Source organism: Ammospiza caudacuta, chromosome 8, assembly GCF_027887145.1.
Source record: "Ammospiza caudacuta isolate bAmmCau1 chromosome 8, bAmmCau1.pri, whole genome shotgun sequence".
Classification (NCBI taxonomy): Eukaryota; Metazoa; Chordata; class Aves; order Passeriformes; family Passerellidae; genus Ammospiza; species Ammospiza caudacuta.
The window spans coordinates 13,970,443-14,041,196 of NC_080600.1; the positions used below are offsets into that span (position 1 = coordinate 13,970,443).

General features: G+C 42.8%; 2 protein-coding genes across 4 annotated transcripts; one reads left to right on the forward strand and one right to left on the reverse strand.

The window, feature by feature from the left end:
* The first annotated feature begins 256 nt into the window (after nt 1–256).
* On the forward strand, nt 257–34,897 carry MFSD6 (major facilitator superfamily domain containing 6). 3 transcript variants are annotated; one of them, XM_058809139.1, is made up of 8 exons: nt 6,733–6,850; nt 14,864–16,460; nt 21,505–21,602; nt 27,276–27,437; nt 27,996–28,094; nt 29,848–30,128; nt 32,242–32,260; nt 32,479–34,897. In XM_058809139.1, the coding sequence occupies exons 2-8, from the start codon at nt 14,917–14,919 to the stop codon at nt 32,487–32,489; spliced, it is 2,214 nt and encodes a 737-aa protein (XP_058665122.1). In that variant the 5' UTR covers nt 6,733–6,850; nt 14,864–14,916; the 3' UTR covers nt 32,490–34,897. The 3 variants fall into 3 exon arrangements, with proteins under 3 accessions (XP_058665121.1, XP_058665122.1, XP_058665120.1); XM_058809138.1 differs by lacking the exons at nt 6,733–6,850; nt 32,242–32,260 and adding an exon at nt 257–304 and having other exon boundaries at nt 32,479–34,894; XM_058809137.1 differs by lacking the exon at nt 32,242–32,260 and having other exon boundaries at nt 32,479–34,894.
* On the reverse strand, nt 34,320–47,361 carry NEMP2 (nuclear envelope integral membrane protein 2). Its single transcript, XM_058809141.1, has 8 exons — nt 47,269–47,361; nt 45,572–45,800; nt 45,326–45,398; nt 44,243–44,336; nt 43,449–43,563; nt 42,558–42,783; nt 40,162–40,338; nt 34,320–38,158 (listed from the first exon to the last, which is right to left on the reverse strand). Exons 1-8 carry the CDS (start codon nt 47,356–47,358, stop codon nt 37,933–37,935), a joined length of 1,230 nt encoding a protein of 409 aa, XP_058665124.1. The 5' UTR covers nt 47,359–47,361; the 3' UTR covers nt 34,320–37,932.
* Between the last annotated feature and the right edge of the window lie 23,393 nt (nt 47,362–70,754).

The window sequence follows — 70,754 nt, forward strand, 5'->3', positions numbered from 1 at the left end:
CTTCTTTAAACCAGGCTATATCACAGTAGCTATATCATGGCAACTAGATTAAATAAGCTGTCCATTCTCAATCCTTGCCAAACACAAACCACTAATGTAGTTCCTGGTCTTTGCCTGAAGTCTGACCCCAGTTGTTGAAATAGAACTTTAGGCCAGAACACACTGCACAGTCAGGTCCTTCAGACCTAAATTAGCATTCTGTTGAAAACTAAGCACTTTTTTTTTCACTGTCAATAATTTTGTTTCCAGGTGAGGAAAAGAAACACTGCTGTGGAAGAATCCAATGAATTTATTAATGAGCTTGGTAAGTGCGTAGCTATTAATATCTTCTGAGATTTTGTTTGTCTTATTTTTATCTTCAGTTCCAGTCTCTGAAATAAACAGATGTTCTGAAGCTTTCCACTGAGAATACTACAATATGCTGATTTAAATACATTGTGATAACTGGGATATTGTAGGAAACAAGTAAATAGCTGTGTACATTATTTCTGAAACAATTTGTACCTTTACATTAAGTACTGTATCTAATTTATATCTCTCTAAAAAGAAAACATCTAAAATATTTCTTGGATGTTATTAAAGATTTTTCTTTGCAACCAGAAAAGAGAATATAAAAATTGAAAAAAATACATAACTTTGTCCTCTAATAATATTAGAGAGCATTAAATATGCTATTATTATTCCATGGCATGACTGGCAATATAGTTTACCTGTCCTAAGCACATTTTCATAGCTGAGTCCTTCAATTTGTCAAAAAGTTTCTATTTATTTCACAATCACTTTTGATCAGAGATACTGCTTTCAGTGCCAGTGTAACTGAAGTCTTTGGCAATCCTCTTACTGAGACTTAAGTACTCAGGTCCTTTTTTCTTTGCAGTGAGGATATCATCTCGAATTTGAGAAGGGCATCAGTAAATTGCTCATTGTTTTTACACTTTGAAGGGAGGGACCCATTTGAAATGCATCTAGAAACTAAATTCAACTACTAGTATTGTTTGGATGTTCTCCTGTTAACCAAGAAATTAAGAGATCAACCCATCAGTTATGTTGGAGGTCCTGAGAGGAAATGCAGAACAAAAAGATCAATATGCTTTCTGGGAAAAGAGGCTAGATGGCTTGGCTAACTGTGACTCCCTTCTGTATGAAATATGACATTTACTGCTTTTATTTATACTGAGGCAAATTCAGCTCTAGAGAGATTCAGATGTGAGGCCTCTGAAATCAGCAGCTAGCCTCGGTCTGAATTTGGTGCAGTGTGTTCCTCAGTACAAAAGATTATTTCCCTGCTTGTGTCAGTTAAATTTACAAGTACTAAACAAAAATACCTTAGTCTTGGTTCAGGTTTACAAAGCTACATTGTAGAAAATAGGAATTTAAGCAGGGAGATAAGACTACATGGCTGCACTTGCATCTGATTCAAACAAAGAAACAAAAACCAGTTCAAATGAAAAGTGCTCTGAGTTATCACCATTTTTTTAAAGCCATATAAATTGTGAGAGCTAGTCCTTTTATTAAAAGAGAAGAATATGTAGTTCTATATAAAATCAGAAGTAATTTTCTTGAATAGTCTTTCCATATGTAAAAAATGGAACTTCAATTTAAATTTCTTTTGGTCAGGGAATATTTTGCCATGCAATGGTATGGTGTTTCCTTTAAAAGTTATTGTCAGAAATATAATGTTTTTAAGAGCTGAGAACTCAAATTCTCATTGTTACTGCTCATAAGCCTCATAAGTTATTGCTTATTAATTAGGAAAGCAGAGATATCTGGCCCTATATGCATTTTTTTTGTGGATGTAAAGGACAATAACAGCGAAGAATTTCTTGCTGTAATGCTGGTGTTCAACCCCTTGCTCTCAGAGGGGATAGAAGTAGTTCTGGGGATCAGAGAGAAGTGGTCAGTTTGCTGTCCCTTGGTCACATACCTGCAGTCATCAAACACATGAGGCTCAGGAGGTACTTGGTACACTCAGGACACAGCAGCATAACAACCATACACTTGTTTTACTAAAGTCATGTAGAAGTAAGGACTCATTGTGCAAGGACATAGTGGGCAGAGGAGGTAGGAGGATGTGTCACATTTTAAACTGCTTTGCCTGCCCTACTCATTTCGCATTTTAATTTTAACATTTCCAGTGTTTATTTAGAATAAGATGTACAAGTATGTGGGAGCTACCCTTTAAAGTTTTAAAAGTTGGATTTTTTTCTTGGGACCCCAGAGGGTCTAAATAGATCCATCTCTAAGCTCTGGCCTGTTAAGCTTCCTTCCCTCTGTGAAGACAGGCCAATGCAGAATTCATTGCAGGTTCAGTGGATAAATTGCATAAATTGTCTCTAGCTTCTGCCTGGGCTATGGGGTCAGCAGGGCTTTGCATGTTTCCCAGTCTGGAGGGTCATGACAGGATCGAGGACATCATATTTTTGCACCTATTCAATGGCATTAATGTCATCAGCAGCCCAACTTAAACATTTATTCAGTGGACAGCAAAACCAATGAAGTTCTATTTCCTATGGGTTTGTGTATTTGTATTTTTACAAATGCAAATTCCTTGCACTCCCTTGTGTCACCACTTGAAATGTCTCACCTGTTTCCTCCCCTTCTTCTCCAGTTCCCTCCTCTACTCCCTTACCTGCCTCCAAATTCTTCACTGCTGCTCAGGCACAAGGAGTGATTCACAAAGAGTGATTCACTGAGCACATGGACACTGGACACTGTGGAGTTTCTGCTCTGGAATTTCCTCCCATGGAGGGCACTGTCCTGCCTTTCTTTCCTGAACTATGTTGTAGGAACACACTATGCTGTAGGAATTTAATATTTGTGCCCACCAAATTTAATATCTGCCAGTGGGTTCAAAGGTCTTGAGTTGAGGAAAGGTTCATTACCATATAAGCAGACACCATGCAAAGACAAATCTGAATTCAAGGGGAAAAAAGGCCTATCTAGTAGGAAAAAATTGGTGTATACACACAGAGTAAAGATAGTCACAGTATGCACAGTTTCTGTCTTTGCCTTTGTGCATTGCTCTCCCTTAGCTAATGAATGTAATGCTTTAAAAGTGTTAGATTAAAATTCAGAGGAAGTGAATACTCTGTTTGCCTGCCAAACCAGACAGACCACTGCACTGATTGTCTTGCTGGCTGTGAATATTTTGTCCTTGGTTACCATAAACATTGCTGCAGCTGTGCCTGATTTGCTGATTCACTTTGGTGACTGTTTCTCAGTTGCTTTGTTGGGATTTTTCTCTAACTGGTAACATAACTGCTTTTAGTCTTTGAAGAAGTAAGGAAAAGTCACACTGTTCCTCATACTAATTTAAAATCGTCTCAGATTTACCCTGGGATATGTACAAACTGTTGTATTATAAAGAATTTCCACAAGAGGAAGAAAGGAATGTCATAGCTGCCTTAATACAATGCCTCTCCTAGCAAAGGATTGACTATAAAAGTAGTTTTCATCTTATGCAAAATATATTAAAGGTCTCATGGAAGGAAAAGCTTTTCTGTTGGCTTCATTGTATTCTGGAGCAAGTCCTAGCAGCATAAATCTCACCTTCACCTTATCTTTCTAATCTGACTGATGTAAATGATTGATTGTTTTTTGGCTGAGTTAAAAGCTGCCAAAGGACAGTAGAATATTTTATATCAACCAGAAATTCTTGATTTCAAAGTACAGTTCCAGCTCATTAAAGAAACCAGTAAGTTTCTCTAATCATGAAAATTTAAGCTCCTAGAAACTATATTTGCTTTATTTTCTCTCTAACCTAAGGAACAAATCATAGAGTCAGCTGACACCACCTTGTCCTTTTCAAGCAAAGTCTCCTATAAGTCTGCATAGTCTGCTGGTTAGCCATGTGCCATCCCAGCAGATATTTGTAATTAATTTTGTTTATTTTACTTTTAAAAGAGAAACTACTTTGCTTTTTCAGTTTATTTGGCGCTTTCTTTTAGACCTTAAATTTGGTTCTTTTGTTTTTAAGCCATTAAACATTTGTAACTTTTTCTGGCAAGCATTCTCACCATAATATATGGTAAAGTTGTATGGAGAACACAAATCAAAATCTTTATAAAATAACATGTGCATTGAAATAAAATCCCACAGAAATCCAAAGGCATGGATAAGTTAACCCAGGTGAGTGTTTGTAGTACAGAGGTTTTATATGGCATGTTTATGTACAATTTATATTAATTTTTGAAAGTATTAATTCTGAATTTTCGAATAGCCAGTGGTCATGTACATATTTTGTAGTGTCACTGTCTTAGCTGAGAGAAAAAGATTCTATTTTGGTATATCACATTTTTATATCCCATTTTACTGTCATTCAGAGCTTGAGGTTTTTGAAAAAGAGGTATTTCAAGAATTTGAATGTATTTTACACCTGACTCAGCTTTTTGTTTTGTTTCACACTAGCAACTATTTAAAGAAAAAACCCAACTTTATACTTCAAGTAACTTAAAACGACATTTCCTTTTCTCTGAAGACTGCTTTGACTAGCAATATTTGTGATAGATACATTAGGACAGTTTGTGAGCAGTGCAGCAGTTTGGCCATTTTTCCTAATCCTCATTTTCATAGCTGAAAAAACACTCTGAGCAAGTGTAGTAATTTGTAACAGGCTGCAATCCAGCTGTTTACACACAGCCTGGCTGAAAGAAATAACCATGCAGAGCCCCTGCTATGTTCAGTTCTGCCCAGGCTAGAGCAGCTTGTCAGGCTGGAATAATTCTGTTCTGTGCTCAGAACAGCAACACTCACCTCACCATACTTAAATGAGGATGGATTGGGCTTTTAAACTCAGTAAGAAACCATTTTTATACATATAAACATTGTACATCACTCTTTATTGGTCATATTCTATTCTCTGGTCCTCAATTGTAATATCTTGTTCACCTAGCAGGTTATGCAGCAGCCTACAAAGAAATTATATGTGTTTGGTCTTGATTCCTCTATTCAAAGAGTGTTTAAATATTTCATTTTTTAAAAATTTTATTTAGGAAATGACCCTGGCACCTATGAGACCAAGTAGAAGGAAGGGGGATGATTACAATGCAAGTGTTTAAAAACACAGCTACAATGAAAGGAAAAACACAGCTGCAAACAAGGCTGCAGAATATGGTCACATTCCTAGTGTGATGGGCAACAGTGACGCTATCAGAGATTAGAGAAAAACTGCTTTTAAGACCTCAGTAAATGTAGTCTGTGACTACAAAGATCTGCTTTTCCTTTTCAGTTGACAAACAATGACTGCAAATTATTTGAATTACATGTTCTCCCTAAAAGCTTTTCTAGTAATTTGCCAGAATAGTCTCCATCAAGACGAAATAATTTTGTTTGGAGCTTAGATCTGGTTTATTTACAGTGCCATTTTGTAGTAAAAGCCCCACTACATGACCTGATAATTGTCTGTCTCTGAATTCTGCAAGATTACAGGAGGCCTGCACTCCTGGTCCCAGACGTGGTTTCTCTTTGTGGTTAATTAGCCGTGGGGGAGATTCTCAGAGATGATGAGTTCTGAAAATCCTTCCAGAGACAGATGATAAACAAGCCTTCTCCTGCCCCAGGTCACCTCCCCTAGGAAATTCAGCTTCTGTCTCCTGCCTCCTTCAGGAGAAGCCTTTACTGTGGAGGTAAGCAGGATGTTAATGGGACGCTGTCACACACACAGACTGTGCCCCGTTGGTGTGTCGCCGTGGCAGGGGAACAACCTGGAGAGAGCATTGCCTTCCACCTGCAATCCCTGCACTTCGGTGAGAACTAAATTAAGTGGGTCAAATGCCTGTCGTGTTTCTGTTCCTGTTTGTCTGCCTCAATCATGCAAACTTGTAGTTTTCTCTCAATTTCTTCCCCTGGGCAAAATAATGCAAATTATGTTTTATTCTTTGAAAAAAGGGGGATCCTCCCTCAGAAAAGGGAGGTGCGAAATAAGATGCAAGTAGTGATGTGTTTGTTCTGTAGTATCTCAGTTAACGATGTCTGCAACCTGTCCTGGGCAGGAGCTGCCGTGCTGTGCCACTGGGAGGGCTGGCCAGTGGAGCTTGTTCATTTTATCAACCTGCTTGGAATAGGGCCCAATGTGAACTCTTGTGTAAAGAGCACCATCATTTAATCCTCAAACAGCTTCAAGACCTCCTGTTCGGTTCACGGCTGATGAACACTCAAAATCTCTGGCTGGCCTTTCACTTCGTGACTATTCTCCTTCTTTCGTTTAACATCGCTGACCTTTTATATTGCAGCACGACTCAGCTGTTGCTCAGGAGTTGCCCTCTCTCCCTTTTTCTGCCTCAGTGATTAGTGTGTGGGGAAGTTTATGTTGTTGTCATTTTAAACATTTAGGGAATTTTATTTGTGTGCAAGTCTAGAAGCAGTGTTATCGAAGAGGTGATGCCAGTGGCTGTGAAAGGCACTACGGCAATTAATTCTTTATGCTGTAATACGCGTTCGGGACTTGTGACGCGCAGGAAGCGCTGTGAATGTCATTCGGCTCCTGGGGCCCAGGACGCTGCCCAGGCAGTGTTTTTAAGCGCAAGGCCCCGCCGTGTCCCAGCAGAGGTGCCGGTGCTGCCACCCGGCAGCCGTACGCGGCCCGTGAGCGGCCCGCGCAGGGAGGGCCGGAACGCACCGGGCCTGGCCGCCGCGCGGGCCCCGCGGAGGCGTTGCCGGGCGCTGCGCGGCCCCCCCGCGGCGGGGCGGGGGGCGGCTCCGTCCCTCCCCGCAGCGCCCCTGCGCGGCGGCGGCGCGGCCCGGCCGGGGGGGCGGGAGGTGCGCGGAGCCGCCGCCCGCAGCAGCCGCGGCGGCAGGGAAGGGGCTGCGATGCTCCCGGCCGAGCGCCCCCCCGGAGCCGCCCCCGGGCGAGGTGAGTCAGCGCGGCCCCGCGGTGCGCGGGGGGCCGGGCCGGCAGCCGGGGCCGCCCGACGGGGTGCCGCCGCCTCCCCTGCCCGCGCTCCGCGGGGACCGGCTCCGCGGGGCCGGCTGTGGCGCACCGGGATGGGGAGGCCGTTCCCCCCCCCCGGTGTCTGCCCCGGCACCGGCTGCAGCGCCCTCCCAGCGGGGCGGCGGGCCTCGTCCCCGCAGCCGCCCGGGATGCTGCTGCCCGTGGGCCCGTATCGCAGCTTCTCCCCAGCGGCGTTTCCTGCCGCGCCGGGGCCGGTCAGCTGCGCCTCTCCGGAGCCGGCCGGTTGTGTCAGCCTTGACGGGTGCCGAGCTCGGTGGGTGCCGGCCCGCTTCTCCTGAAGCTCAGCATCGTGGTTGAAGCGTGCTGCGGCCGAGCCGTGTAACACCCCCTGCCCTCCCCGGTGACAGAGTCGTAGTCCCGGAGGTGGCCGGGCCGTGTCCCGCGGGAGCTCCTGCACAGGCATCCCCGCACTTCTCCTTGCCGCCAGCATCCAGGCGTGGCGTTACTTGTGGCTGTCACTCGGATCCACAGCCCTTACATCCTTCAAATACCGTGGGGTTTAGTAAGCGGGCTGTCGGTTGCTCGTCTGTTTATTGGAACAAGCGTAGGAACAGATACTTAGGAAGTCAGCGCTGAAGGTGCCATAGCTGCTACGGATGCCTGTGATGTTCTAAGTTAGATGGAGTTTTAAATCCCTGTCTGTTTAGTGGCTCTAAAGTTTTAGCAGCAGACTCTTTTTAAATCTTTTGTTAATGAAAAAGTGCAGTGTTGAGGAGTGATAAACATGGTTGGATAACCTAGCACAGAAGAGAACAGCTGAATAAACATAGTGCTGAAGTATTTCAGTAAAACCTTCTCCAAACATTATTACATTACTAAGATGTATTAGGTCTTGTTGTCCACTAGTTGGTAATGTCCAAGGAAAGAGATTACAAAATGCTAGTTTTCTAGCTTGGTTATTTTGTGTGTGTTTTTTGTTTCACTGGTTAGAAATAGACAAAGGTGACATGTATTTTGTTGTTTGTATTCTCTGAAGACCCACCAAGGAATAGGCGAAAAGAAAACAATCATCCCTTTAAGGGTTAGTATTTGTGGTAGTAGTCACAAGTCCAGTAAAAATCGTAAGAAGACTTTAAAAAAAAAATCAAACAGGGGGAGTGAGAATATGAGAGTAGAAGCTGACAATGTGAGGAGATAATGGGAGGAAGCTGTGATTTATCAGTAACAGAGCTGGTACTAGGGTACAGCTTGAATGCAGCCTAAAATTCATCTTAGTCCTCAGCTACAGTACAATGGGCCTGAGTTTATATAGCAGTGTGGGAAATTATGAGCTGGTGGCATGATCCACCTGCAGATTGGTCCCAGAGGCTGGAATGGCCAGGAAGGCCTTGCTGTCCTGCAGCAGACCAGGACTGCTGCTGCTGCCAGGCTTGGAGGGGCAGCTGGGTGCCCTTGTCCCTCCCCAGCGCTGGCAGCACTGTGCTGTGCTCCTGGAATGCCCTGAGCACTTGCCTGGTTTGGAGCTGAAAGCACACTTGCAAATTACCATCATTGATCAAGTGTAAACCTTGGAGGCAGTTGACAGCTGGAAAACTGGTCAAAAAAACTGGAGGCTGATACCAACTAAAAACAAGCTCTTTAACAAATAAGAGTCTACTTGGACATCTTAATGTGCACGTATTAAATGGAAAACAAGATTGGAATGCAGGAGTCCTAAGATGTGAGTTTAATGGTTTTTCTTTAATAGATGAGGATTCATAGTGTTCTTCAGTTTAATGTTAATACTAGCACTATTGTAGTAGCTTTAGACCAATCTTAAGTGCATTAAACCTATTATAAACCTGATCTTGACATATTTCAGACATACTGTTATCTCCCAATCTAATTGACTCAATGTCTCAGTGTGCAGAGTTTTTATATCCATAATGAAGAAGCAGAAAAACCTATAGCCCAACACATTAAGTAAGTGCGTATCGCCAACATAAAATAAAGTAGTTTGAAGTGCTTTACTTTGAACAAGTTGGTTTCACTTTCATGGAAACCCTAATTACGTTGGTTAATGTTACAACACTTGTGTCTTTCTTTACAATTGAAACAAGCATATTTCCCAGCACAAATTCACTCTATGTGAATTGTTTCTGATTTTACAAATTCAGTCAGGTGCTCATGCTGGGGCCGCACAGGAGGAGCTGCTTACCTTTAATGATGTGGGGTAGGTGGGGCACCCTGTGGGCCTTGTTCTGGATGGCTTGGCAGGGAACAGCCCATGCAAGGGCTCCGCCTGGAGGTTGGCTTTTTCTGGGAGAGGCTTGGGAACTCTTGGTGATGCAAGAGTGAATGGAGGCCAGGCACTTACTTCTCTGCCATGACGTAAGTTGTTTGCATAACATTCTCCTCCTTTTTGGCATGGATGCAGGTGACAGCGCCAGGCTGCTCCTTAGGGGTGAAACTTGCTTGAAAATGGAAAACATGGTCTATTATTTATGGCTGCTGCAGCAGTGCCTTGTAGGCCTGCTGGATGCAGGGCTTCCCTCTGGAGCTGCTGCACAGATAGTGAGCAGAAAGTCTTTATTGCAAAGGTTTTGGAGCTTGGATTGATAGGGCAGGGTGGCTGAGGAGGAGGTGGTGAGCATGAGCTGTGTGATGGATGCTTTCATGGCAGTTTCACCAGCTGGGGGATGAGTGAGGTGAGCCTTTGTGTAGTTTTCAAGTCTCCTTCTCTAGAAGACTTGTTCTTGATCAAACAGTTCTTAGTGACTTAAAGTGTTTTAAAGAAATTTCTTTTCTATTTACAGATTTTAAAATGTTTGTATGAAAACTTCATGTGGACTTTAATGTATTTGCTACAAAGTGAGTTTTCTAGTCAGTGAAAGGCTGGAAGGGGTCAACTAAAACGTGATGCCATTCTGGCTGGCTTTGATTTATCTGCACAATGCAAACAGCAAGCTGGCCTGCTCTGTTCCTACAGCTGCATGTTGTTTGAGAGATTACTTGATCATTCCTGCTCTGAGTATGTTTTCTGAGGCTGTATAAATATAAATCTGCTACAGTTAGTAATTTTTTAGGTATTTAATGGGTTAAGGCTCTCGTGATCATTTCCACTGTCTTCTCGTGAACTGTCACGGGTTTTTTTGGTGGTTTGTCTTTTAACATTCACATACATTCAAACCCAGATTTTGAGTCTCTGCTTTGTGAGTCTTAATTATATTTTAATTCTCAAAGCCTAGTGAATGGAATATTTATGGCGAATTAGACTTTATTTTAGAACAACAGTACACTTTCACCTCAGATCTAACTTTCTGTTGGTCTGCAGATGAAGTTTCAATGCCTGGTTCTGTAAGTAGTGTGGTATTTTCCCTGAGAGGTTTAGGGATTTGCTACCCCAGGCTGAGCTCTTAATTGTTTTTTTTTTTCTTTTTTTTTTTTTTTAAATTTGAGATATGGTTCAAAGCAAGGGTTTTTTTTTTGTCCTAAGTTTTGGGAAGAATGACTCCAAGGGGAGAGCTGAGTTTTTAGTATACTGTATTATTATTTTACTTTGTTACTTTTGTTTTGTTTTTATTCTTGCAATGTCAGATTGTCTTGAGTAGATTAGCTTTTTATCCTTTCTGATCTTGAAATCCTGTTAATTATTAGGAGAGACAGACTAAATGAGGATCGATTTAAGAAATAAAAGCAAGAATGCCAAGAAGATACTTAACTAAATGTAGAATACCCTCTTTCTACCTACCTGCCAGAGAGGCTCATTTCAGTTTTTAAAATGACCACTGCACTGTCATCACTGGATTTCTTGGGACAAATGGTTCTTCTTCCATTCCTAAGATAGCTGCTCAAAGGTGCAAGTCTGCAGGGAAGTTGTGTCTGTTTGCAGGAGATGACTGGATAAAAACCATGTTCTAGATGTAAGGGCTTGAAAGTGGATTTTGACTTGCTGAGGAATAGGTACTACAGCAAGTGACAGCAATGTGGGATGATGTGGGGCAGGAAACCCAGAAAAAATAATAGTTTGTACTTATATTTAAAAAATCCCATCTGTGCAAATCTTGAAGGGAGAAGAGCCTTGTGGTTAACAAGTGCATTCTTTGCGGAGAAGCACACGCACTTGTGCATGAAGAGGTTGGGAGAAGGCGTGATCTCACGGAATAATCCCGCTCTGAGAGCGCTGCGTCTGCCGGGCTCCCCGTGCAGCTGCCAGCCAGGGAGGGGAGGGATGCGCTCTCTGCCCACCGCGCTGGGATCGCGGCTGGGGAGGGGGAATCGGCACTGCAGCGCTCACTGAGCTCCCTTCCCATTGCAGCCTTGGAGGGGTGATGGGATGGTGAGGAAACAAGGGCCTGGTTCCCAGTTCTGAGTTCTGTAGCGGTTTGGAAATGTAAACCTCTGTCAGGATAAAAGCTCGTTTGTTAGTTGGAGGACCGAAGTGCTGTCTTGTGACACATGTGCCGCTGTGCTGTGCCCTTGCTATGCCTCTTCCCTTTACCCTTTGCAGGGCTTTCTCAGGGTTCCTGGAGGAGTTCTTTCCAATTTACATCTTAGGGCTTTCTTGTGTGTTTCTGAACCCTAAGTTTGGGGGTAACACCTCCAACCCATTATTCCTGTTTTCAGAGTGAACATACCACTCTGCAACCTCTGTGATCCCATTTGTCCTGGCAGAGCTGATTACATTCAGCAGGCCTCTCCCAGAATGTTGTGTTCTCTTCAACTTCAAATGAGTTAAAATTTATAATCACTCTGAAGTCCATCTGTTAACTCTCCTAACCTTTCTTCTTTACTCCTGTTCTCTGTTGTTTGTTCTCCATTGTGCTTGTCTTCTGTCCTTCTATAGTCTTATGCATTAGAAAAGTATTTGCAAAGTACAGATACAGTATTTGAAGGCAATGGTTAAAATAACCAATAGATAACTAGTCTCTTATCACTGAGAAGTATATTGGTTTTTCCATCTGTCTAGTTTGCTGCATGTTCAATCCCTGACTGGCACGGGGCTTTTGCCATTGAAGGTAATCCCCATTGGTTCAGGGTTTTTGTAGATTTCTTTCAGTAACAATACTTTGTTCATTTTCTTGTTTTCAGTCAATTAATTTTAGAATTTAAAACATTGCTTAATATGACTTTCAAAAACCTGACTCCTAAACAAACTAGTGATCAAAACAATAAAGAATGCCATATGGCTCCTACCGTTCTTGATGCTGTTACATTTCTGAACAGTATATTCTGTATTATTAATAACATTCAATGAAGCTCTTAGTGTGGGAAAATATTTATTGAAATTATTTTGAAATAGACTTTTCATAGCCTTCTAACCCAGGATGTTCTAGTCAGAATAGCAGGAGTGGTTCTTTTGGATTATGCAATGCATTAGAAGATGGATGCTGAGGCCAATAAAAATTGTGGAGGGGGGAAGAATATACAGCAACTGAAGAGTTTAAAGATTAACAGTATCATAATTTGTTATGTTCTCACTATTCATACAACATATGGAATTGAAATTCCACTTCAAGAGAAAAGGGAAACAAAATTAATAGTAATTGCTCTAAAAGCTTTCAATATTATTTTTATGAAACCAGCTGCATCAGAGCTCATATACAGGAATAAACTTGTTTAAATGAGGATGATTTCAAGCCATACTTACAAAGAAGTTCTCCTAAAATATCCATGTGGTTAAAATGTGAGTTCTATCTTGTCATGTCTGGGGAACAGGAAATCTATTCTTCAGAAGTAAATGCTGTAAAGCTCTGATGCAGCAAGCAAGCGAGTTGCTGTAAACAGATGAGCCTGTACTGAAAGCTCAGTTACATCCCCTTGACATAAGTGGGGCCCTGCACAAGATCTGCGGTCTTTGTTGTTAGAGAAGGGCAAGGCATAAAGAAAATAAGAGCACAGATAATTTACTCATTAGAAGGGCTTGTTTTATGGATATAGAAATGAGCAAAAACCCCACAGTTCTTCCACCTGTCAGGTGGATGTGGTTGGCTGAACCAAAAATTGCAGGAGCTCACTAGACAGCTGCTGGGTTTTGGTTCATGTGGCTTTTGCTTGTAACAGGTAAGAGCAAGAAAATGTGCTTTCACATTTGACTGTTCTAACAACTTAATTAGGTCTGTCTAGTCTTTTGACAGTTGAAATAGTTTTTAAAAAATTTAATTGGATTGTCTCTGAAGAAACTGGAGGAAAAAACTTGAATCTCTGTGTATATGCTGGCATGGTTTTCATTATTTTTGACCTTGAATACATGAATATTTAAGGTTCCAAGATTTGTATGTAGCCTTTTCTCCCTAAGTGAAACCAGAGATCCTCGTAGATAGTATCCCATAGAAGTGACATTTAAAAGTGAAAAACATAGACAAACCTTATGAGTGTTTGGGATTTTAATGATGGTATTTTTAGACTTGTCTTTCACTGAACTGTGTAAGGTTTAGATTATTCTCATGAACTGTTGCTTTTAGAAATACCCATGGTGTGTTGTCAGCTGTTATATATATGTTGAATCAATAGGGGACAATTAATTTAACATACTACTGAATGTTAGTCTCTTCTCTCTTATTAGCCTTTGTCAGTATTAAATAATCCATTCCAAATCCATTGTCAGTATTAAATAATGATGAATTATAGTTAATTTAAAGGCACTGAATATACTGTTGCATGACTAATTTTAAAGGGATGATATTGTGCTTTCAGATGAGTAATGAAAGACTTGTTTCATTGTCCTCTTATGCTTGGAATAAAGTACAGAACTGCAAAAAAATACTTATCATAGAATGATATAATATCCTGAGTTGGAAGGAACACAGTAGGATCATCTTGTCCAATTTCAAATTCCTTGAGCAGGTCAAGATCACAAATGGAGTCCTCTTTGAGAAATTTCAGGTTCTTCTGGTTCTGCTTGCAAATATTGGTCCTTGAAAAAGTTACTCTGTGATAGTAATACTAATCCAAACAGGAAAGGATTATAAAACCAAAATATATAAAACATTTAACTTTCTCACAATGAACATTAGGTGATCTTAAAGGTATCAACAGAGCAAAACCAGTTTTTTAATAATAATTTGGAGCTGATAGCCTGCTGGCAGAGCTGGTTTTTGTTCTTTGAAAAGGAAGCTTTTCTTAGTTAGGCTAGTTTATTGGAATGGGTTGTGTTTAAATGTGAAAGCTGGCTGGTCACTCAAAGTCTAAGTGTTTATTTTTTAGTGTTGCTTATCAATTTGGCAGGCACTTCTGCAGAAGATAAGTGCAGGCAGCTGCAGTGCTGTTGCCTCCCAGTCCACCTCTTTTCCATTTCAGAATTTGACTTGAAGATAGCTTTATAGGGCCTGTGTCTGTTTCTTTGCTCCCAGGTCTTTGATGTCTTTGAGATTGTTACCCTAATTTTGATCTTTAAGCCCCATCCTAATTCCCACCTCTTCCCATTCAGTGTAGAAGCTCAAGCCTCCCATCAATTTCTGCTGTAGTTGTGGAGTGCTTAGAAAAATGTGTTTCAAGAGGAGATTGCTGAGCCTTTTGAAGGCCATCATGAGGATTTGGATAATATGTTTTGATGATCAGAATAACCTGGATATATGTGGCTGCATTGCTTAATTACAGAATCGTGGCTATCCTTTGGCATAGGAGGGAATACTGGAAATAAAGCAGTTGGCCTTGGGGGAGAAAAGCTAGCTTGAAAGAAGAGAACTTGCAAATACTAGCACTGAATTGGCACAGTAACTCTGAATATATAAGTTATTCTCTCTCCTAAACATGAAAGATGTTTTATTGCAAAATATGAAAGCTAATGTTGGGAGAACTTCACAGAATTAGTCATAAAACACATTTTTATTGATGCTACCATGTACCACTAGTCTAGACAAATGGTCTTCTCCACCCTGAACACTGCATTTATTGCTCAGGAATGTTACTTACAAGAAAGAGGCTCTCTGTCCTTGATGGCTGGCATTGCAGGTCCTGCTCTCCTTAACCACCTTATGTTTTATTTGTTCACAGGGTAGCCCTAGTTCCTTGAGAGTCCACCAGATCCTGGATGCCTGTGGTAAACCATGGCAGCTGATGATAAGGTGGCCATTCTAACTGACGACGAAGAAGAGCAGAAGAGAAAGTATGTGCTTGCAGATCCTTTCAATGGCATTTCCAAGGATCAAGACTTGCCACCCAATAATGAATCCCCTTCAACAGAGACAACCACTGCCCCAGATGAAGAGCTGGATTGGTTAGAAAAGCACTGTGTCAAAATCAACAACGATCTTCTGATCTCAAAGGTCTTTTATTTTTTCTTCTATTCTGCATATGGCTCTCTCTACCCCTTGCTGCCCGTGTACTACAAGCAGCTGGGTATGACCCCCAGCCAGAGTGGACTTCTGGTGGGCATCAGGTACTTTATTGAGTTTTGCAGTGCTCCCTTCTGGGGAGTGGTGGCAGATCGCTTCAAGAAAGGCAAGATTGTCCTTCTGTTTTCACTTTTATGCTGGGTTCTGTTCAACCTGGGCATTGGATTTGTGAGACCAGCCACCTTAAGATGTGTACCAAAGGGCCTTCCCCCTGCACATCCCACCAACGCAAGCAGCCTTTTAACAACAATCCTGCAAAACACCTCCATGGCTTCTCCACTAACCACAGTGAGTGCTGCATCCCCGAAAGTTCGTGGGAGGAGAGACCTGGTCACTTCCAGTTCAGCCACTTTGGAAACAACAGGGACACCTAATCCCGAAATAACATTCCCAGTACCTACACAGAGCAATGGTGAGGATTTTACCTTGGAGAACAATACCCATTTGATTTTGCAAAGCACCACCACTAGCCCAGTCTCACTAGGGAACACAACTCTGAGCACCACCCCAGCTTCCATCAGCACAAAGCCCATGCCTTCTGACCAAGTTGTGCTCGTTTATGATCAGCAAGAAGTAGAGGCCATCTTTCTACTCATTCTGCTGGTTGTCATAATAGGAGAATTTTTCAGTGCTTCCTCTGTTACCATTGTGGACACCATAACCCTGCAGTACCTTGGCAAACACCGGGACCGCTATGGATTGCAGCGTATGTGGGGGTCTCTGGGCTGGGGGCTGGCCATGCTCTCCGTGGGAATTGGCATTGACTATACTCACACAGAAGTTGCCATTGAAGGTCAAGGATGTAAAGCTCCAGAGTACAAGAACTACAGGATCGTTTTCATTGTTTTTGGTGTCCTCATGACAATGGCTCTGATTGTGGCCACCCAGTTTCGATTTCATTACACGCACTTCAAGCAAGATGAAAATAAGAGAAAAGAGGTTGAGATCTCACAGGTGGACAGAAATGCCTCCAACGAATCTTCAGATAACACTCCTACCAGTATGAGCCAGTCACAGTCTTTCAGTTTTTGGGACCTAATTAAACTGTTGTGCAGTATCCAATATGGCTCTGTGCTCTTCGTGGCCTGGTTCATGGGGTTTGGATATGGCTTTGTATTCACCTTTCTGTACTGGCACTTGGAAGACCTAAATGGCACCACCACTCTCTTTGGAGTTTGTTCTGTGCTCAGCCACGTGTCTGAGCTGACTGCCTATTTCTTCAGCCACAAACTCATTGAATTGGTCGGTCACATCAGGTAAGATGGCAGCAATCATTAAAGAGCTATACAAAAAATGGTGACTCTCAGGCTCAGCCCTTGTGCTACAAAGTGAAACTCCAACTAATCTTTTTTTTTTTTTTTCAAATTCATGCTCAGTTATGTGGCTCACATGATGGATTTTTTTTGTTATTTCAAGAGTTGAAAATGCTCTGAAATGCTTGCTTTGCATTTGAGTTGCATGTTAGTATGTGCTTTCTGCCTGGCACCATAACCTTTTGCAGATGGTTCCAGAAGATAGCCTTGTTCCCTGATGCATCGCTCTGAGATCTTTACAAATTGCCACCCACTCAAGGGTTGTCTGTTTTGACATACAAATGCCATTAGTTTTTCAGTTTTTTTCCTGTGAGTAGCAGCATTCTGCTTTAGCCTAGTTCCCCTTGCAGGGCAGTTTGCTGCCCCCACGGTAGCCTGGAAAGGTGTCAAGGTGTCAGCTGCAGGCTGAGAGGGAGAAGCTGAGCTGAGGAAACGAGGTGAGCACCTCCTGTGTACATGGCCTCGTAATCAGACTCTGGGTGTTGGCAGAATGAGGTTGCAGCCTGGCAGTGTCACTTACTAGTTCAGGGCTTGCTCTCTTCCTTCAGTTGCAGTGTCTGTGTCAGCTATGAAGTGAGATGGCTGCAGGGCTTGTCCTGTTGTTTTTGCCTTGTCTAAGTGAAAGCGACTGCTTCCAGCATATTAGTGAGCATTGGTTTCCAGTAAATTCACTACATTGACTTAATAGCCTTCTAAATCCCTCCTCTACTTTTTAAAAAAAAAGCACAGGGGAGGAAAGATGGGGAAAACCTGAGTTAATGAAGCTGCAGAGGTGGTTTTTTTTAATATTTACTCAGGTATTCTGTGCATGTAAGTTCAGAGCTGTGTGTTGTTAGCATCATATCCTTTCCAAATATCCAGTTTATATTCATACAGGCATTGAGATGTAAGTATTTTTAAGCTGTTTGCACTGTTCTTTTTGTGTATTCTGTTCTAAGGTCCTGCTCTTCGTTTTGCTTTTATTGGGAGGAATATTTTTATTCATTTGCCCTCTACTAAAAATGTTTGAGATGTTTAGCACAGTAATTTGAGAGATTACTTAAAAGATTGAGTTCTTTCTTACTTGAAACTGAGGAGGATCTCTTTACTTAGAGTCAGTCCTAATCTCTGAATTTGACAATAATTAGTAAGAGAAAATGACACCTTGCATGCAAAGCCTGGAGGAAGGATATGATGATGGAGGAGTGGTGAGAACAGATCACAGTCTTCATAGCTAAAGATAGCTTGGGTATGTTCTTTCAATGTATATTATAGTACAAAATTCAGGCTTAGACTTCAGCTAAAGAATGAAAACTGAAAGAGTAGTAGGATTGTGAATAAGATTAAATGGAGGGGATGGGAGCATTGGCCCATTGGGCAGTAAAAAGAAGGATGATAAGAGGGGATAAGTTCCTTTTTTTTTCTTTTTTTTTTTTTTTTGGGGTACTGCTAAACCTGTGAAGCCAAGATGGGATCAAGATTGAATTGTTTAAACACTAGTCCCTGTTTGCTATGAAACAGCATTCTACATACCTACACCTGGGAAATGCACATTAGTCATATTTTAGTGTTATCTAATGCTTGTGTTTAGTCATCACAGTTTGAGATGACTCCTCCTGGTTGCCTGCCACTTTGTACTTTCTGAACTTTGTGTGTTTGAGACGAAGCAAGCTTTTCTTTTTTTCTTACCCAAAGAAATATGGATAGGAGTTTTCACAGCTCGTCTTTGACAGTTCTGTGTATGTGTTGTCTGCTGCCTTCTAGTGCAGATAATAATTTTCCTATTAGGAATAAAATTCCTATAGCCTCCAGCTCCATATCTTTAGTCAGAAGCATTCAATGTTGATATTTTATTTATTTTTAATAGCTCAAAATTCCTTTCCTCTGGGTTGTTGGACTTCTAGATGTAGACTTTCTTTCTGAAGTGTTTGAATATTGTCATTCAATTTTTCTTTCTGTGCCAAGTGTTTGAAGACAGGCATGAGTACCAGAATTGCATTCATTGTCACAGTAGCAGGAAAAAAAGGCTGTTGAATGTCCTTTGTGGAACTGCAAGGAAATGAGCTTTACACCCTATCAGACAGAAGCTCAGTTTCCCTTTTCAAGTCTTAAAAATCTTTCTGTTTCTACCATTGTATGTGGTGGCATATAAAACCCTTAAAACAGTTTGAAACCTCCTATGTTTTCACAGTTTTTTAAAACTAATGTTCAGATTATTGTCCAAGCGTTTTACGCGTGATGGTATTAAATATTTGCTGATTAAAATGCCCAATTTCTGACTTCATGAGCTCTACTATTCATACATTTGTGCAGTGCATGTGTGCTTCTAGTGTTTCTTTGAGAGGATATTAGGAAGAAGTTCTTTACTGTGAGGGCTGAGGCCCTGGCACAGGTTGCCCAGAGAAGCTGTGGCTGCCCCATCCCTGGAAGTGTCCAAGACCAGGCTGGATGGGGCTTTGAACAACCTGGCCTAATGAATGGTGTCCCTGCCTATGGCAGAGGGGTGGGAACTAGATGATCTTTAAGTTCCCTTCCAACCCAAATCACTCTATTGATACTGTGAGCAAAAAAATGTGCAAAACTGGCTATGAAATATTTAGATCCCACCTGGTGTAGAAGCACTCAGAACTGCTAGTCACTTAAGAAGATGATGTCAAGCTCTGAAAATAACTTCCTACTTGAGGTTAAGCTAGAATGTGTTTGTCTGACCACAGTTCCAGCATGTGAGCTTTTATGGGAAGCAGAGACTGGTAGTCATGGCTGTAAACAGCTCAGACTCCTTGTCACAAATATAGATTCAGTGCTTTAAATGTGTAACCTGTGAAGTGAGTATGGTGTCTCTGTGAGTGCTGCATATAGGGTTCATAGGGAACATCTGTTTACATTTTCCATTTAGGTCTGATAGGGAGCCTAAGTGATTATTATAAATTCATTTTTGAAAAGACTCTGTAAATATACAAAAGTTTTTGTGTGACGTACCCCTCCAAAACCATATTTATAGAAATCTTCATAAACTGTAATTTACCTAAAATTCTGTACATATATTCTAACAAATTAAGAGGTAGAACCTGACTAAATTGCTGCTCTTAAACTCCAAATCCAAATCTTTCTGCAAATGTAACGTGTTGGAAAAACACAGGTAGGTGAGTGGTTAGTGATGATGGAAGAGCTCTGAAGCAGCAGGAGGTCACATCTCTGGTGTGGCTATGCTAGGGAACAGCTGAGATAGGAAGACAGTTCTTGGTGAACAAAGTTTTTGCTAGACAAAAGTGAAATTAAGCTGTCTAGAACTCATCCTAAACAGAGAGGTGCATCTGTACTGCTGCTGAGGAAAACCAAATGTATATGTGAGGCCATTCCTTTGTATTCCTGAGAGTATCCATCACCCTGGACCTTTCTAGTAGGGGAGTGAAGACAGGAGCCTGCAGACCTTGTGACTTTGGTTACCTTTTGAGGCTGATGTGTCCTAATACATTTCAGAAATGTGGTTTTACATAAGAGCTATGTTAAGTTGTGGCTATGAAAGGAGCCGAGTTATTGGTTTGGAACAGAAGGCATTAATTAAAGGATGAGATGAAATTTATGATTCACAGCAGAAAGAACAAGTTTGTTCTCATTATTGTATAACAGTGAACTTTTTCATGGCTTCCCATGTTTTCTTCCTTGAATGCTTGGCCTTTTGTTGCCTAAAGGCAGCTTAAACCAGCTATTCATGGACCTCACATGTATCTGGAAGCAGCACAGCTTGGTTTGATCTATGACTGAAGGGGGATGACTTCCTGCCAGCTTGCCCTACTTCTTGAAAGTAAATTCATCTTGCTGTGAAATGCACAGGCCTTTTTTGATATCACTGACATGATAAAAACTCTAGAAGTGGATTTTTCACTGGCAACATGTGTATTTGGAGACCTCAGATGTTGGCAAGATGCTGTGTTTTTGTGATGGTGCCTCACTCTAGATTTTCCAGTTACTCTGTACCATTTAATTAATTATTGGTGTGCATTTGTAGAAAAACTAACTGAAAAAGCACCACAAAGAATAAAGAGCCCTTTCACAAGGTCAGTGCTTCACCTTAATTACCAATTGCATTTATTTCACTTATGCCCAACCAGGGTTCAGACAACAAGCCCTGTTGGGACAACAAATTATCCTTGTCCCTGAAAAAAATCTTTAAAGGTTGCAATAGCACCCTTTTTCAAGCTGTAAACATGTTTTCAATTAAGTCCTTGTTTCCCAAGATCCATCTAAAAATAAGAGGAAGATAGCTGGATGAATGAGCACCCCAGAGGGAAGCTATGCTAAATCTAAAAACTGGAAGGGAAGAGTCATCAGGTTAAATGTGCAATGGGAAATGCACTTCACAAATAGTCTTTGTATTTCATTGTTTAAAAGCTGTTGTAAGAGTTTTTGTTGGTTTTCTTTTCTCTAAATTCTGAGATGCAGCATCTGCTGCTTTTCGACAGGATGGCTAAGTTTTATCCTGAGGCATGTTATTATAAACCATATTGCTTCTGTGGGATGTGTTTTAGAGTAGTTCTGAGCAGTTTGCAGATACTGGGACTATAAACTTATATTAATTGGGTTAAAATTAATTCCTTTAATACAAACCTGCTCCAGGCTTTCATTGAAATGGCAGAATGAATCTCTGGATGATTAGAAAAGCAGGTTGTTTGGAAAGGATGTTGAATGCACTCAGAAATTCTCTCTCTGAAACACAATCCCATTTAGAGTGTGGCATAGAACTACAGACCTCAATTAAAAGCTCAGTGGGTTTGCTGTCTCTTTGATTTATTTTTTTTCTATTAGGATTTTGAATGTGTTGAATGGGCAGGAGGAGAGTTTATGTTTGGGTGTAGGACTTGAAGGATGTATTTTCTGTTGAGCAAATGCTTTAGACTGGCAAACCGTATGCATGCAAATAAGTTCTAAATCAGTGAGCTGTATTATAACATACCAGAAAGGGAAAGTGCAGACTGTCCTGACTTTTTCCTTTCTTTGTTTCCTTTAGAGTGCTTTATATTGGCCTTGCCTGTAACACAGCACGATACATCTACATCTCGTACCTGGAAAATGCCTGGACCGTTCTTCCGATGGAAGTGCTGCAAGGTAAGACCTTCCAGGTGCTCCCATTATCTTGTTTTCAAGTGAGCTATGAATAAGTAAAAAATCTGGTATTTCTCTATTGTTTTGACCACAAATACCCCAGAAGATGGAGGTTCATAAAACACATAAACCATTGCTGTTTATCCTGGGAAATATTTGACGTCAAAAGGGTGGGTGTGCATTTGATTGTGCACAGTTCTGTGTTTATTCAAACAGAACTGTGTGAGACCAACACACCCTTTAAATAAACAAAGAGACAGAAGCATGAGCTATGAGGGTACACACCTACTGCAAATCCTGTTTGGTGATAAATGTGAACGTCATTAAATGCCAGAGGTTGCAGTCCTTGAAAGGATGCCGCAGAAAACCTCCAAGCATAGTCTGGGTCATTCTGTCTCTGTTAAATATTTCAGTTCCATCAGTGCTTTTAGATTATAGAATTTTTGTTTTAATAGCTAGAGCAGCAGTTCTCTCAGTGCGTTCTCAATGCTAAGAGAACTTCTTTAAGAGACATGCCCTTTCACAATCTTATATTCAAGGATAGAGGTGTGGTCTATTGACAAGTAACTTGAGTCCTGTTTTCAAATCCTTTGTAGAAGTCTGTAAGAACTTCGTTACAATGTTAAAGTATACATTGTTCTAGCTTAGTTTTATGACCTTTTTTGTGACTTTTTTTTTGTGGTGGGTACCACTTCTCAAAACCATGAAAAAGTGGAACTGCTTTACTTTCTGTTTCTTCAATATTTGAAGAGTACCATTTTTTACCATCTTTTTAAAGCCAGTATTTTGGTTTTATACAATAATATTTAGAATTTTTTCCTTAGATTATACTTAGAAGTTTTATTCTTCTGTGTGCAGCATAACTTGAATTTAAATTAACTTTTTCTACTATGCTTACAGAAATCTTTGTAAGGTAGACTTTGAGTTACAAAATGCCATTAGAGAGCACTGTGTGGATCTCTACATACACACAGAGATCCATTTGTGTCCTGGCTCCTTAAAGTTCTGAGCTATCAAAACACAGTTTATCATATTATAATTGCCCCAACAGAGGCTTTTGAATTTTGTTACTAAAAAAGCCCCCAAACCACAACTATTGAATTGATGCTTCATTGTTCATACCAAGTGTTAAAATAGGAACATGTTTAGAAAGAAACTAAAGAATGAGTATGTGTTATACTCCCACCTGCTCAAACATCTAGGGAAAACAAATGATGAATACAAAGCTTTGGATGTTGCCTTTTAGGTGATCCTGATTTAAAGATATCCCATATCTAAATACAGGGAAAAACCCTTTTGGTTTAACCTACACAGCCATAAGTTTGTGCCTGGAAGAATCCTGTAAGTCATGGCTGAAAAAGAAGTTTCTTGTACTTTGCATGTGGTTTTTATTCTGCTGAAATTTCAATATGAATTGCACAATAGATAGGTTTGCCTTTACATAGAGCAAGATTACACAGTACACAAATCCTGAATAATTGATGTTTGAAGAAAAAATTAAGGACTTTCAAAATAATACTTTATCATAAATGTATCTGCCAGATGTTACCATATTTAGCCACTGCTGAATCATGGGCTCCTTGGTTAATCTGGCTATTTGCAGTTATTTATAGTCAGCAAATGAGAGAGCTAAACCCAAACCAAGCCCACGCACAGCTCCCCCACCCAGCCCCGGTTCTCTGTGTTCTGTGTGCCCTTTTCACACGTCATTGTTGGTCCCTGATGTCCATGGGTGCCCTGTGTGTGTCTAACCACTGCCACTGCATTTGTGGGATTCCAGTCATCTCATTCTGGGTTGCTAAATGGGGGATCAAGGTTATCTTTTTAGAAGTACTGCTGACTTCCCCCCCCTCATTGATTCATTCCCTTTTTGCTCTTACCAGTTTTCCTCTTTTCTAGAGTTCTGTTTTTTCTCTGCAGCAGTTCCAAGTCCTCTTTCTTTGGGCTCTGCTTTCTCTCCAACATAACCACTGTATTGTCAGTGGCAGTAAGACGTGATACCTCAATGAAATTTGGTGAGGTGGAAGCTTTTATTTTTAAGTGAGCTTGTTGACAGAGGGAAGCAAGAGTTGGAGCTGCTTTCTCTATGTAAGGATTGCATTGAGAACCAAAAAAGAGTAGATTGTGTACAACATGTGGGCACCATGTGGGCCATCAAGTTGACAGGTCTTTGGAACGCCTGGTGAAGTCCTTGCTCTAATTGTGCAGAACTTTTTTCCAGGAAGCTGTCACATTCTATGTAAACTCCTCAGCTTGAGGGGTTTTAAGGCTAACAGAACTTTTAGTTGACTTCTGTAAAAAATTTACTTTTCTGTTTAATATGTTCCTGCAGTACAAGCAGGATTATCCCCATGTGCTGTTGCTGGAGGGCATGGAGACCTTTCTGAGAGATGACTCTGCAGACTACATCTATTGATTGTAATAAGAACCATGCTGTGTTCCAGCTGCCTTTTGTAGATGGGATGAGGACAGCTCTCATTGCATTGCACTCTCAAAGGAGTAAATGAGGAGATTTAAACAATTCACTTCTCAATCCAAAGTTTTCAACCACTATGCTGTATTGACTTGCACAGGCAATGTATGAAAATAAGATTTAAGGCTGAATCTGTAATAACTGAAGATTTCAAGACATCCTTGTAAATCATATATATATATATATATTGCACACAAGCAATCTTGTTCATTTGGCACTTAGCAGATAAAGTTTTGCTATGCTAGTTAGCTGCAATTTATTGTTCCAGGGCACTGGTCCAGGTTCTCTGATAACAGCTATGGTAGCTCTCCAATTTGCATGACAGGAATTTTTTCTAAATTACAAAACCATCTTGTTAACCTGAAAATGAGCTGTTTTCACTTGGCAGTTACTCAGCAAACTCCAAAACAAGTACTATTCTAAGAAGTGACTCCTACTGATGTTCCAGCAACACAGTTATGTCTAGAGAGCAAAGAGTTTGGCCTTTGGCTGACAATAATTATGATGCATATTTCTCTTGAAATAAATTTGGATCCCTAAATCTTCAGCTCACGGTTTACATATGAATTATCCTAAATTCACTAAAATTACAAGCATCACTCTAGGATTGCTGCACTTGTTGGAACTGTTGTGCAGATGATGAAATGGTGGTTAGTGGTTTTAGCAAATAATTTCACAATATATATAGTGAGCAACTTCTTTTAAAAAGAACTGTGGTTAGCAGTAACAGTAATCCACAGCAGACTTCTTATGTGAGTTGTGGTAAAAACTGTTTCAAATAGCTACTGTTGTATAAATAATAAAAATCACATTAATAATGTACACATACTAAAATAAAAAGGCTGTGCCTTTAAAGGCAAGTGTAGTGAGCTGATTTAAAGTATAGATTTGTTTTCAGAGAAACTGAGAACACTGTGTTCTAGTGCTAAAGATGAAAACATCCAAGATCCTGTTGGTTGAGTTACGGCCTTTTGTGTTCAAACAAACTCAGTTCAAATAATTTCTGATGTGTTTTTTATTTGCCCAGCTTTAAGAATTTGCTTGCTCCTAACAGCCAATAAAACTGAATGTTTTATGTTAATTAATGCATTTTCTAAACCAAAACCACTTTACCTATATTAAATTAGCTCTGCTTTGTTATTGGGACAGCTCTTGGTTGCTATTTGCAATGCATCCATGGCTCTGCATTAAAGAAAGTAGAGACTCCGTGAGTTTTAAAACTCTTTAGCTTTTTGCATAGAAAATCTGTGAGTTTTAAAGCCTTAAACTCTAAATGGTAAGGTAATACAGACTCAATTTAATGCAAGCTTTTTGTTTTTCAATACAGTGATGTACTAGTACCAAAACCTTGAGAGAGAGATACATTTACATATATATGTGTAATACCCAAAGCTTGAGGAGTTTTGAGTTTGATTTTGAGTGAATTTGACCTGGATATGTCCACCTGGTGGACATCTAACATGTGTGTACCTGCACTATATCAATTTCATATAGTGCTATTGCTTATTTCTCCTAAGCAAAATCCACATTATTCTGTATGTTACAAAAATGTGTTTTCCTGCTCTTAGGAGTCTTCAGCCTAAATGCCTAAGTAATTATTGATTGTCCAACTGTTCATTACTAAGTCAAGTGTAGAGGACAGAAACATGTTGACTGAATCATCAGTTGTGCCAATATTTGTTTAAAACTGAGGCAGTAGAGCTTAGGAATTGGTAAACTGTGATGACTATTTTTAATACCTCTGAAATAAGGAAAAAAAAAATCCCACTCAATCTGAGGGTGGCAAAATAGTTCAGGCTTATTTAATGTGTGATGAACTACAAAACTGTTTTGTTTTTCTAACTTCTCCGCAACCCTGCCTTTTCCTGTCCTTCCCCACTCCACACAGGCCCCCAGAGAGGTGTTCCAAGGGGAAGGTTCCACCTACAGCCAGCCTCCCACGCTGAGGGCCGTGTGCTGGCTGTCCCTTAGCTCTCCTGCTGGAGGAAAAAGTGGTCCCAACCCCAAATCTGCTGGGTAGATAAACCTGAATATGCTGGGTAGAAACCCCAAATGTGCTGTGTAGACACTTGCACAGTTTCTGCTGTAGGCTGGGGCTGTCATTGGACTGTGGTTGGTGGCAGTGAGAAATGGGCCTGTCATGGGGCTGTGGTTGATGACACTGAGGACTGAGGCTGTCATGGGGCCATAGTTGATGGCAGTGAGCTCTGAGGCTGTCATTGGGCCATAGTTGATGGCAGTGAGGACTGGGGCTGTCACTGAGCTGTGGTTGGTGGCAGTGAGCTCTGGGGCTGTCATGGGGCTGTGGTTGGTGGCAGTGAGCTCTGGGGCTGTCACTGAGCTGTGGTTGGTGGCAGTGAGCTCTGGGGCTGTCATTGGGCCGTAGTTGATGGCAGTGAGGACAGGGGCTGTCATGGGGCCGTGGTTGGTGGCACTGAGGATGGCTGTTGTAGGAGTGGGTGAAGCAGTGGCAGCGCCCACGCAGGATCAGGCACAGGGCAGGATGCAGCTGCAGCAGGAGGGAGGCCCAGTGACTCTGCCTCTCAACAGCAGCCATGGAAAGTGATGTCTTTGGCCTAACCTGAGAAGCTTGTGTGCTGTTCTCATCTGGACCATTCCATGCTAAATGCAGAGTGTGTTGGTGTTGAGTTTAGAAAGAGTTTGCTGGGAAGTTTTTGGGGGTTTGAGGGAGTTTGCTAGGTTTTTGCAGGGAGTGAGAAGGGCAGGAGGGGATTATTTCTTGCCTCTGAGATGGTATGGATTTCTCTGATACTGTCTGGATTTTATGACCTTTGTGTGCTTCACTGTGGTGGTAAGGAGACTGCTGAGAGGCATCAATGCTTTAATTGCCTGCAGCTTGTGAAAATGGGACTGTATTCCAAAGGCCCTGGGTCACTGTCAAGGCACAATGAATCTGGCAGAGAGACTTGTCTCCCTAGGGACTGTGTCTCCAGAGGAGAACTGAGGTCATCTTAGAGGGAGAAAGCTTTTGACAGGCTCTGCAGAAGGACTTGTCCTGTCTCTCTGTGGCTTGGTTGCCAGTATCACATTACCAAAAGCCAATTTGTACTGCACAGCCATTTGTCACTGGAGGGTTTTTGTAGTTTTTCTCTCCACGTGCTCCAGCTGGTGAGTGCAGTTGCTCAGATGTTGTGTTGGCCCCCTGTGGCCCTGGTGCTCCTGCTGATGTCTCCTTTCTGCAGGTGTCACACATGCAGCTATCTGGGCAGCCTGCATCTCGTACCTGAGCGCGGCCGTGCCTCCGGAGCTGAGGACATCAGCACAGGGAATTCTGCAAGGCCTGCACCTGGGGCTGGGCAGAGGATGTGGAGCCATGGTTGGAGGGGTTTTGGTCAACTACTTTGGTAAGTAAAAGTAATATTGAAAAATTTAGTTTTATTTATTCTGGCTTTACCAAACTGTTAGCTTTAAACTTATTTATGCTGTAGGTATTGTTATATGTTAAGAGTTATACACTTTGTATACAGGATCATAGAACTTCTCAGGCTGGGGAGGGCTGTGAGATATCCAGTCCAGGCCCCTGATCAAAGCAAGGTCAGCACTGCATTCAGACCAAATTGCTCATGGCTTTGTTCTGTCAGTGTTCCAGATTGATTCAATATGTTACACCTAGATATTTCATTATTGTGTCAAATACCTAACCTCATCTGTAAGATGAATGAATCCTATGTGAGAGAATAGGTTGATACTATAAAGCCTCTCGATGAACAAATGAGAATCTAATTACTTGCTTAAAAATCCTTTACAAAGCCTGTTGAAGAAGTGATGGGGGAGGAAAATGTAATGAAACAAGCTAATAAGAGTCTTCATGGGCAATATATAGCCAAGAAGCACATAATGCTGACTCATTTTATTTTATTAAATAAGTAGGTTCTCAAGGGAAAAAAAAAATCTCATTACAGGTCCTGCTGCCACATTCAGAGGAATAGGAATGGCTTGTTTAGTGATTCTGCTTCTGTTTGCACTGATCCAGTGGATGTTGGTTCCTGATGAAGAAGAAGGTAAATATTCATGTCACAGAGACACTACAGAATTAGGAGTAGTGAAAAACAGATCTCTCTGTAGCTGCTCCTGCACCTTTACTTTTGTATCTTTGGTGTCTTAACTTGAATTTGACAAAACAGTTCATTTTCAAGTGGGAAGTTTTTGTCCTGAGCAATGAAGAAATTGAAGTGGGGTGCTGCTGCTGCTACAGGAAGGGCAGCATTGAGTGTCCATAGAAGAAAAGGATGATCTGTTTTGCTGCCTGTATGTCCTCTCAGTTCTGAGAATCCTTAGGTTAGTCTTCACAGCTGTAGTGAGTCATTTCAGTTGCATCAATTTGTTAAGGTCACCTCAGTCCCACTTTGTGCTCTCATATTCAGTCGAAGCCACCTGCTAGAAATTGTAGAGATGGCTTCAGAGGACAAAAAATTTTATAGATTTTTTTTTTTAAACCTGAGATATCCCCTCTCAGGGGGAACTTGAACTTTTTAATCTCCATCTTTATCAATATAAAGGCTAACCAGAAACTAAATACTTAGAGCAAAGTTAGGGGTTTACTGTGACTACAGTTCTTACAAAGACAATAAAATTCTGGCTAACTGTGAAAAGTCATGAATTTTTGAGCTGCTTTTTGCCCAAATACTTTCCAGTATGAGTTTTGAGTATGAAATGAATGTTAGTTTTCTTTAGCTGGAATATTAAATTAAGTTATCAGGCTGCCTGTACTGAAGTGTTCGAATAGATATTTTACTAGTATTTTCCTCAGTTGTGTTCAAATGATAATGGCAAAAAATGGAAAGGTGAAAAGGCTATTTGCTGCTTCACTTTGCCATCAGCAGTCAGTTAATTACACATGAATCTACAAAAGGCCAGTTTGTTCATAGTGGCCTTGTTCTCTTTGTTTCTGTCCTTGGTTTTCATTTAATACACACTACCCATTTTAACAGTGTATATGTTCATTTAAAGCATGACAGTAATTAGGCTGCTTTCAAGCAGACCAGTTGGATGAGTAAAATGAAGCATGTGGTCAAGGGTGTGCAGGATTACTCTCCTCGTTTCTTCAGTCCTTGAGAACATACAGCCCTTGCTTAAAATATCCAGTACTATCTAGGAGTTGTAAACCAAATGTGTAAGAGTAATTTTTTTAATTTTGAAAGAAAGATCTTCTTAATCGGTAAAATATTTTCTTTGGAAAATTTTTTTTTCAAAGTTCACAGGATGTGTTTTTTACAGAGAGCACAGAGCTATTACTGAAAATAACCCCCAGTTACTAAAAATCTGTTTAATTATTTTTTGTATGAATACTCTGGCTCTTCAGGATTGTAAGGCACATTGGGTTGGGTCATGGCAGTCATTTTATGGATGACATTTCAAGATAGTTACAAAAACTATTACAGTTTATTGCAAGACCTGAGATGTAAAGGTCTCTTGGGAGGATTTCTTCCTTTACCTGAAACTCTTTGACAGATACTTTGTGTCTTCCAGTGTGTCACCACCCTTAATTCTTGTCTCACTAACTGCCTAACCCCATAGGAACTCTTTGGTGGGAACAGCTGGAGTTTTTCATGCTCCAGGGCCCAGCAGCCACGTTTCCCTAACCAGACTGTGCTGGGTCTGGCTCCTGGTGGCTGTGCCAGTGCTCTGCTTTCAGGGCAGTGATAACCACAGTGTGAAAGCAAGGAACACTTCATGCTCATTGTCTGCTTCATCAGGGTTGTTCTTTTTTAAGCTTGTTAGCTTTTCCAGTAATGGTTTTGTTTTAAACTTCAGAAAAGACAATGCTGGCGGAAAGGATTCCAGTGCCTTCCAGTCCTGTTCCCATAGCAACTATTGACCTTGTGCAGCAGCAGTCGGAAGATATCATGCCTAGGACTGAGCCCAGACTCCCTCCAAAGAAAACTAAACACCAGGAAGAGCAAGAGGATGTGAACAAGCCTGCCTGGGGCATCAGTTCTTCTCCGTGGGTCACCTTAGCTTATGCTGTCTACCAGATAAAAGAGATGGTTAAACTATCCAAAACCAATCCCACTCCTGAGAATCAGCCTTTACAGGTAATCTTCTAATGTTCAGGAAGCTCTTATGTAATTTTAGCAGCTTTAAAATCTTTATAGCTCTGTAAATCTGTTAGTACCTGGTAGGTATTTTCTGTCAGCTTGTAGTATAACTGGACTTGTGACACAGTAGTTGAAATAGTGCATGAAATAGTGTTGTTTTCTATGTGTAATGTAGCAGGAATAACTTTGCAAGTAGTATCTTCCTGAAGATGGTAGGAGAAGAGACATAGAAAGGGACTCTATTTTACAGACTTGGATATATTTGTATTCCCTTTAAGTTTACATTTCTTTTCATGTTAGTTGAAATCTGCAGGTTATGCATTTTGTAAAATTAACAAGGTGATAATTGAACATGAAGATGCACAGCTGCTTAACAGACTGTAAAATTAATTTTATTTAGTTTTGCTTCCTTAGATGATGTTGTCAGACACGTACATGGCTGCTGTGTGCCAGACAGTTACTGACTGGATACAAAACCTTCTGTAGAAGTTAATCTCTTTTTTACCTAGATAAGAGCTATCCTGGGACTTAAAATATCTGGTGGCTGGTGCTTACTGTGCACCATTACCCTTCAGTCTCCCCACAGAGCAGCTTGTAATAGCTGCCTCAGTGGTTGGATGGGCTTGGATCTTGAACTTGTAATGCTCTGGCCATGCCTTTCCAGCTGGAGCTGGAGCACACTGCTAAGCCAAGTAGGGAGGTGCTGTCAGTCAGGGCTGGAACAGCATGGGCAGTCTCAGCCCTGTGTTTACCTGTCTGAAGTTCAGGGTGGGCGAGGTTCCTTCTTGCACCCAGTAGGCGTAAACACAGAAATGCTTTTTCCACAAGTGCTGTCTTTAGAAATGGGTAATTTGGGATGTGAGTGTGAATCAGCAGAGCTGGGTGTAGGAATTTCACCTGGTCAGTGACCTCCTGCCTTTCTTACTTGACTTTATTCTTGGAAATGTGTGAGAGGCGTGCTTTAGATTCGTTGGGGTTTTTGTTCGGTTTCAACTTTTTCAGAGTCAAAGAATGTGAGCTGAAGATATCACAGGGTCTCTGACATCAAAGTAATGTGTCCAAACAAACGGCTCAATTTCCCATTGCAAATGTCCTCAGGGTCTTGGTTAGTGTAAGCAGCTGCCCTCTGTTAAATCAGAGCAAAGAAGTTACACAGAAGTCAGGCAATGGACATGGCAAGAAAATGATGTTTTGCAGGTGTGTGGTGTCTGAGAGTGACTTGTCCAGCACTGCCAGAAACAGCCCAGCTGCTTCCCTGAGCACTGCAAAGTGCCAGAAGGGCTTTTGTGCCTGTTCTCTATGGCACATGTTCTCTTCACAATGCTTTTATTCCTGTAAAAATACAGTGCTGATACAAAAGTAGTTGTTAATGTGCCAAAATTCAATGCACCAAGAAAATTATATCTTTTTCTTCATCATGTGTATTCTCCAAAATTTCTCATCCCTCCTTCAGTGCTCCAAGAGGACAAATTTGCTTCAAAATATTTCAGGCTCAGTCATTTATTTTAGGCTGATGATACTGAAATACTGAAACCAGGAAAAGGCTGTCAAGCTCTCTTACTGAATTTGTTAAATAGTTTCCTTTAAATGAAAATAGAACATTTGGAAGGAGGGTCAGTGAACAGAGAATTAGTGACAAAAATGATTCCTTCTTATTTCATTAAGATTTTGGATTAGTTTTGCTTCTGCTTGCTCATAGTCCTTCAAACCAAAGGACATACTAGCCTTATTCTCTATGCTTCAGTGCAAAACAAATAATCATAGGCAGTGCATCACCTTCTAATGAAATGTGTTAGTGTGGAGATTTGCTGTTTCAGCCCTGGGAATGTAACTGGTGTTTAAATGTGCTCTTATGTTCCCTGATAAGGCTTGGTTGAGAAGACTGGATAGATTTGTACATCAATACAGCAAAAATTCTGGCAGTCCGAACAGTACCTTGGGGAGGGTGGGATCAACTGAGAAAAACTGTATTTAAGAAGCATGAAAAAAAAAGTTATAGACTTGCTTAGTCATAATAATTATCTTGTCTAAACACTTTGAAGACCAGTTAATTGCTTTTTTCCCCTTGAAACACAAGTTTGTTTTTTGCATGCTTCTTGGGAAAGTGCAGTTAGGAAAAGATATGGAAGGTAAGCTGCTGTCTGCTTGCTGTTAGTGTCATCTGGATTTAAATGTACCTTTTTGCTTTGCTGCTTTAAATTTGACTCTTTTTTATGTTGTGGGCATTCAAAGCAAGTGCCTTGTGATGTTCCAGCAGTGCCTGAATGCATCTGGGGGGTGCCAGTGGGGACAGTGTCCTGAGTACTTATGTTGACTTTTGCCATGCAATCCTTTCCCCTCTTCTTAGAAAACCAGTGAGAATTGCAGTGCTTCATCAGCCAGCTCAGCAAGACAACCCCAAAATCCAAGAGGTGCTGAGCAGTCCAGAAACTGTTCAGCACCAACAGCTGCAGCACCATCAGATTGCCAAGCAGATGGCAGCCGCGTGGTGTCGGATGGTGATGCTCAGCCTGCTGCTGCAGGGCCCTGAGGCGCGCTCATCTTACCAAATCCAGTGCATGGAATTCTGCTTCTCACCTGGGAAACGCTGGACTAGGAGCTCTAAAGTAGGACTTCCTTCATCTTAACAATCATAACGTGATGCAGTGCAAGCTTTTAACTGTATAAAGAATATTCATATGACTACACAGAGCAACATGAGCAGGGAAGCCAAAAGGTCGGATTCTTGAGGGAAGTGATGTGGGCAGATGTAATGGTAGGGAGAATTCTCAGCTGCTTTGCTAAAGCTGAGTCAAGTGCTATGAAATTTCTTTACCATCTGTGGAATAAAGGGAGTTCACTCCTCATTTGTTGAGGCACAGTGTGTCTGATTTGATTGGATAATTTTTTTTCTTTAAATTTATTCCCAAATCAAAATTAAATTACTTTTTTAAGGGAGACACTGAATTTCCCTGAATAGTCTATCAGAAAATACCAGATCTAATAATTCTAGCAATGTCATGAAAGTATCTCTGGAAAGATTTCTCAGAAACAGAGTAGCTTAAGGAAATGTATCTTAATATCATGGTGAGGGATGAAGTAAACCATATGCATATTCAAATAATATGTTTTTGAAGCTAATGTTCAGCTGTTTGAGATGGAAGTTTATTTCTGCAAAGCAAAGGTTTTGAACTGGCATTTTAGTGCCACACAAAAGCTGGAGGAAAGCTTCTGAAGAAGTTACCCTCTGTGCTTGCAGCCCTGCATGTGGGCATAAGGTTGTGTGCATTTGGGTAATTTTAGGTTTGATGTTATATTGAGACAGGAGTCTTTGATCTAGATTGCACAGCCTGAGATTGATCAGTGATCTTTTTGGGTTTTTTATTTCCTCATCTATACAGGGGTTTATTTAATGCAGTGTAGTTATTATGGTTATTTATTAAGAAAAAAGTAAGCTTTAAGTGCCTAGGGAAGGTGGGGGGGTAGGGAGGAATCACCTAAAAATCTTAAATGTTTAGGATTATAGGGGCAAAGTAGTGGATGCAGAAATCAAGTAGAGTGAGATTCTCAGGAGGAAGCAAATGTAACTCAATTGCAGTATGTTTAGGAAGTTACTTTGCCCAATGTCAAGACACTGGAGGACTTTGGATTATGTTTTGTCATGCTTCTTAATACTGTCTGCAGCCAGCTCGTGCTGGTGCATAGTGAAAATTGCTGCTGGAGGGAAATCCTCGGGCTCAGGGAAGAGTCAGGGGATCAGTCAGGACAGTGTTTTGGCCCATGCTCTTAGATGAGCAGCTTGTTCCCAGGAGATGCTGAGCACTCTGCTCCCCTGGGGGTGAGGGAGCGCTGCCCTCCTGGAAGTGAGATGTGTGTGAGGTACGAGGCCTTCCATGGGGAGGGTCTGGGGGGCTGAGCTGAGCAGAGGCAAGGCCAGCAGGAGCCCAGAGTCAGGGAGAGGAAGGTGGCAGCAGCTGAGCAGGAAAGGGGGTGCACAGGTTTACCCACTTTGACAACTTTTAGCTTGACTGAAGGGGTGTCCCGTAGCTGTGCTTTAGCTGTGCTTTTAGAACAACCCATGTTCTGGCAGTGCCTGGGACCAACACCATAGACAATAAAAAGAAACATCAATGACTAGCCACTAGTTACTTTTTTTGCACTTGAACTTAAATGTACTGTACTCACATAAATCCTCATGACTTGTCTAAGTGTCCTTTAAAATCAGAAATGTATTTATTGTATGTTTGTATAACTTGGGGGAGAACTAAAGACTGAACAGGTGACAGGACAGAAGGATGCTAAAAATCATCTTGAGGCTAACCAACCATTTGTTGAGTTCATGCTGTATGGTGTTACCTCAGCTGCTACTGCATAGCACCTGGATTGTGAAGTGAAGAGCTTGTACACTGTGTTTACACTTCAGAATTGTGTATTTGAAATGCCTGCTCTTTTTGGAATTGTATAGTCATTCTATGTTGCAAAATGGACATGTACACCTGGATTTTGATATTTGTGAAACTGTAAAAACTGTGGTAAGAAATATAAAATATCCATAACATATTTAATAGTATCAACATGAACTTTTATTTTATTTGTTCATATTAGAGTCAGCAGTGAACATAATCAACCTGAAGTGAAAATAATTCAGTGATAATGACCTTTTACTAAAGTCACTGGAGGATGCTGAACCAAGAGCCTGGGAACTACTCTTGCACTGTGTTAAAATAGTATTTGATAATAAAATCTGACTGTAGGCACCAGTTCCCTTCTGTGGGGTGCAGGGGCTGTTAAGGGACAAACCAATGTGTGTTGTAAACTGGTCAGTGTGAAAGAGTGCAGAGCATCACTGTGAACACTGCAGAGAACACAGAAAAATGTAACATCCTTTGTTAAGGGAGAAAGGCTTTTGTAGGGCAATGTTAGGGCAATGGATTAATGCCTAGATTCTGTTCCTAGATTTTCTAGCTGAAAACCAAAACAACAGCACTTAACAATTGTGTTTCAGTAAGGCTGTGTCATCTCCACATATCACAGGAGCACTGTGCAAGTGAACAGGGCTCCAGTGACAGCAGCTGCTTTTGGTGGGTCTTGTTTATGAAACCCTTTCAGTGTTGGAACAGGCTTGGGAGGATTTTTAAGGTCACCATTAGCTACCCACTAAGGTAGCCATCATCTTTCTCCTGTTGCTGCCATTCTGTTTTGCATGTATTTAAGAGTTTCCTGCTCTATTTTGAATAGTATTTACCCATCCCTGCCAGACAGTGGATCTCACAACTACATACAGCGTGAGTTGATTTTTATTTAATTTTTATTGCTTTTTAACTTTTTTCCTTGTTGAAGTAGGTGTACCTGGTATTCTTCTAAAACATGTAATTACCTAAACTAAGGTGGGGGGTGGGGCTTTTCCATTTAACATATTGCTTAGGTAAAATACTACCTTAATGTATAATCTGGGCCATTGTATGTAAATACATGTTATGTATTTACATGCCTCCATATTATGGAAGGGTAATCATCACTACCTCACCAAAGAGAGGATATTCAAAAACCTGTTTAAGCTCAAACAAATCTGATTCTCTTCCTTGGCCTCAAATTGCTTGGATGGGAGTTCTTGGCTAGCTATGAAGTACACTGAAAAAACCCTGTATTTCAAAACATGCAAAAAACATTAAGACATTTCTTGGAGTATCCTTTGCCTAATCCGTAATGATTTTATTACTCCATTTTCATGATGGTGACACAAAGATAAAATAAAACTGATTTGGTCTATGGTCATGGTTCAGGGGGAGTTTTCACCCTTCTCCCAAACCAGCCAAGATAATGAGGCCTTCCTCTGTTTTCACAACTGCTTGTGGCTAGTGCCAGAGCCCCCCAAGCCAAACCTGACTTCCCAAGTGTGGGTGGCAATTTAGCTGTGGATTTGGTAGCACCAGCCAAAGGTGAGTCTTGCTGCTAGCAGCCTTCCTAAACAGAACCCTTGCTCTATTTTTGAATGTTCTTGATTTAACAGCAAGTGCACTTTGGATCACCTGCTTGACATGGCTTTTCTCTGCTAAACATGCTTTAGATTCTGCATAGGTACTTAAAACTTTATGGCACTAAAAGGTGTTAAGTGTCTCTTTACTGTAAAATGGAAGTGTTTCTTTTAAGCTGAAGCAATATAAAGGAGAAACGACCACATCAGTAAGGCTTTAAAGCTTTCAAGCACCAACTCTGAGTCCTTTGTTACACAGAGGAGCTCCTGGATTATGGTATGGCCACACTTAGCACCGTTGGAGGTAACGGGTTTTGTCCCTGCTGCAGCGATGGGCAAGGAGAACCCAGGACAGCACCTGCACTGCTGAAGTCATGCTGCACCACTAGGCATGTCACAAAGGACAGACAGCCCTTTTAAAGCACATAGATCCAGTCTGACATGCCTTTCTTGAGCACCAACTGCTCCCCATTGCTCACAGTTCCCAGTGGCTTTGTGAGATCAGATGGTGCATTAATCAGAATTAATGGTCTTTTGTCTTCTGCAGTTTGTAAGACAGTAAAGGAAAACAGCAGAGTGAGAACAGAAGAATACAGGGAAAGACAGTCTAAAGAACAAAAGAAAGAAATTACTTCTTCAGGTGGGTGAACTGAGGTACACACACTACTCCCTAGCATAGGACTGTGTGATACATAAGCTGAAAAGACACGTGACTGCCTAAATTTCTCTCTGGTCCTCCCCGCTTCTCCTGTGAGAAGCCCCACAGACAGCTGAGAAAGGGAAGGTAAAAGATTTTACCCTAATTGTTTTCCAGCAATGATTTTCTGCTTCTTACTCAGTGAACAAACTACTGGCTACTCTGAGGCCAGTGGAGCTCTGTGTGGGTTATCTGCATTCCCAGTTCCAGGCTCACAGCAGCACTCTGGCTCTGCTAATAGCAGCTTCTCCAAGCAGCTGAAACAGCCTCAGCCTTTGTGGCCTTTTTGGAGCTCTGCAGAGGCCTGGAATAGACAGCAGCACCTGCCTGAGGTAAGCTGACACTGAAACTGAAGGCAATAGCAAAAATGTTTAGGGATGGAAAAACCTCTCCCAAACCATTATCAGAGGTGGAAAAGCAGAGGGCTAGAGAAGGGTTTAGCAGAAGATCTGTACAAGAGGGAAGAAAGTATGTAAATAAACAAAGACTTAGAAAGAACAAAATGCTGTCTAACTACAGCAGAGGTCAAGAATGGAATAATATGGGCGGAGGGTGAAAAATCAGACAGCATTCTGAGGAGCAAGGGGAGCTTAAAACTAAAGGCAGAGGCAGGATGAAGCTAACAGACCAGCCCAGCCAGAAGGGGAAACAAACCTCGTTCAGCTGCATCAACTCTCTATAAAAGTCTCACAAACAACAAACACAGTTTATCAACACTCTAAAAGCATTATCAGAAGTCTTGACACAGAGGGTACTGAGTAAAAAGGAGAGTATTAAAAATGGCTTTTCCTCCCTCTAGTGCTCAGCACAGAGGACTTGATGGAAAGGGCCAAAACAGATTCTCTGTTTACTAGAGGTAGTGTTCTTGGTAAAAGAAGGCATCCTGGCGGACAGGCTGTCTCCAGTACTTGCCTTGGAAATACACAATGTTTGTTTTCCTAGTGAAAATACCCATAGCATGAGATTCCTCTTCACTTGAACAGCCCCCATGGTAATCAGGTGACATTGGTGATACAGGAAAGAGTTTTTTTCAAAGATCCTTCTTTGTCCACCAGCAACCACAAGAAAAGGCCAAGTGTGAGTTCTCATTCTGTATCCTCTCTTTCTAGGAGAAGTGTGTTTTCTGTCTTGTTGTTGTTATTTCTCAAAGCTCAGAGCAGCTCAGTAGCATATGGAAATGGAATTTGTGAATGCATTTCATTTTCATTCTCCTCATCTTCTTCATGGACAGAATTGGCTGGCTCATCTTGCTCAAACTGTGCCCTTGTCTCAAAGAGCTGCTCTTCCAGGAAGAAGCTCCCAATGCCATACTGCTCATCATGTGCCTTTGTTTCTGCAGCTGAGACGTGGGGAGATCCCAGAACAAAAGCTGCAAACCTGACAAATTTTGGAAGGGAGAAGTTATCAACTGAGAAATATAAAGAAGAAATACTGTAAATTCTAGAGGTATTGCTATTTAGGAAGGAGTGTTGTAAGGACATCCCCACAGGCAGTGCAGATGAGGGGAAGTTCCAATAACGGATGGCAACAACCACAAAGATTGGTTTTCCCAGCTCATCTTTTCAGTATTTCTGTAGAAGTAACTTTTGCTCTTCTGGAAACCATCTGCAAGGTCTTGTGACTAAGCAAGAAGATCTAACTTCGTTTTCACATCTTGTCAGTACTTGCAGGATAATCCAGACTAAGCATTTGTACAGTGGGGTAGTTGGTACTTTAGCTTCTAAAAATAAATTAAAGCTGTAGCACATTTGAGACAAAGGCTGCAAGAATTCAGGTGTGTTGATATTGCTAATGAAAGGAAAAATTGAAAATTCTGCACTCCTACGTTGTATGTAGTCACCCTGTTGCTGGTGCTGTGTGTGCACTGTGGGCAAGCTGAGCTCAAGTCTTCCCAAAGAATTCCTGCCTCTAGTGAAGCTGGAGCTGCAGACTGGGAATTCTCCAAGTAAATGCCAGAACAAAGCATGAACTTAGCACTGTCCCTATACTGCAATCCTCCACCAATCTTCCTTTCAGTGGGCAACTCCATTGAGGAGAGAGAACGGAGCTGGAGGTTTCTGGCAAGAGTGTGGGAACAGACGGCAGTTCTGGCACCTGGGTAAGTGTCGACAGCATCAGAGAAATGTATGAAAAAGGAAATGCAGCTACATTCTGGAGTTCTGGTAAACTGATCAATAATTTACATTTCAGACTTAACATTTCTGTGAGATGAATGTCGTCACCTCACTGTTCTTGGAAGCTCTGTTAGTCTAAATGGGGAACAGTTTGCCTTGGGATGAACCACAGTCTGATGCTTAATGGGAGCTGGGAGGGGTTCTCCAAATTGATTTGCTGTTGGTTCTCCTTTTTATTTCCCTTTTCACAACCAGAGAACAGTCTATAACACCTCTATTAATGAAATGATGGCTAGAAAATGTGTGTCAATACATTTGGTGGTATTTAATTTTACAATACAACAGTAAGCTTTCACTTTTTTCCCTCTCCATCATTCTAAAGGCAAGCAGCTTAGAAAGTAAGACTGGTTAACAGTAAATCTATAAAACCTGGCAGAGAGGCTGTCTGCGTGCCAGTCCAAGGAAGATGAAGGTTCTGAAACTGGGTTTAACTTGTTACTGAATAAATTCCAAACTGACTGGGGTTCCTTTAAAATGGTGACAATTGGTTCTGTGGCAAGGACTAAGTCTTTGTGGCTGGCTAATATTTGAAACTCTGCTTCTGATCTCTTGAAGTTTTTGTTTTTATGGGAATACACTGTTATGATTAATTTTATACTCTACAGGGTTTTCTGGCTTTGCTTGCTTGACCCTTCCTGACCTATATTTGTCTTAGTTTTATCTCTTAAGCTATACATGGCACAGCTCTTCTACCTGTTCTACTTGCTCGTTGCAGGTATTGATTTCTTTCTCTGTATACTTAGTCTTAGATAGTGATACTTCAATAATAGGATTCCCTGACTCTGCAGATTTGCAGTTGGAGAGCTTACTATAGGTAATATTTGAGTATGTATCTTCACTGTGCCCCAGTTTTACACCACAGAAAAGGGTACTGTTCTAAAACCTGAAGCAGGGCAATTTCACTGGTTAGAGAGGCACCAGGGTCACTGCAAGGGCTTACAGAGGCACTGTAGGAAGCCTTTAAGTTCTGTGACCATGAATCAGCTGTGAAGGTCTGCAAATTGCCAAGAGTAATTTGTGGTCAGGGAGGAACAAAGAGAAATTCAATGCCATCAGCGAGCAATCCCCTCGAGAGGTGTGGCTGTGGTCCTGAGTGGGATATGCAAGATAAACACATCTGGAACAGTGCCTGCAGTGGCATTTAGGTCTGCAGTGTGTTTAGGTGTGCAATGTGTTTCCTGTTTTAGAGAAGCCAAGGTTTCTTACCTGTGTGGAGCCTGGAGTTTGGATACAGCTATCCATGATGGGAAGTCAGGGCTCCTGCAGAACGAGCGCAGCTCCTCCAGAGCTGTGATCGTTTCACTTTCACCTTGTTCTCGATACTCCTCTTCAGTAAGGTATTTAAACACCAATTTTTTTGATTTAAAGTGATGCTTCATTTTTCTAGAACAAAATGAAAATAAACAGTATTTATAAAGTCTTCTGCCATGTAATTATCTGCCCTTTTTCTCTGTACCTGCTATTAAAATGCATTAGTCACCTCTACCCTTTTAAGAGAACAAGCTGCATTCTTATATTTGAGGGCAAGGCATGTAATGTTTGCTAGCCTGTTTACCCTAGGTCTTAACCAAAGCTGTAGAATTTCACATGATATTTAATGAGCTTCAGATGAGCTTTAGATCAGGTCCTTATTGTGTATGCATGGACTAGAATCTCACAGAATTAAATAGATGGCTGCTTGCTCAGCCATTTTAAGGTGCAAAATGTGTCTGTGCAGAGACATGGGCTGAATCAAAACTCAGTCTGCATATGTTACATCAAAGATAAGCAATGCTCTAAGCCTGTTGTGAGTTGTTCATGTTGTTTACTAGCTAGCTTCTCTTAAATCTTGCTCTGAATTACAAAACTGAGTAGTCTGAGGCCAAAATGTTTACAATCTGATGGTTTTTTAGTTGCTGCGTAGTGATGTATAATATAATTAGATATAAATTAGAAAGTGTGCCATGTTCTGTTTCCTTCTGTCAACTGCTTTCAATTTAAATGTTGTGATGAGTTAAGAGAAGCAAGGGCTGGATGCCCATAAAACTTTCAGCTCTGTATAAAAACACCTGCTCCAACATCAGCAGCATTTAACTTTCCTTCTTTTATCCCTTTAAAGCAGAGAACTGTAGTAGTTGTTTAGGTCAAATGGTGAAGGGTCTTGCTGGCTCAGTGAGATCCACTGTTCTTAACAATAAATACTGCAAGACTTTAAATTATTTTGATATATTTGCTGCTCTGAACTGTGTATCTGGCATCGTGGCCTCACAGTTTGGTGCTGTGACTTAAGGATTTTGAAACAGAAAAATTCAAAAGCCCTTTTCATTCTCCTAAGAGAGATTACTTGTAGAGCTGTATTTCTTTATAGAAGCATCAGTTCATACAAACCAAAAAGAAAGAACTACATGAAGAATAAACTACAGTGTTTCAGAGTAAAACTTGAAAGTAAAACTTGTGGCCACATCATACTGATTCCAGAGCATTTCGAACCTGTTTACAACAGGTGCTGATCTTACATGTTGCTTTTGAAACAGCTGTTGCTCCTCAACTGCAGGCAAAAATTGGTCTACAACAAATGACAAATTCTACCTAAAATAAAAACAATTCAGGCTGCTTCATACTTCAGCATGTAAAAAGAGAAGATAAAGACTAAAGCAGTATGTTTTTCAAAAGTAAACAGTGTGTATAAAAAAAACCCCAAACCCAAATTATTTGTTTTTTATTATTTTGGTTATGCCAGTTCTAGCCTTTGCCTCTTCCTACTTCTCTGCGGTTCAGCAGAGTCCACAGCTATGGAACAGTCTGTACTAAAGACTATGAAGCTGGATGCCATCCATCCCTGAAGGTAAAAAACAGATGTCAATTGGCAAGGCTTTTTAGAATCTTCATTTGAGCATTGCACTTGTGCTAAAGCATATTTCAAATTCAAGGATGAGCAAACACGTTGTTCCTGTATTGCTACTGCAAACACTCAGCAAGTTAAGGTGTACCTACTGCAGGCAGTTCCTGTTCAATTCCAAAATGTAAATGGGCCTCTAGGAATGCTGAGGAATATCTCCCTAGTTCTGATAGATTGCTTCTATGAATGAAAAGGAGAAAAACTAAAATCATGGAGAATGCTATTTTGTGGACATGTGATTTTAGTCTCTGAACTCTCTTCAACCTCCAAGGACTGTCACTTTTGAACAGCTGCATCCTTGGTGATGGTTCAGTGTTTTATCTCTAGGATTCCATATGAGTTCACTGCAGCTTCTCTCACTACACATCAAACCAAGGCAGTACTGCTGCAGTCTCATCAATCAAACAGAAATGTTCTGGTTGCCATATGCTGTGGACTAGAAGGTGCTACATTTGTCCTTAAGAACACAGTCACACTTCTCCATTATCCACAGAACAAAACTCATGCTTAAAACTGCCAAGTGGAAAATCATTTCTGTGTCTCTGGACCTTAAACCTTTCCTAAGGCAGTTTTACATTTGGCAAAATTCTGAACTAGTACTAGAAATTCCATATATACACCATTATTGGTGTATATGTGGTATAAGTCTAGGGTTTTTTTCATGATCAGCTTCCAGCATTCCCTGGTTCTCTCGGGATTTGGACATTCACAAACAGACACAGACCTGGCAATGTGACAGGCAGCACCCAGGGGGTAACAGAGGCCTTTGGAGCAGAGGCTGACTGCTATGACTGCATATGCAACTTGAGGGATGGTGACTCCAAAGTAGATGAGGACAAAGGCTGTTAATTGGAGTGTCCATGTGAACAAGGTTATGCTGAGCTCTGTGGTCAGCGGCCCATGCTGATAGCTAATGGCAAAGCTGGTAATCCCCACAGCCAGAAAATACCCTGTAGGAACAGAAAAGGACATGGAGAAAAAGATGCAAACTACCCCTAGAACCTTTACTTTGCTTCCCAAAGCTGGCAGCTGCTGTGAAGTGTAGCCTGCTGATTCCTGTGTTGTGTTACAGGTAACTGCATGATGTTTTATGTGCTTTCTATTTCCGAAGTGTGCCAAGAGTTCACAAGGTTATCTCTGAACAGCTTTTAGCCAATGCTGTGGGCTGCACATGAATTCTCACATGACCATGCTGAGGCAGGTGCCAGATCAATAGGTTTGTCAGCCCCTGCAGCCACATCCCATTCCCAATGTGTACATCCATTTCCCACAGCCAGCAAGCTGCAGACCAGAGGAGCTGCCCTTTTGCTCTTACAGGAAAAGTATGTAACAACAGCAAATAAATGAACAAATAATGCAAGCAAAATCTGCTCTTAGAACTCTACATCTCTTACAACTTTACAGTCTTCTACATCAAACTCTTTATTCAATGATACAATGTGAGTAAACACTCATTTGAGTGGATTAGGAACCTTTAGAATATTTCAACATCTGTGGCTTAGGAGAAAATAGAGCTCTATATGAGTCACTTGATTTTCTTTTTTTATGGGCAAGTATTCATCTGACCACTAAATTAAACCAAAATCTGCAGCACATTTCTTGGTAATTTTCTTACCCAACAGGTAGATTTTGTGTTCAGACCACAACCACTGTATATTCTCTTTGAAGCAGTAAATAAAATAGAGAGAGACCATCCAGGAGCCACTCATTAAAATCCAGAAGGTACTGTGCTAGAAATTTAAAAAAAAAAAAAAAAAGTGAAAAAAAACTTCATTAAAAAAACTCAAGCCAGAATCAGGACCAGTGTTTCCAAAGGAACTCACAGGAAAAAGCAGATATGAAATTCTTTAGACCTACAGGGTTTGAGACTTCCACTGCACAGTCCTCTGCATGCTACAACACAGTATCAATTCCAAGCAGACCAACTGCATCCCTGTATTTGTGTATCCTGTCACAGTATAACCCTACTGACATGTTCCCAATTAACATATCTCAGCAATATTATGGGAATGCACAGGCTTTATTAAACTAAAGGAAAAATTCCCATCTGCCTTACAATGAATTGTCTCTGGTGAATGGAAGAGAATCTGTCTCAGCTGCCACTGTATTTTTATTTAAATTGATTCATAGACTCAGAGGTAAGTTTAGCTCCAGTTCAATGAAAATAATTTATGTTTCAGAACAAACTCTTCTTGTACATCACCAATGCCTGTTCAGTTTAAACTCAGGAGAAAGCTAAATAGAACTTGACTCTGACCTAACTCTATTTACTTGATTCAAGCAATGCTGCAGTCATTTCAGTGCAGTTACCTGGCCACAAAACCAGAACAAGGTCAGAATCTGGCTCTGTACTGTCACTTCTTGTATTATGATGATTACTATTATTTTATTTTATAAATGTAGATTTACCCTTGGAATAAACCTTTTAAGTGTCAACAGGACAAAGACTAGCAGAGCAAGAACACCCAGTATTACTCCAGAAAGGTAAAAGAACTTGGCACTCCTGTAAAGAGAACAACAGAGAATATGGTGAGAAGTATCATTTGTAATTGGTTAAGACACCAACATTTGTACAAACAGCAGTGATGTTCAGTAAGAACTGAAATCAGCTGTAAGTTAGAGTTGTAGTTATACAGTAAGCAGGCCCAGTTCAGGTATTAAATCTGTGTAAGGAAAAATTCCCAGGAGATACTTAAGGTCACTGGAGTTGTTAGAGGTTAAGAGACTGTGCTGGGGTTTTTTAAAGCTCACACTACTTCTCCCTGCATTGACCTTCTAGTCTCTAGTACACAGACGAAAATGAAATAACCAGTATGGTTCTGCACTGCAAGAGAAGTTTTATTTTAATTTAAAATGCAGAAAACCCCCACAAACCCACAAGTTTTTTCTCCTAAGCATATGCATTCATAAATTCTATCTTCTTAATTCAGAGTTAATGCTATAAAACCTATTGCTGCTCTGCTTGTTTCAGAGGTGCCTCCTGACAATTATTTTGTGACTCACTTTGCTTTGAAGTTGTGGGCACATATTTTGCTGTAACAACTGAGTATCCTCCCTTACGTGCTATGAAAAATGTGCATCAGAAGAAAGGCTGGCACAAAGGTGGAGGCAAAAGAGGCCCCACATGACTTTATTTCTAAGGAAAAGCATCATTAATAATCAGCATTATTTAGCATTCAGCTATCCTCAGTGGTCTCAAAAAGGGAAAAAGGACTTTTCTGATCCACACACTTGCCCACTGAGGATTGATTGTCTTGGTGTCCCCCAGTGCAGGGAGCTTGGATACAAAAACCCTAACACAGCTGATTGATAAACAGCATTAGGCACTCCAAGATATGTCACAATCTGTCCAAACACAAATGGTATGAGGAAGTTTTAAATATATATTCAGTTCCTTATTTCACTTTCCCAAAGAACTGCCTCTTTAGCTTAGAAAACAGACCAAAGATGCACAAGCTTTGGGAAAGAAGGTCAAAAGCAGCCAGTACTCACCTGCTCAGGCTGTTTGCAAAATGGAACAGAAAAATTCCAGCTACAAACAAAAACAAGAGCTTTCCATCTAGCACTAAAAAGGGGGGAAAGAAATAGAAATTGACTTTAGAGTAATTCAGTCTGAAATGCTGATTATATAAAATATCAACAGAAAAGTCCCAAGCTTCTTACAGAAGAGATGGTACATTCAGTAGCACTGGCAATACCAAGCCATCTGTAATCTGAACTCAAAGATTTGGTACTTACTTTCTCTTTTCACCCTCACAACGTATGGTTCAATTTTGAAGGGTTGTATTTTGAAACAAACGTCCTCTCCATATTGTTTTATGCTCAGAAAAGATTCTGTACATGTCTCTGGCTTCCAGAGGATTTGAACAGCACATGCAACAAACTCAAAAACAGTTTCTGAATTCCGGCAGTTGTTTTTTTCTGAAATAGGCTCAAACCGGAACCTTTCTCTGCTGTTAACTTTTATCTAGAAACAAAGAACAGAAAACACAGAGAAGCAGCTCACAATCACTGTGGGGTTTGGTGAATTATACTGCATATCAGCCATGCATGTGGTAATGAAAATCAGTCTTAATGGTTTAGTATTGGTTATTTATATTATGCAAAGATTAATTGTTTACAATTAATACCTTACAAGGTAATTCAGAGAACTCACTGGCAGCAAAGTTCAGTGGAGGGACCTCAATCCATCCAAAAGCACAGTGGGTTTGGTTTTACTGTGACACTTGCCCACACACAAATTTCTAACAAAGCTAGTGATACCTGACTGACCACAGTTTGTTTTGTGAATGTTGATACCCTTCCTCCTTCCCCTCCTGAACTGTAACAAATTTGATTTGCTTTTCTTTATAATGCAATCTTCATGTTGGGGACATAAGAGGGATGAGGAAAATGAAAGATAGCATAACCAGAAATTTAAATAGAAGCACATTCCTGTTGGGTATTTTGGAGTTTTTTTTCTGGATCCCAGTGCCCTCTCCCACCAAACTGATCAAAGATCTTGTCCATCTTCTAAGCTGAGGTGATTTTCCTGAGGACTCTGATACATTCTTTAGGGCCTACTAGACAACAAAGACCTATGTGCAAAAAAGTGATGCAAGGGATAATAAACCAGGTTTGTACTGGGAAAGGAGACAATGTGTCAGCAAGCAGTTTGTTGTGGAAAAAATCTGAACTTCCTGCTTTTAAACACTGACTCCAGGAAAGTTTGTGGGACTGATGGAGGGTTCTACCACCTGGAGCCTGCTACCATTCATAAAAACACCTGCAACATGTTCCTGAGGAAAAGTCCTGGGAACAAAGTGATGTTCCACTTTCGGATACCTGAGAGAACAGTCCTCCAGCAGAGACAAAATGAAACTATTTCCTTCCTTTGTCTGGAGACACACTTCCAGGAAAGTAAAGGAACCATGGAGATGGTTAGCTCACTCCTTTAGCTGTTGAAGGGATTTTTATCTGCTTCAAGCTAATCTCTAAATGTGTGTCTGGTAAGATGACCCTCTGCTAACTCAGGAGAACAAACACATTGCTGCTGCTGTTTGTTCATTAGTCACAATCTAATGAGCCTTTGGTTCCTACACTTTGGTGTGCTGTGGTGAGAGAGCCACAGAACTGCATGTAGTCCTCAGATTTAGAAGTTCCATAAAGGCAGCTGGTGATAGGCAGAAGCATTTGTTGCAGAGGTTAACAGTGATCCATCAACAGAAAAGGTGTGCAAGAATATAATACACAATCCTGAATTAATGTTTTTGTCGCACCATAACACTCTTAAGGCAGAGACGAAACCTCACTGCATCCCAACTGGAGGCCCATAATGCTGGATTTATATCATGATCACAGCTATTTAATTCCATAGAGATGCTGCCCTGATCCTGCTAACTAGCTGGGAAAAGCTCACATGAAATGTACTGACTGACCCCAGAACAGCCTCTCACCTGGATAGTTGACCACAGGTACTGTAAGTGAATGGTTCTGTTTTGCACATAGCAGTAACAGTTTTCATCCTGCTTCTGGATGACATCCATTTCCTGCAATAAGCTGCAGTTTTTACCTGGGGGAAGCAAAAAAGTTAATTTTAGGCATGTGTCAAATACAAATATCTAATTATAGTCCATTTCATTGTTGTAAATCCTGACAGAAACATGTTCAATATGATTTAGATGGAAATTCAAATTGGACTTTTAATCAAGTAATTTAGACTCCAAAGTAAACTGCAATACCTTTGGAAAAGAAAAAAAACAAAAACAAAAACAAAAAACAAAACAAAACAAAAAAAAAAAAAAAAAAAAAAAAAAAAAAAAAAAAAAGAGGGTGGTATTTTTAAAAAATGTACTCCAGAAAAGCTTGGCTTCAGCGTCAGTGTTTTGATGGCACTGGAATAGGGCCTCTGGGCCAAATTCACTGCTGCCATGAGTGGGTGTAGCTCCACCAGAGTTCCCTGTACCAGTGGTGAATGCAACTGTGGGAGTCTGAGCAGGTAAACAGACTTACATATTAACACAGTCATTTAGCACATGACACAGCTGCTGATCACAAAAGTCATACTCCTCTCCCTCAGAAATGTTTGTGATGTTAAATCACACAACTCTTCTTTTTAGAACAATTTTTCTCCTGTCCCCGTCCAGCCATGGCATGTAATAAGGGAACTGCACTGACAGCTCACCATAAATTGTTGAATTAGAGATGTGAATTGTTCTAACCCTCCTGAAACCTTAGTGAGCCCCTATGATCTTCAGAATTAAGATTGCACTTTTGAGCAAAAGTGGACCTAAAAGATTAATGGAGCAAAGTTTCAGATACATTCTGATCTATATACATGTGTAAAATATATCCTACAGTGCATTACCACAGTGTTTCAAGAACATAATTAAAGAGAAGCATAGAGGAAATAATTACACATCCTAACAGAGGGACTCATCTAGCTTACTGAATAGAAAATGTAGGTCTCAGCCAAGCTCAGTAATAACTAACATGCAGCTAACTAACATGCTGTCATGCACTCAGAGCAGCAAAATGGGTATGTGCAATCTCAACCCAGACAAGGAGATGCTGTTTGCAGGTAAAAACCTGCTGTGTCTCTATAAGGAAGATGAAATTAGGCTAAATTATATTTTAACAAATTTAGTTAAGCCAGTGAAAAATACTGTGTAGATGTTCTTACTCAGGTTTATTATAGTTCTTACTTAGGTTTATTATAGCATTACAGAATTATTGTCCACACACGATCCTACTAAACTGGTTTAACCTTAAAATTTTTTTTGTGGAAAAATTACCCATCGGATTCATTTTCATTCGTGGCAAATCCAGTGGGAGGGAGCACAACCACTCAGACAAGCACTGGCTGTACCTTTAGACAGGCACTTTCACGAAAGCCATGGCACGATGCTGCAGAAGGATTATTTGTCACTGACGCAGCAGGGAGGTGAGGCTGGGCACTACCCAGGCCTAAAACCAGGATAATCCAGCAACAGGAAATGGCAGGGCCAAAACACAGCCCAGAGAGTCCACACCTCCCCTGAAGGGCATCTTAGGATTTCCTGCCACCACGGATAAAGTATCCATCCGTGTCAACGGCAATGTCATCCACGGGCAAGGCTGGCAGGTATTTTCTTACCACCCATAGTTTTAAGGCATTTTTCTTGAGAAAAAACAGCTGCTTGAGATGTTACATCAGCTCCACAGAGCGAGACAATGATGTTCCAAAAGGAGACATGCTTCGGTATAAGTAACTCTGAGGTGGTGCTGGGTTTAGCTATTGGGAGGACACACTTGTAGAGTAACTCAAATTCTAAGACTGCAAGCAAAGAAATTCGAAATTATAAGCCATCAGCATCTGCTGCAGAATCCAGAGGATGCCCAAGACTCGAGAACGTCAATGCAAGGAGGAAGCCGGTTCTCCACTTCCTTATTGCTACTACAACTGAGCACAGCCTGCAGGGGTTTGCCTGCCCTCAAACACGTTAATAAAAGACCTATTCTGCACCCTATTCCCTGGCCCGAGCTCCTGAGGAAGCCAGAGGGAGCCGGACACCCAAGAGGCAGCTCCCGGCCCCGCCGCTGGAGCGGGCGGGACGCGCCCGCCCTCAGTGCGCCGCGGTTCCTTTGTCCGTGTGCGGGCTCCGTGTCCTGTCCGGACCGCTTCCCATTCCCTGTCCCCGGCTACGGCGCGGGGCCGTCCTGCGGGACCCGTACTGCGAGGGAGAGCCGGGGCACACGGCAGAGCGCCTCAGGCCGCGGCTGCCCCGGTTCCGCTACAGCTGCCGGCGGGGCGAGCGGCCCCGGCCGTCAGCCGGGCAGCGCCATGTTGGGCGGCAGCGGGGACCGCGGGGCCCAGGGACAGCGGGAGCGGAGCGAGTCCCCGCTCCCGAAGGGATGGGCTGAACAACCCCCGGCCTGTGAGCGCCCGCCCTGCCCCGGGCCCGGGAGGGGACGGGCAGTACCTGCTGGCGGCGCCTCCCCGCTGCCCGCGGCCGCCCCGGGCAGCGCCAGCCGGACGAGCAGCAGCAGCAGCCCCGGCCCCGGGAGGGCCCGCGGGCGCTGCCGGCGGCGGGGCGGCCACGCCGGACCCATGCGGCCGCCGCCGGCTCCGGGCTCGGCCCTCGCGGCCGGCGCAGGGCGGGGCAGGGGCGGTGCGGCCCCGCTGCCCGCTCCCCCCGCGGGGCCGCCGGCGGCCCGGGGCTCCACCCGCGGCACCCGGAGCTTGTGAGGGGCTGAGGGATCCGTCTGGAGGGGGACAGCCCGCCCTGCGCTCCTCTTCTGCCCTCCTTGGGGCTGAGGGGAGGAGGAAAACCATCGTGGCTTGGAAAGGAGGAGGAAAAGCATTGAAGGTACCGCTCAGCCCAAGCGTGTCCTTGCATTGTGATCCCCTCAGAGTGTTGGCTGCCCAGTAAAGGTGTAAAGCAGCTCCAAACCAAACGTGGACAGCTTGTGACACTTGCAGACCTCAACCCAGGCGGTCACCCAGCTGAACGGGGACGGTGGATGTCCTCCTTACACACCCTGTTCCCAGCCCCAGGGAAAGGTCACCAGGGTGCCTTTCGGCAAGCAGCAGTGCCTGAGCCAGACACTGAACCACACATTAACCAGCCCCTCTGTCCACCCAGAGGACCTGCCCGAATGAAGTGTTGTTGGCTGTTGCGATGGAGGTGAACATGCACAGCTATTCTGTGTTTCCTGGGCAGCCACAAGGGAGAGCCAGGAGCAGGACACCGCTCCCCTGTCAACCCTGTGAGACGTGAGCGAGGTCCAACTCAGCTCAGTCCCCGCTTGCTCACTGCAGTCATTTTAGATCGCTAGTGAGTCACAGTCACCAGTCAGGGGTGGAAAGGGCTGGAGCTTTTTTCCCTATTCTATGAAAATCAATAAACACAGTTTTGCCAAGGCATTCTGGCATCACTGTTGTCTATTTTTATACCGAGCCCTACATTTGGCTTTTCCAACCTACTTGCTTTGCTCCAGTGCGTTCCCTTCCTTGTTCTTAGAACAATGCCCCTTCTCTGCGTGAGGGTTGCTTTTAGTTTTAATTTTTTATTGTTTAGGGCGGTATCCAACTTCTGGGGGTGCCAGGATGGGCTTTTTTAACACCTGAAGGGTGCTGCCCACTGCCTCGCACCTTGTCTGGGCGCTTACATCTGCAGGGAGTGGGTGGTGCAGGGCTGTGGCTCTCCTCGCCTCACCTCCTACGCCCGCTTGGTGCTGGCTGGGCTCACATCTAACTGTGGATTTTTCCTTGCAAACTCTGAGGAAGTGAAGGATAAGGGCAAAAATAGTTGGGATTTGATAGCGTGTGCAACATCTGACAAACTTGAGTCCCCAGAGGAAGCAGTCATTGATTTATATCTTTGTCTTTATGTAACTTGGGTGTTGTCTCTATGTAACTTTCCAGGCACTTCCTCTAGCAAATCTTATAAAGAAAGAAATACTGGGGTTTGTTCCTTTGGTCCTGATAAACCCTTAGGAATGTGTTACCTCTCAGCTGTGTGTCTACACAACAAGGGACCATCACAGCCAAGTTATTAGAGGAATCCCTCTCACATTTTCAACTTGGAATATTTTTTCAGCTATGTTAACCTTCTTGACAGTATTTTTTCTGGGAAGGGAGACACTCTGCATTCAGTTCTTGCTTGTATTTTCATTTTTAGAGCTCTTAGCACTTCACCGCTAATTAACTTTCAATAACTGTTGTAGGGTTACAGTTAGTCAGCATGAATCAGACAGAAAATGTAGCTTTAGGGGACCACACTCTGTCAAAAACTATTAGAAACCTTTGCTTGATTTCCGAGGAGAATATACTCGCTCAAGCAGGATATAGCAGCTATTAGGCAGCGTTCTCCTGCAGTAAGAAATCCTCAATAAAAGAGACTCAGTGGTTTTGGTAGCAGCCCTCCTTTCAGGGTGGCTCTGAGTAATTATGCAGCATTTTCCTTTCTTCCCATTTGTTTGTCTGGTTTCCTAAATGGTGGTGGTGCTCAGGCCAAAGCTGGGGTTCTGAGCTTAAAGGTGGTATTTTTATCTGTTGGCTCACAAATATAATTCAAAATAGGAGAAGAGGGAGGTCACTTATAGGTGCAGGCCAGCTCTGCCCCTCTGCCCTTCCCAGGTGTTTTCAGCTGCGGAAAATTGAGAACTGCTTTTGGCTGGGAGCACTCATGGGAAGACTTGGCCGTGGCAGGCAGAAGTGCTGTTGGTCCCAGTGATGGGGGACATTCCTGGGATGCAGCATGCAGAGCTCTCAAGCTCCACACGTGACAAATTTACACTTTAATAATGGGGAAGGACGAAGGGGAGCAGTGCAGAGCCATGTCCACAGCATGTGTTTTCCTCCTGGGCTTTTGGAGTCCTGCCACCCCATACACTCTGACCGCTAAAACACTCAACATCATCCACAATGCCCTCGTCTAGGTGTGTAAAAGCTGGCTGCAGTATTAGATGGGATACCAAATCCTCTCGATGCTGTTAATCCATGTTATTCTACAAAGGCCCCAGGTGCTCCCTGCTGATGATTTATTGGCCTGTGCAGCAGGAATAGGCCACAGCTGTGTAAGGTGGGGAGGGAGCTCCTCTGTGCTCCCAAAGCCCTGCCTGCCTTGGGCTCTCGTGCTGTTGGAGGCAGCCCCAGTTCACTGCAGCACCTGCAAGGCCAGGCTGAGCAGAAGGCACTCGAGTCCCATTCCCACACCACAAGGTAATGCTCATTGCCCACTTGCAGCCTGCTCTTTACTTTCTAGCTAGAGCTTATAGAGGCTTTCAATTTCCAGGTGTGCTGTTAAAAATCTCAACACATTGCTCTGGATGACTAAGGATGCTTCCTATGGTTTATTTAATTTTTCTTTTTTTCCCCTTTGCCCTCCCTTCCCCCTCCTTACGTCAGCAGTGGGTATAATTTGTTTGCAGGGTTCCAGGGTGTTTCATCTTTCTTTGGCTAGCCCCAAGTGCATGGGGGTTTGTTGAAGCAACAGCACTCTTGATTTCTTAGAGCTGGTATGTGGGTGTTGGATTGTGTCATTCGTAGGAGGTGAACGTCAAAGGAAGCGGGATCAACTGCTGGAGGTTTGTGAGCCAGGTACTTAATATTTGGTTTCCTGGAAAAGCAAGGAAAAATAGCAAAACAGGCAACCTTTGAGTCTTTAGTTTTCCCATGAAATCAGATTAACACAATACCTGTGCGTGCTCGAGAACAGTTTGGGTTGGTTTTGGTTTGGTTGGGTTGGTTTTTTCCCCTTGGTTTATTCAGGATGGAGGATGACTGTATTTTCCTTTAAATAGTTTCACTTGTTTTGGTGGATTCTGTTGAATGTTTATTCCAGTAATACAAATAATTTGTGTTCTGTTAGGGCCCTCACAAATAATGCAATTCATTATCAGGTACATTATGTTGTCTTTTTATTTGATGTAAAATGGGGTCTTTGAGTTAAATTTAGATAGAAGAGCTATTTGAGACTATTTTGTTCATCTCCAACTGTTTTTTTCAGAAGTGCATTAGTCTGAAGTATTTCATGGGCAAAATACTGAGTTATTTTGGGGACAGACAAATTGTCTACAAAAGAAAAGTATAGCTGCTTATTTTTACAGTAGTTTTAGGATAATTGATGTTTTATTTGACAAGTGTAGATACCAAGGTAGATAGAAAATTCCAGCAGAGTGCTTTCTCCTAAACTGCTGTAGGGAGCAGGTATCTCTTGCAGTCCTTGTTCAGGCTAAGCTTAAAAACTAACTAGGACAGAGGTGCCCTTAAAAAAAAATTATTTATCCATCCCATGGATTTGGCAAAAGGACTGTAGCAGCTTTCTTGGCATTTCCCCTTATGCTCATTTTCCCATGGCTGTCAAAGGGATCTGTAGGTCAGGGGAAGGAAAGCTGATGGTGAAGTGTTCATAGAAGGACTTTTCTTTAATCACTGGAAAAACAGTCCTTCCCTCTGATTTTAGCAAAGCATTGTGGGGTGAATTTATGGATCTCATTGATATTTCTCCTGATTTACACAACAGTAAGCAGTATGTAAGCATAACAGTAAGTTAAGTAGCAGTGGGCCTTAAATATTTATCTGGTTTATTTTTGGAATGGCAGTTGCAGCTATTTATAGAGCAAGGAAGCAGTGATACAAATCTGACTGGATTCCTTCTTTGCTTTGAATCTGTGAGAGGGAAGCAGTTTGGGCTTTTTGACCACGAGCTCTTATATATTATGTTAAATTTGCACTGATTAATAGGTAATAAGCTTCATTTTTCAAGAGGTTCTGAACCCCTGCTTACAAGTATGAGGGATTTTGTTACCTCTGTGAAGGAGCCTTGATGCAGCCTAAGAGCAGCTGTGAGAGTGCCCTGAGCTGCTGTGCAGCACTGATACCTTACATGGATTTATCCATGGGGAACGGTCCCAAGAGAAGACACATTTGTGGTGGGTCACTGCTTACCCAGAAAACCCAGAATGGAACATGTTCTCCTGTGGGAGGCTGTGCTGGGTGTGGGATGGGTGGATGGGGGTGCTGCTGTTAGGGAGCCTGTGTCTGTGCCAGTGTGCTGGGGAGGCACATTCCCTCTGGTGGATGGAGATGCCAGAAGAGAGCATGCCAGTAGTGTGTGCTAACTCAGAAATCAGCACTTCTGGCTCTTAGGCCACTGGTTGATGCGTGGCTTAGCTTAGTTGTTACCTAAATCTGTTATTTCCTTTTGATTCCAGATGGTTTCGAATCCACGGATGTTGACAACCTGACTGAATCTCAGACTCCTGGGCTTCACTGCAGCTGGACAACCCTCACCCCATACAGACAGGCAGGTCAGCACCTGGCAGGACCAGTTTTATTGCTGCATCCCTCCTGTGGAGAAAGAGGGCTTGCCCACTGTCATGAACTTCAAAACATCCCTCTGTCTTTCATTTAAAAACTAACCTTGAGAGCCTGGGAAGGAAAGAGAACTAACAGAAGTAGTCAACCCCCTGTGTTTGCTATGAGAAACCACAGAAGGTGGTATGGTTCTGTAAGGAGGCCATGGGAGCAATATTTTTTTATGGACAAGTGCATGTCTGTCTGTCTTGAGCCTTCAGATTTATTTTTATACTGACTGTTGTTTCCACATTTATACAGTAGCCTTTAGTAATTCTCCTGGGATTTGACCAATCACTTTTGGAAGAATGAATTGCTAGTACTGTTAAACAAACGTGAAAAGAATTATTCTCTTTCCAGCGTTTCTTGAAATTAAATTTTAGCCCTGGTGTGCTCAACTACCTTCAGGATTAATCTCTGTATTGTCAAAGGAGCCTGTCAAGCCCTTTTAGATCAAAGGAGGCTGTTTTCTATTAAGAAGGTTCTGATGATGTTTTCCAGCTCTTTGGTACAACACAAAGGCAGCCTGTGGCTCCCCACTGCTGTTTGACCCGTTAAGTTTTTGAGTGTCTTGCTGCTTTCTATTTTCTTTGTGTGAGCTCTGCCAGGTTCAGCTCAGGCAGGTGGCCACTGGCACAGCCATAACCAGGCACCTCTAACCCACCTGAAATACCTCCTTGCTCTCTCAGAGCCTGTCTGGTCAGGGTTGTTGATGGTTTCTTTTCACAGCTCGCTGTTCCTTACAGCCTGCACCCGTGTGGAGTCCATCAGTGTGCAACTCCTGTGGCTGGCAGAGCATGCTGCCTTGGCATGCTTCCCTCCCTTCCCAGGATGCCTGGCCTTCTGAAATTCCTACTTTTCCTGCTTTCAGATACAGTCCTCTGTCATTACACATTTTCTGTGCACTTCTGAACAGGCTACTTAATGACTTTTTTTTTCCCCTCACCAGCTCAGAATTTTTTGACTGCTGCATTTGCTCTATTTGAATACAAACATGGGAGAGACAAAGAAATGAGTGCTATGGAATGATTAGGTAGAGATATGCCAGTGGCTTTGCCTGATTAATGGATTTACATTGTACATTACTCATAGGCAGCTTTCCAATGTCTTTCTCTAAAACAAGGTAATTTGTTTAAAGGGCTATCTTTTTGTAAAATGCTGATAAGCAAGCCATACTTGGTGTATGTATGGACATCTAGGCAGGGAGAGCCAGCATAGGATGTACAGTCATTTTGCGCCTGCTAGTCACAGCCATTCCTGCAGGTACTTGAGGAATGCAGGATGTGCCCCAAATAGATTTTAACAATTATTCCCTGATGGAGTCATTTCAGCCTCTCCTGACATCCGTACCAGCTCCTGCTGGCAACAACAGGATCTTTGTGACGGTGACTGCAGCAGAGTACAAATGCTTTTCTTCTCCTTTCGTGCCAGACAGCAAGTGAAGGTAAAGACTTGCTGTGCTGACTCAGAGGAAAGGTTGAACAAGCCTGGGCTCCTGCCTCTGACAGTGGCCAGAGAATTTTCAAGAAAGTCACTTCTCCCTGATTCATGCTCTTCACAAAGTGAGTATTTCCAGCTCTGGCATCTATTCTGACAGGATGAGAAAGGATAACACAAAGAAAGAGTGTGGCAAGGTGAGCAGAGAGGCTTACTCTTCAAAGTACCAGCAGGCTTTAGTTTTCTGATCTGGTGCCAAATGCAACAAAGGTACTTGCCAAATGCCCTTGCAGTAGGACTTGTCCAGGGGCTTTACAGCTTTGCACCTCTCTCTCTCTCTGTGTCCTGCTGCTCTGATTCTGTTGGAGTCAGTGGGATTCCTCTGCTGCTGATCCTGTGTGAAAATCTGGCTTCTCCTGGCTGGAGGGCACATCTCCAGAGCGTGAAAGAGCAGGAGAGCCCAGTTCATGCCATTAGCAGGGCAAGGTGTTGGTGAGAGCTGGAAGTTCTTCTTGGTTGTTTGGGACTGGGGAAGGACACGTCCTTCCTGCTGAGCAGGGAGACAGCCTGGTTTATCTGCTGTCCAGTTTACTGCAGTGTGGAGTGAGAACACCTTCAGAAAGTGAGGGGTGATGCTGGGCTGGTCCTTGTGGTTCCTACCATCTACTCATGACCAGCCTTGTCTCATGCTCCAATTTCCTCTGGATGTGAAGCCACATTCAGTGTTGTAATAAATCTGCCAAAGGTTGTGGCATCAGTACCTGAGGCACAGGTGCCTGGAGGAGGATTAGGATGCTGGATTATATGGGTATATAATGCTGAAAATACACAAGAGATGCAGGGACAAGAGTGACTCCAGGTTGAAAGTCAAAACTCCTTTTCCAAGCACTTTCAGCTTTTTAATCACACAGCATTCCTCTGGCCTTTGTAATTCTATACTATGGATATGAATGCAAAAGGATATAAAATATTTATGTCAAAGTGTTGAAGTTAATTGGGGACTGAATTTCTGGCTTGGATACTTTCTTTCACTCCTGAGGAAAAAAAAAAAAAAACTTTTTAAGCTGTTAATTTCAAAACCAGCATGGTCTGGAAAAAAGAGCTTTTCTTCAGTGTCATTGCACTTTATGTTTGTTCCCAGAACTGCATGTCCAAAGGAAAGCATCCCTAGGCAGGTGTTTTTTGCCAGCTGACTTGGACCTTTGGCACCTCCCAGCTCTGAGCAAGCTTCCTTGGTGTGGAGACATGCCAGAGTGAGCTTGCAAACACAGTTCCCTGCTTCAAAGAAGTTCCAATAGCAAACACACCAGGAGATCCTGCCAGCTCCATAAGCCAAGCAGGCTGCAGTCTGAAGAGGTCAGAAACAATTTAGACACACCTGGAAACACTCATAAAGCCCTTGGGCCTCGTCATTATTGCTCAAGGTGTCCAGCAGCTCTGCAAACATTCAGAGGGTGTCTGAGCCAGGCAGGTGTGGCTTCAGCAGCTTGTATGCCCAAATAAACTCAGCAGGCTGGAATCACACAGCTAACGCTTGTCCATTTCTTAATTTGTTGTTATCTAAGTGTCTATAATCCTTGTAGGGAGATAAGATGCTGGCTGATGCTTTTCCACACGTAGAAAGGACAGGGATAAAAATATCCACAGTTGTGTTCAAAGACAGCAGGGAAGAAGCAGCTCCTGCTGGCATCAGGCCAGGGCAGAAACATCCTACTGCACAGTCAGGTGGCCACTGCCTGTGGCACAGTTCTGCTCCTGCCCTTCCAATTCCAGCACTGCCTGTTGTCAGCAGCAGCAGCATCTTCCAGCCCAAAACACCCATGCTCACTGAGCTGATCGTGTGTGGCCACAGGATGCCTTAAGACAGGGTATTGCCACTTGCTGAGCGTCAAGAAACTTCTAAAACATCCCCAAGTGGCCAAAACTTGCAGTGCTCTAAATCATTGTCCAATGTTCTGTAGGCATGTATTGCTCTGCAAATGTTCCCTGTTGTTGGTTTTGCTTCCAAGCTGTGCATCCAAGCCAGGTGCTATATTAGTTTCTTTTGCTGTGACTCATGGCACCACAGCCCTGAGAGAGACCATTGCTACATCCACTGAAAATGGGAGCTTCAAACCTTTGAAGAAGAAAAATGGGAAGGTTGTGGAAGGGTGACCCATCGTGTGCACAGAACTTAAAAATGGGGGGAAACAGGAACAGGGAAGCTGTGGGGGCACAATGGCTGGGGTGTTCCTGATCCCTTCCCAGCAGAAAGGAGGAATACATTTGGGTGCACTGACTCCCTTTATTTGAAGGATAATTAGCTGCTGAGCTTTGAAGTCTTACCTAGGTGGCTAAAGTGTGATTGGGATGCCCAGCAGTGGGGCTGAGTGATCAGATGTTCCACACTGGGTCTCCACTGTTGTGGAGCACAGCCCTCTGGGTCTCCACTGTTATGGAACACAGCCCTCTGGGTCTCCACTGTTGTGGAACACAACCCTCTGGGTCTCCACTGTTGTGGAACACAACCCTCTGAGTCTCCACTGTTGTGGAACACAGCCCTCTGGGTCTCCACTGTTGTGGAACACAGCCCTCTGGGTCTCCACTGTTGTGGAACACAGCCCTCTGGGTCTCCACTGTTGTGGAACTCAGCCTTCTGGGTCTCCACTGTTGTGGAACTCAGCCTTCTGGGTCTCCACTGTTGTGGAACACAGCCCTCTGGGTCTCCACTGTTGTGGAACTCAGCCTTCTGGGTCTCCACTGTTGTGGAACTCAGCCTTCTGGGTCTCCACTCTTGCACTGCAGCTGGGACCAGCTTTCAGTGGGGAAGCAGACCAGCTGCTGCTGTTCTTGTTCTGAGCACTCACAAATGGAATTTTCTCCCTCATGAGAAATACCAATGACATTTAAAGTGTTCTGATGCAAAGCAATGGTGTTACAGCTACTGTGCTGTTTCTGATTTAGTAGGATTTATATTTCCAGTGTGACTAACAGGTAGTCAGTGCAAACCTTGCTGTGGATTGTTTGGTGTTCCCCAGAAGCAGATGTTCTTTAGTCAGGGTCTCTAGTTCCCTGATGCTGCAGAACACCATGCCCTTCCCAGTCCAAAGGCAGCATTCCTGCTTTGTTCACTGCTGGCATTTTCAGGAAAGAAATTCTTCAGTTTCAGGCTGAAATAATTCCTCCCCAGTTGTTTTCAGCTGTAGGTTTTCAGTGTACTGGGAGCAGAATGTCAGACTGGTATTGTGTGGGGCATGGCACGTGGATCTGCAGGACCTTTTTAGTATTAGAGGCAAGTAGAGATCCTGAAAGCCTTAAATAGCACCGAGAGAAGGTGATGCCAGGACTGGGCAGAGTGAGGGTCAGGCAATGCAGTGCCAGCATGGATGGGATATGGGTGAGTTGGGCTTAAAGAGTCTTGGTTTGGCTATTGGTCCTCTCAAGTGAGGCTTGACTATAAAATCATGACCCTCGGGCAGTTTGGAACTAGGATTTCTTGCTTAGAGATGGAATATTCCCTGCCACAGAAACTGCATTAACTTCCTTAGTGACAGTTTGTAACACACATCCTGGCTGTTTAATTGGATTTATCATGGCTATTGGGAGCATAAATGTGTTTACAGATTTGTTTTGAAAGCTTTTTTGTGTGTTTTTCTCATAGCAAGTCAACTTCCATGTGGTGCAATTATGTTCAAGATGTTCCCTGTAGCACTGGAATAATGTCAGATTATACTGTGTGTGCATGTTGTTCTTCGAAAGGATTTTATCTGAGGCATGATACACTGTGGCAGGAGGAGAAAAGGAGCTTAGTTTTTATGAAGAGAGGTATAAAAAGCTTAAAACACAAAAAATTCTGTCAAATCCTGTTTCCTTTTTATAGGAAATATTCGACTCTGTCTATTGAAATGTGAAACTTTTTCCCCTTTAACTTCCTTCATGCTCCATCCAACTCTGCCAGAACTCAGTGCACACAGCTTTCCACTGCTGTGCCACAGCCTTTCCAGCATTGAAAGGTTGAGGCAAATGCAGCAAGACATTTCAGAGACAAGCATTTAGGGGAAATGAAAGAAGAGATGACTTTCATTTATTTTGAAAAGTGTCTTAGGTTTTCTTTGGTTCACAGTGTGGCCTGGAAACTTGCAGTGTGTTTGATGCAGCGGTACAGGAGGCCCATGTGAAGCCTGCTCACATCCTCAGCCACAGAGCTGGCTCCAGAGGGATGCTGTGGTACAGGAACCACCCTTGGGTGTCAGGGGCTGCAGCACACAGTGCTCACTGTTAGATCTGTCTTCTTTTTTTCTTTATTTCTTTCATTAGTCTTATTATTAGTTTGGATAACAATGCAACTTAACGTGCAATTTCCTGTCTGATGGCAGTTCAGATATTAAATGTCACATCTGCCTGCTACTTTAATCCTTAACTATGACAAGTTTTCCCAGCACTTCTAAAAGAGACAGTTGTGATATGTTTCACTCCCTGCTGCATGATAGTCAGAACCCCAAATTTGTTCCATGACCCATTATTATTATTATTACTACTACTCCTAATTGTTGTTATTAGTAAGCCTTGTAAGAGGAGTAGCTTGGAACAGCAGCACAACACCTCTCCCCACCATGGGAAAGGGTTTTCAGATGTCACTCTTTGCAGCCTGTCACTCTGAGAAAGGAAAGCTGTGACTAACACACAAAGTTGCCCTGAAGGATGACTTTGAGACGTGTCTCTGCTCTTTCCTGCTGCCTCCCAAGTCCATCCCCTCCCTACAGAGCCTCTCTGTCCCAGGGAAAGCTGCCAAGCCCTTGGCTGAGGTCAGCAATGCCATAAACAATGCAGGCATTTGAAAACTAGAAAGCTCCAAGCTCCTGTTGTGGTGACCAAAGGGATGGATGGAAAGATCAAAGGAGAGGACACACAGCTTGGGAGGGTGCAGTGGGTTTTGGAAGCAAGCAGCAGTCAGGCTCAGTGCCTGTGATGCACAGAGCATTGCTGCTGTGCCACAAAAGTGCTGATGGAAAGGCACGAGGAGCTTGCAGCTGTGCTTTGCTTCTCAAGGAGCTCCAGGCAATGACCTGCCTTTCTGTCACAAGCTCTAATGAGGTAAGGGAGTAGGAGAAGGGATTCAGGCACAGCAGAGCTCAGTGGAAAGGGAAATCCATATGGCAGTTGCTCACTAGAAACAAAGCTGAGTGATTTTTGGCAATCAGATTTCTGGTGGCCCTGTGTGGATTCCTACCCCTGAGAGTGGCAGCAGAGCTGAGAGCAGAGCAGTGTAACTCCATGCAAGCTTCAGGTAACAGTTCCCATTGGCTCAGCAAACCCCAATCTGCAGATCTGCTTTGCCAATTGAAAATTTGGCCTTGATTTTAAAGAAGGTGAGGGGAAAAAAAAAAAAAAAAAAAAGAAAGATAAAAGCATGAAGCTCTTGGGCAGGTATGTAAGAATGTACCCAAGAATGTACAAACACACCTTTGTGGGCTTAATCAGGTAGAGATTTGTCAAATTTTCCAGAATACTTTGTACATTTGGAAGAAAATCACCTTTAAAAATCAGCATGCTTTGCAGAAACTTGGCGTGCAGACCATTTTACAAAATTTGGGTTTTTACCCTGCTTCAATCAGAGTAAAAAGCTTGAAAGATGAGCTGCTTGAAAGCATTTCACAAGACCCATGAGTCATGCAAAATCCTATCGCATTTTTCCTCTGGTTGAAATCACACACGTTATGAATGCTAGAAGAGTTATTAGATCATAGATAAAGAATGCTGCACAATGGCTTGGTGAAAATAAATAAATAAAACCCCCTAATTTTCCTCCAGCTTCTAATTCCCTGGGGAAGACTTCAAGAGGCAAGAGTGGAGTATCACAGCTCACCCTCAAAAAGGAGTGGCATGCAGCTGCATCCCTTGCAGAGCTGCTATTCCTTCTCTTGGTTTCTTCAGTGCTCCAGGCAAAAGGAGATTTTAAAACCACTCCTTTATCTAGCACAGTTAATTTCCCCACCCTGTACCAGCTCAGCTTCTCTGGCAGGTATGTTGGGGGATGGTGGACCCAAGCTTTCATCTGCTCCCAAGTCTTCTGCTAACAAAATTGCCCATTTGTGATCCCACAAACCTGCTCTGTACCCAGAGAGGCAGGGAGAAGGTGACACTGTGTTTATGTAACTCAGCTCTACCAGTGCTGCCACTTCTGTCCTGTTAGGATACCTGTATCCCCCAGGTATTTTTATTACTAGAGCAAATCCTGCCTGGAACTACTGCTGGGAGCTGTGGGTAAGTGCTAGACTGGCCTTCCAACTTTTTTTCCCCATATTTATCTCTTATGCCGCTGTCACTTTTGAAATCCTTCTCCTTTTAGTTTCTTTTCCCTGCAATGCTGTGGTTGGGCTTCCCAGATGTGTTCCTTGTTGATCAGGAATTTCTAAACACTGAGGAGGAATTGCAGGAAAGCACTAGGCAGTGGGTCTTGTGTGACCATAAACCATAAAAACATTTAATCAGATGGAAAGTCTTGCTTTCTATTTCAGTCACCACTTTTTGGAGCATATATTAGAGGTCAGAAATTAATTTTGGCACAAATAAAGTAAATTCAGGCAAGAGGAGAAACATGTGCCATTTTTGTCAGTATTTTGTGGGGGAAAAAAACCAACCAGCTGAGGGAAAACAATTATTTTTAATTGCTTACATGATTGAAATATGTATGATTAAGCTGGTGTTTAGCTGAGGGAAAACAGTGTAGTTCAGTGACTTTGCACGTGGCACAGAGATGAACAGTTCTGCTTCTCAACAAACCTGAAACATTCTCACTGTTCAGGGGTTTTCTAATGACCTCTCATTGCTACCTTTTTCAGGTTCCCTTTTTCACACATTTTTTTCTTTCCCACAGTGATTTCATCCTCTCTCTAAACAGTTCCCTCTGGAGAAAAGACAATGGAAAAGAGAAATGCAGCAGCAACCTTTGGGCATTCAGCCTCTTCCTTCTTCCCAGCATGGTGTAGGATCTGCCATCTGATCTTCCCTCTAGCAGAACATGTGAAGGGTCAGTGAAAGCCTTGAAACAGGTAAAATTAAACCTGTCCTACTTTTGGAAGGTTGTAAAATTGCACACGTTGTAAGGAACAGTGATACTAATTTACTGTAAAATCTTCTGTGTATGTTAATGAGCTAGGTCTTGCCAGTGCTTAAAATAAATCTCAGTGTAGAAAAGGCTTGCAGAATGAGCAAAATTGCTCATTACCAAGAAAAAAGTTCATCTGTTGTCAAAAACACTTGGTCATGTTAGATCTCCAGCTGTTTCTTTTGGGTAACACCAGACCAACTTATCCCTGCTCCTGAAGGTAGTGGGTGTACAGTTTTAATGTCTTCTACAGTGAGGGTGGTTTTATAAGACTTCTCAAAACAGGTAAGAAGATGCATCAACTCAAGGTAATTCAGCCTAATTGTTTGGATTGAAATTTTCCATGTCAAAGTTTAGCCAGAAAGTTTCATTACAGGAAATGTTAGGTAAGGGATGAAGCTCCCAGCCCTGAGAGTATTCATCACCTTGGGATGGATCAGCACCTTAACCAGATCATATACTGTTCTGTTTTTGAAAAGATAGCAGTGAATTTTGGAAAGAGAAAGGCCTATAAAGTGATTATTGGAGTCAATTTTGCAGCCATTCACACAATACTCAAAGGTGACCATGTCTTTTCTGCTTTGTTTTCTTAGCAAACCCTTTGGAAGAGGTTCTATTCTGTGTGTATTTCAGCTGTATTTCAGTGTACTCAGTGGGATTTTATTTGTATGTGACCTTTCTCAGTGATGTCCAACTTGCACAGAGGAAAGCAAAGCTGCAGGCTTGGTTTTTGCTTGCCTGTTGCTAAAGCCCTGGTCTCACATGTCTGCGTTGGCCAGCAGTCACTTTGTGACAGATCACCAGGCTAGGCTTTGCTCCTTTCATCCAGCTGTCACTGCTGCTCTCTAAGGCACCACCACCTAGGCTGTATGTCAGGAAAAGGCAAAACTTGCTGGTCTGCCTCAAGGCAGCATACAGGAAGAAAGCAGAGGACTCCTTACTCTAGATCCCACAGAGGTGGCCTCTGGTGGCACTGGGGACAGCTGCTGGAGCTGGTGATGTGTGCTGTGTGCTCCCAGCTGTCCCAGGGGGTGTTGCTTTGGTGCAAGGATCTGAGGTGATCACACGTGTCTTGGTGGGTTAGAGAAAGAAAATTTATGGTTTGTTTATGTTTTATTTATGTGTCAGTAACACCAGGATATCTGACAAGGATGGGTCAGAACCCCCTGGTGCCGCAAGACACCCCCAGATTCAGGGGATTGGGAGTGAATGTGTGAATTCAGCAGGGACAGAATCACAAAACTGTCTAAGCTGGAAGGGGCCCACAAGGATCATCAAATCCAGCTCTTCAATGCATCAAAACCAATACAGTGGTTTTGATGAACGGATACAGAGTTTAGCAGAAAAAATAACACTCCCCCTTTTCCAAAGAGAGTGACTTGTAGGCATTGAGTCAGGGCTGCCTTAAAAGACAGCAAACTGCCTGCTTTATAGGTTGGGACAGATGTTTTGCCATGTGAAGAGCACTTTGTGTAAAATGCAAAGTGAGTGTTTCTTTGTTGTTGTGCAGTGGATGTTCCCTGTGCTGGTGTGTCGCCATGGTGCTCGACTGGGGAAGCTGAACATCAAAAGCTTTAGGGAGCTGTATGGCTCAATTGTTTCTGCTTTCATCATCCATTAAAAAAAATCTAAATGGAAGATGAGAACCTGCCTGCCTTAGGTTCATATGGAAGCAATTGCAGGACCAAGCAGCAGAAGGGCACTTTCTCAAAGATGAGTAGATGGTTGGGCCTCTACAGGAAATCTGCAGCAAACAGATAATTCAAAAATAACTTTTTGAGACTATGGGATGTAAATGAAAAGAAATAGCTAATCAAAAGGAGAAAACACTGAAAGGAAACATCTGATGTCAGAAGCTCTTGGCTTTCATTCTGATCTTCTTGGTTTTTTCTGTATATAGCTTTTAGAGTGCCCTTAAGTCTTCTCAAAAGGTTAGTACTCTTCCAGTGGCATTAGAGAGGCTGAGATGATATTTGCAATGAGGGTAAGTGACTCTCTTGAGGTTTTGGCACCCACAGCTCCAGATTAACTGGAAATGCAGGCATTTAGTAAATATGAAAATAAGTGCCTCTTGGCCCTGTGCACTTCAGAGAAGTCAACTGGAGTTTTGTGAGAGAGACCAGAGCAGGAACACAGTATATTTCACATAAGGGGTGCATTTTTAGAAAAATTAGGCCCCCCAGAATGAATGCCAGCTCATAAAGTAGTGGCCTCCATTCTTTTTGTCCAGACTATGTCATCAATGGAAGTCTGGGAAGCCCTGCTGTTAGTTCCATTGATGGGAGCAGAGAGATTTCCCTTTCTGGTATTAGTTTTGGCTGACCAGAGGTGTAATTCTTACAAATTTCTGTTATTCAAAATTTCCTTGGGTTTCCAGTTTCCAGGGTGAAAGAGCTCCATTTGAGGTCCAGAGTGGATTAAACAGTGAGTGCTAATCCAGACATGGTTTTTGAGATGCTGCACTGGTAGAGGGAGATGGCTTCAACCAGGATAAGGTGGAAGGAGGGACCTGAGAATCAAAAACCAGCACAGGAGACAGAAGGATAATACCAATGAGGCATATCCCATATACACAGCTCTGTCTCAGTTGTACATAAATGTTCCCTGCCTCCCCAGCAGTCACTAACCCACTGATTTTCTTCCAGAAAGTAAATCCTTGACAGACTTGAAATGATGAGTAATGACTCCACTTTCTTCCATTCCAGCTGCCACACAGGCAGTACGTTGGTTGCTCATTGACCCAGCAAAATTGAATTTGAATGTCTTCCCCTTCTCCTGTTGTCCCATGTCTACCCTATCACTTACCAGCTGCTTGCTGTCATGGCACAGTGGGACCACCTTCTCTTAGCAGGCACTGTAATTGTTTTTTTTACAAGAAGAAAGAAAATGCTGGTAGGCAGTGGTACACATCTAGGGAAAATGTCAGCACTTAAACCTGAGCCTTGCTTTCCCCTCTGAGCTGTCAGAGCTGGATCCTCTGCCCTTCCTTACAAGTGGGTTTGAGGAGGTGGTTGTTTTGGCTGGAATTGGAAAGGCACAGGTGGTACCACCAGCTGTAAATTGGAGGAGGCACTTCCTGATTATGACCACTGCCTACACACAGATCACTGCCAAGAGAGGAGCTGGAAGGCACAGAAGCCTTCTCCTTACTTGGAAAAGGAGGGTAGTCATCACTCCTCTCTCCTGCAGGCTTTCACCTGTACACTTTGGGCTTCTTTGTCAGTGCTTGGCTTCCTAAAATGCTGTGGTATGAACAACCCTCAGCCACCAGTGAGAGATGGATAAACTGAGGCACAGAGTATTTAAATTCCTGCATCTAACATTTAGGTACTTGGGTCTGTATATACAAATGCATGGCGTGTTTGAAAGCCAGCTTACTTTTTAAAGAGGCTTCAGCATGGATTCAGATGTCTACTTAGCCATGGCAAAGTAAGTGGTGAAAGACTTCCTGACCTCTGCAACATCAGGATTTTGCCCTCTGGCTCTGACTGTCAGTGGTAAAAGGCTTGTACCGAGCTGCAGAGCAAGCACGCACCAGGCTCACCTGTGAGGTGTTTGGAATGTTGCTCTGGGAGTGGGGGGGAGGAATTTCAGAGGGCACCAACAGCTGCCTGGTCTCAGCTGCAAGAACACATCCCCATTTGCACTTATGTATTTTTATTTCCATGTTACAATTTTTTAATTATTGCCTGGTGCTCATGTCTCCACCTTCACATCATGGAGACCTCTGCTAGCTGGCCTTGACTTGCCTTGTCTCCAGGAAAACTGGGCTGCCTTGTCACCCATGTGCTGAAAGCCCTTTACCTGGGGTGATGCCTTGGCCTCTTGCACCCTCAGTCTTGGTTTCCATTTCTTGTCCTAAACGTGGATCCACAGCATGGATGGATCCACAGCAAGTGAGGGAGAGCCACCGGAGGGTTCACCCGCCGCCGCACGCTCCACGCCCACCAGCAGCAGGAGAGAGAGAGCCAGATTAAAAGATTAAAGTCCCAAACTGCAAAGCCCCTTGGGCTCCTGATGAGATCTGAGTGCCTGCTGCGAGGCCAAACTCCCACTCTGGGGGTGCAGAGCTGTGTGCGCTGTCGCTCACCAGCTGCTGGCTCCCAGCATCCCCTCGCTGGATTTACAGACCAAGAATTAAATAACAAACCAGTTTTGCCCTGAAGGAGGGTTCTGAGTGATGCCTGGGCAGTACCCAGGGGCTCAGGGGGTGGCTTTATGCTCCCCTCATTGCACACCTGAGTTTTGGGGTTGGTAGCTTTCACTGGCACCTTGCTTGCTTGTGTTGTGGTGGCTGGATTGCTTTGCTTGGGATGTGGGATGGGGCTGGAGAGGGAGGGGTGGCAGTCAGCAGCATGGTAACCACCCAGAGAGGGTCCTGAGTCCTTTGGTGCCAGCTGGTCACCTCTTAGAGGTCTCTTACAAGCCTCACCCTAGCAAAACTACCACTAGGTGTGTGCTCACAGTGTTTTTTCTCTTTTTATTTTTTTTTTCCTCCCACTTGATCTCTATTAGGACTGGGCAAATAATTGCCTTTTTGGATTTATGGCTGAAAGGCACAGAAGTCAAACTGTCACAAGCACTATTACTGTGTTTCTGTCTGTCATTTGTGTTTGACTAAAGCAGTGAGTCCAAGCCAAAATGATGATTCCAGCATCACGGTACTCAGCATGCTGAGCTCTCAAAAGCAATTTTTTCCCAGTTGTTTTTTTTTTTTTTTAATATTGTTTTTACATTTTTGAGTGTTTTTTTTTAATCAGAAGCAGGTCATTTCAAAATAAAAAGTTCAGCCCTGCTATTTTGAAAGTGTTGAAATAGTACATTTTGGCTTCTCAGCAGTTCTTCCTCCTTCTCCTCCCCGTGCCTTTCAGACAAAGCTCTTTGTCAGACACAGGCTGAAGCTGTGAAGATGTTCAGTTCTGGAGCTCCCTGTTTCAGCACATTTCCCAGCTCTGCTTCAGGTGACACTGAAGTACAGTGTGTGCCAGCACCTTCTGGCCCTTGGGGCTGCATGGTGGCCACACAAGCAGTGCCAGAGTGGCCATGAGCTGCCCCTTGTGCAGCCCTGCCCTGTCTCCAGCTGAGGAAGCATCAGGATCTGTGCCTCCAGGGAGAATGGCAGCAGGACCTGTGTTTCCCAAGCTGCTGAAACCAAAATATCACACAGGCACAACCCTAAAATGGAGTAATTTCCAGGCTTCTGCCTGTTTTGGGGAAGAGTAAAGGCTAGGTTTTGTCAAAGTCTTTTTGCATTAACTGTATGCTCATAGGTCTTTGTGATGCATCTGTATCTTCCAACTGATTATAATTAGTGCACTGTTTTATTTACATAGGATTAATGTAATTCAAATGACTAGATGAAGTTCTTTGATCTCCAGGGTACAAGAGGTGAGATTATGATGATTTACGATTTTAAACAGTCGCTCCTGGCCATAAAATCTATTCATTTGAAAATCAATAGAAAGATATCACTTGCCATGTTGATGAGATAACTTCCTCTGCCACTCAGCCCTGACCCTACTCTCCTAGCTTGCACCATCCTATCAAGTTTGAATACCTTTTTTTTTCTCCTGGAAGATCTGCTCCACCTGATCCTGCAGCACAGCCCTTCTGTGTGTCTGGGGTACTCTCCTTTTAATTTGAAGCCACTTTCAGATTTATATTCTCCAAGCATGCAAACTCTTCTTCAAAACTCTTTTCCCAACCATGCATTCAGTCAGATGGTGTAGCTGCCAAAAATATATGCATCTCCATATTTGTTCTTTGTTGCATTGGATGAATTTATAGGTGCAGTGTATGAGAGACTGTAAACTTTCTGATCTCTAACAAGGGCTGTTGTCTGTTCAGCAAGTCCTGCCATTGCACAATGGCATGAATATTTATGATGCTAAATAATAATTCTTGCCTCTGACCCTCTTCATCAGCAGATCTAGCATTGCTTCATTGAGGAAGCAGTCGAATCGTTATCCTAATATCCAGATGGGGAAACTGAGGTGCTGCAAGGTGAAATAAATTGTCCAATGTCAGCAAAGGAGAGCTAGAAAGGGAATGCAGCTGTCTCTGTCCCCAGCTACACGGTACAGCCACTAGACCCTGCAGCCTTCTCAATGACAGCTCATGAAATTTCTCTTTTATGCAATGCATTCTTCTCTATTAACACCAAGCAATTCCAGTGTTTTCTTCCCAGGTATTAATAGCCTCCCTGAGAAATATGCTTCAACATGCATTTTCAGCAGTATTTGTGTGTGTTGTGCCCCAGCCAGCAGCTGTGACCTGCAGGGAGGAGAACAAACCGGGGCAGGGTTGCACCCACACCCCTGCAGTGTGCTCCTGTGCTCCAGCACCCCATCTCTCCTCCAGTGGCAGTCAGGGAGGTTGGGACCGACCACGGAGATGTTCTGCAATACCAGCTGCTGTGTTGGCAGCCTTGGAGTTGCCTCTGGGTCTGACTTACTGTCTTGTCTCCTTGAATATAATTGCTCACTGCTGATGGGTTTTTTTTTTCCTTTCCCTTTGATTCTGTAGTGCTCGTACCCTACTCAGATTCTCATCAATCTCGCAATCTGGGGAATCTGAGGAAACAGAGAACTGATCATCTGCAGACTTCTTCTGTACAATATGAAAGTGTCCCTGTGCCATGTGTGATTGCAATCTCTTTTTCCTTTAATCAGACAGAACATCAGTGTGTCAGACTGCACCAGCCAGGTCTGTGTGCTGGGTGGGGAAGGACGGAGCCGCTTCTGCGGAGCTGCTCCCTGGAGGTGACAGCACATCTCTGGCTTCCCCCTCCCTAACCCTCCACCTCCCCACCCTGCTCAGCTCAGCCTTGCAAATGCTCCATGGCAGGGCATGTTCCACGTTCCATGCCCGCTGGGGCAGGCTGCCTGAGCAGCACTGGCTGCAGGAATCCTGGAGGAGCGGCAGAATGTGTCTGCCTGGCAGCCTGCGTGTGCCGCGGGTGAGCCTGTTCCTCGCTCTTTGGAGGCCTCCAGGGACCAAATCACTCCATGGAATTGGCCAGAATTGTAACGATTCCCACTCAGGTACCTTAGCACGGTGGTAGAAAAAGCATGGATAGAAGGTTGGGTGGGTTTATGTGGGTGCAAGGGTGCTCTTTATACATTACACTGGAATGGTTCATCACAAGCTTTCCAGCATTCTGTAAGGCCTCTGTCATGAAGATCAGACTAGGCAGTCCACACTAGGTAAGGGCATTCAATTTTGGCACTTATTCCCTAGCTTGTAAGCACTTTTGGAAGGAAAGGAGATCAGAAATACAAGTGAAATTCTGTCACCTTCATCTTTTTTTAGTGTTTTATTCACTTAGTGTTACAAGTTTTTGCTTTTACCTACCTGTACTCTCGGTACACTACAACCATTTCAATACTGAATGGAACAGCTATAAAATTAACACAACTCTATCCATCCCTCCCTTCCCATTTGTGCAGGGCAACATCTGAAGGACACTTTTACCTCCAGATGTCAGGACATGTGGGAGAGGGAGCAGACTCAGAACTTGTGTGTCCTCTGTGGGATGTAAGCAGAAACAGTACCTAGACAGGAAAGTGTTTGAATGT

What these genes read in the sequence shown, in the direction of transcription:
- NEMP2 (XM_058809141.1), bottom strand. Translation starts at nt 47,358, where the DNA reads ATGGATGTCATCCAGAAGCAGGATGAAAACTGTTACTGCTATGTGCAA. An exon ending in TTTGCAAACAGCCTGAGCAG is followed by an intron (nt 44,337 to 45,325) that starts GTGAGTACTGGC and finishes TTCTCTTTACAG; the next exon opens with GAGTGCCAAGTTCTTTTACC. An exon ending in TTAAAAGGTTTATTCCAAGG is followed by an intron (nt 43,564 to 44,242) that starts GTAAATCTACAT and finishes TTAAATTTCTAG; the next exon opens with CACAGTACCTTCTGGATTTT.
- MFSD6 (XM_058809138.1), top strand. Translation starts at nt 14,917, where the DNA reads ATGGCAGCTGATGATAAGGTGGCCATTCTAACTGACGACGAAGAAGAG. An exon ending in TCCGATGGAAGTGCTGCAAG is followed by an intron (nt 21,603 to 27,275) that starts GTAAGACCTTCC and finishes TCCTTTCTGCAG; the next exon opens with GTGTCACACATGCAGCTATC. An exon ending in GGTTCCTGATGAAGAAGAAG is followed by an intron (nt 28,095 to 29,847) that starts GTAAATATTCAT and finishes TTTAAACTTCAG; the next exon opens with AAAAGACAATGCTGGCGGAA.